The 72,089-nt window shown below is 27.5% G+C and overlaps 1 protein-coding gene across 2 annotated transcripts; it reads left to right on the plus strand.

Moving 5' to 3' along the window:
- The first annotated feature begins 14,534 nt into the window (after positions 1–14,534).
- Positions 14,535–42,691, plus strand: LOC100204808 (tetratricopeptide repeat protein 19, mitochondrial). 2 transcript variants are annotated; one of them, XM_065810742.1, is made up of 10 exons: positions 14,535–14,677; positions 14,837–15,187; positions 26,825–26,928; positions 36,747–36,875; positions 36,990–37,028; positions 38,626–38,682; positions 41,578–41,744; positions 41,828–41,963; positions 42,036–42,198; positions 42,266–42,691. In XM_065810742.1, exons 2-10 carry the CDS (start codon positions 14,947–14,949, stop codon positions 42,385–42,387), a joined length of 1,158 nt encoding a protein of 385 aa, XP_065666814.1. In that variant the 5' UTR covers positions 14,535–14,677; positions 14,837–14,946; the 3' UTR covers positions 42,388–42,691. The 2 variants fall into 2 exon arrangements, with proteins under 2 accessions (XP_065666814.1, XP_065666815.1); XM_065810743.1 differs by lacking the exons at positions 14,535–14,677; positions 14,837–15,187; positions 26,825–26,928 and adding an exon at positions 36,170–36,235.
- Positions 42,692–72,089: the final 29,398 nt, after the last annotated feature.

Raw genomic sequence — 72,089 nt, forward strand, 5'->3', positions numbered from 1 at the left:
GTATAATAGACTCTTTACATACCTCCAAAATCATAACATCCTCTACAATAACCAATACGGATTTAAAAAAGGCCACTCAACTGAACATGCTGTAATAAAATTAGTTAACGAAATTTTAAGTGGCTTCGACAAAAACAAACACACCCTTGGAGTATTTATCGACCTTTCGAAGGCTTTCGATACAGCGGACCACGAGATCCTTCTATACAAACTTTATAATTATGGTATAAAAAATAAAAATTTAAAATGGTTCAGTTGCTATCTAAAAAACCGTAAACAAGCCTTATTTTACAATAAAACATACACTCCCCTTGAAATCCTCACATGTGGTGTTCCCCAGGGGTCTATTCTAGGACCTCTGCTTTTCCTAATCTATATAAATGACATATTTTTATCTTCCAGTATATTGAACTTCATTCTTTTCGCAGATGACACTCAAGCTTTCTATACCCACTCTAACATTACTACACTTTTTAATACAGTAAATCAAGTACTTGAAGAGTTGAGCGATTGGTTTAAAGCAAACAAACTTTCTGTCAACATTGAGAAAAGTAATTATATCTTTTTCACAAAACCATACAATTCAGACAAACTACCATTAAAACTTCCAGATATTCTATTAGACAAAGTTAGACTAAATCGAGCGTTCTCAGTAAAATTTCTCGGGGTATTCTTAGATGAACATATTAGCTGGAAAGACCACATTAATATATTAAAAAACAAAATATCTAAAAACATTGGAATTATGCATAAAACCAGATATATTTTAAATAATGCATGCCTTAAAAGTTTTTTTTTTTGCATATATACATAGCTATATTAACTACTGCAATATTGCCTGGGCTAGTATCTACCAATCAAAACTAGATTTAATATATAAAAAACAGAAACAAGCATGCCGTATATTAACAAACGCAAATAGAAATGCCAATTCTAAACATTTAATGAAGGAACTGAGAGTTCTTAATATCTACGAACAAAATATCTATTGTCATATATTTTACGGTAAAATGTTGTACAAACTTATATTAATAATGACGAATATATATATAAAAAAAAAAAAAATGAATGCCTCCGCTATATGAGAAATATCCAGGTGATAGAGGGTTTTATAACTTGAATATAAGAACTAATTGGTTAGAAACGAGTCACTTAGTTTAGTTTCTCTAATGATAATAATATCAACAGTTTTATTAATAAAGGTAGTAATATCTAAAAATTTATTACGGATCAAATTTATATAAACACTAGACTGACATTTTTGGATAATTGGCCCTTAATTTATCCAAATCAGAATTTAGACTAAGATCTTCATTAATACTTGGTAGGTAAGTTTGGTGATCTAAAATCTGGGAATTTCTATCAAATAGACTTCAGATATGCAATAAAGTTCATGGCTAATCTACCAGACTCTCTCGTATTTAGGTGGAAACCACGTAGCCTCAGGTGTTCATTGGACAAATTTGAGTTATCAATAATATTATAATTACTCAGTAAATTGTTAACGTTTCTCAATAAAAAAAACAACTAAACTGTAAAAAAGTTTGACTATTCCACTTTTTAAAAATACTCTGTTTTAATATTCTAGAAAGTTCTAATAAAATTCTAAAAAGTTATTCAACAAAACATGATCCTACCATACCAACAAAATGCAAAGTTATAAAAACGTGAAACAGAATTTTAGCACAAAAATCGGTTCCGTAAAACGCGGATTTCGGATACCTAAATATTGGTATCATTTTAATTAACACCTGCATCAAAATATGAAGGCCAGTGTAACTCACAGATAACAGTATAGTTGGTAACCATCAAATTAGAGTTTGAAATAGCTTTTATCCATTTTTCACGCTCAACGTTATCACTTGGAAACCGATGCACTGATATTTTATTAACTTCACTAGATATTTTGTTTTTTTCATTTTGAAAGTTAGTGTGACAAGCATACACAAAATATTTTTTTGGCATACACAAAATATTATATTGATTTAATCTAAACTTTATAAATATATTTTTCGTTTTGAATTAAATCTGAAACTCCATGTTTAAATTATATAAGCTTATTAACATTATACTATATTCCATTATTAAAATATATTTCATAGACGACATGACATTTTATCTGGCCTGAACTTGGAGAAGTAATTATTTTTTGCCGTAAAAAAATAGGTCTCAACAAAAAAATCCGATTGCACGATGAATAGGCCTGTACTAGAGAACGTTATGGTTACAACTAATATGTTAACTGTGTGCAGTCTTTTTATTTCAACTTCTATTGAGTTTAGCGCTACGGCTTTTAATTGAGAATTCCTCGGGCAGATTACTTTAGCAATAATTTTTCTTGTAATTCTTTAAAGGAAATTACTTATTCCCCAATCGCTAATCGTTATTCTGAACGATTGTTAGAAATTTTGTTCAGAGGAAATAGTTTGCGTAACAATCATTACATACCTGAAAAGACAAACTATAAATTCTGCATATGTTAAATTTTTGTAACGAATTCAGTATATAAATTGATAAAATTTAATAATATATATCGAAAATTTAATAATATTTTATTCTTATATATTATGTTTTAGGAAAAACACTTTAAATATAGATTGGCTTTGATATTACTCTAACTATATAGTTAATATATAAATAAGTAAAAACCACAAACAAATATCATATTATTTCTCATGTCACTTTAATTACCTTTTTATCTACGATAAACCGAAAACTTATTTTAAGATTATAAATGTTAATAAAGCTTATGTTAGTTTTTATTACGTATATCAAAGCCACAATAATAAAGTATTCCTAACAACAACTAAAATAATTAAAAGAAAAACTTTACAAAACCTCGGGATAGCACCGGTAATCATAAAATCTTTCAAAAATATGCTTATACAAAAAGTTCATTAAAAAAAAAAGTTTTGAAAATGGGTAAGCAGAAGATAGTATGACTCAAAATGAGATCTATACAAAAATGCAGACCAGATATCATACTGATAGGGAGAAATGTAAGGGAGTGCTGCTAAATTGACTGATTTAGGTAGAACATGCAAGGAAATGCTGCTACATTGACTAAAGATTTGGGTTAGGGCAGGTATAAATCAGTCGATGTACCAGCACTCTCTTACATTTCAAGTATGATATCTGGTCTGCATTTTTTATATTGATTTTTAAGAGATGTTTGAAAAACTGCTAAAACAAAAAACTCATCTCATAAACACTTTTCCTTTTTACAAATCACTGAGTGTGGCATGAAGTTCATGAAAACAGAGAAGAAAGCACTCAAGCCAAGACTCCACCTCCAAAAATTTGCAAAGTTGGCCGGAAAGAACTTTTTTTTGAGGAAAATTTAATCATGGTAAGGCAACTAGCAAACGCAAAGGTCCGAGATCAAAATGAGTCAGGAGCTGTAATACTGGCTACTTTACAACAGCTACCCTATTAGGAAAGCTAATTCGAAAATTAAACAGTCCATCAGGAGCAATATCAAAAATGTTGCTTTATACACTCAGTCAGGTAATTTAGGCTAAAACAAGTTTTTTAAATCATAGTTATTGTGATGTAAAGAAACAGTTCTAAAAAACTACAAAACTTTTTTTTTTTTATCAACGTCAAGTATAGTATTAAACCAGGATTGTTAAAGGTTTTGATGTAATGATGTTTTAATAAAACAATCTCAATATTTTGTATACAAATTATTGAGACAGAGACATGCGGTTCAACAAACAAGACATACTGATTAATACTGACTAGCTTGAGTAACATTTATAATCAAGCTAATATATCAAAGCTAATTATAATCAAGCTAGCAAGGCTTAGACAATGCTATTAGTTATTAGATAGGTTCATAGGTATTTCAATATGGTTACCGTCCAGTATGTAAACTGGTTTTTAGGCAAAAGCGTTCAATAAAGCACAAAAATTATAACTTTTAAATTGACATAACTTTTTATTAACATAATTCAGAAAATTCATTAAAAAGCATTCATTAAAACATTTATTAAAAATTCATTAAAAAACTTTCAAATAACTTTTAGATTCAAACTATTTATTTCTGATCATTAATTCGGTCATTGTCAAGCCTGACGTTGTGGTGTTTAAAAATGATGCTTCCTTTGACTCCGCCAACTCTTGTCGACCGATTAATTATGCCAATTAGAAAGTAACTAAAGAAATGATCTAAGCTGAAATTTCTCGCCTAAAAACAGAAGTAGATAAACTGGAACCATTTCTTCTACAACAAGATCCTGCAGTAACAGTTCATTACAAGGAGCATCTGACAATCATTGATGGCAAGGTTCCAAGAGCTCACCAATGCACCATCTGCTCCCTCTTGTCTTCTCTGTTACGAGTGCTTTACTCAGATTCCTAAACAAGATGGGATCTTCATACCCAAAAAAGGTGATTTTTAGAGAAAATGTATTTTGAGAACGCAACGTAAAAGATGCCTTTCAAATTGAACTTGGACTTGGTTGATCAACGACGTGACGGAGGTGCCAGAAATACAACAACTGAAAATGTTGCTCAAAAAGCTTTTGAAAATTCAGGTAAAATGTTATTGTCCTTTTAGCTTAAATCCAAAACATTTCTAGTACAAGCAAGTTATAAATGCAAAAAGCAAATATTCAATTCATACATGTTGAAAATTGTCCATTTAACTACAATAAAATATATCTGCCACTAATTAGCAATTTTTAAGTTACCTTATTATCAGATGCGACTGCTCAGGTCTGTAGTGTTACAGTTCAGCTTGTCAAAAATTGCACACAATTTAGGGAGTCCTTGCTAGTGTACATGAAATCAATGCTAAAAAATTTGGCGAAGTTTGTGATGAAACAACTGCAATTTACTTTCTGTAAGATTGATGCGGTTGGCTGGTTTCACATGCCTGCATCCCTTCACAAAACGTTTAAGCATAGCAAAGACATCATCAAAAATTGTCCTCTGCTGATTGGCCTAACCAATGAAGAGGCCTCAGACTCAAACAGTAAAGTCCAAGTTGTAAATAAACTAGACCTAGTTTTAAAAAATGTTCATATACGAGTAGTTGTGGATTGATAGCCAAAATAACTAAAATTCTATATAAACTAAATTTTTATAATTAAACTAAGTTATTATAAAGATAGCTTTGTATGGATGCTGTTTTTTAAATAAGCAAGGAGTATATACTATAAAATTTTTAAAATGCCAAAAAAATGTGTGAATGTTAATAGAAACCATGTTACCCACCTTCACTATTTACTTTCGTGAAATCAAGTCTGTTCCTAAAAAAACTGTCGTCATATTGAGCAATTAAAACTTTGTTTGAAATGCGTAATGAAATTCAAAATAAACTCCACCTATTCAGTCAACAAGATAAAATAGTCAACTCGATTATCTTAAAAAACGACGGTTGAAACTGGTAATTCTTGAATCTTTGCTCTAATCTACTTGGTATCTCATCAACTAACTGCGGAAGTAGAATACTAGTAGAGCACTTGACTCACAATCAAAAGGTTCGAGATTTAAATACACTCTACGCCTCGGGAAATACCGCGATCAAACTGTTTCACCGCGCAGTGGTCTTGCCTGACAAAGTCCGTGTTTTGGAGTTTAGGGTAGAGAGAGATTTAAATAAGACAACACAAAAGCAAAAAAATAACCTTCCTCTAAAGCTGCTAAAACTTATTATAAATTTTATATACAAATTAAAAAATAGAATTCTATAAAGTTTTTAGGAATTACTGTGGAAAAACATTAATTATCGCGCCTACATGTAAAATATATACAATCAAAAATTAATGAAACCAGGGGCGGACGCAGATTTTTAATTTACCCCGTCAAAAAAAAAAGCGCCTTACGCCATGTTGTAAGTGACGCAACTACGCCCACAAAGCGAATAATAAAAAAAGGAGGGGGGGGGGGCTTGAGCAAGGCGGATTCGGACTATTTTTTTGATTCCGACGAATCATCAATTTACAGGTTTAATGATTTTTTAAGCTGGCAAGCACAAAAAAAAGAATTTGCACGACACGAATTTCATGTCACTTTGAAACAGCCCTATAAATTTACTTACGTTTTTAAACAATATGCTCAATATCTCAAAAAAAAAAACATATAAGGAGGGAGGAGGGGGGCAGGGGCAATCACTTCAATTGCCTTCACCTATGTATCTCTTTAAATCCTACCATTGGGCTGGAGGATTTAAAGGGATATTATTTCTATTGCAGTGAGAAGCTCATATCTTAGTTTTACTTAGAAACTTTTTTAATAAAAAGTATTTTTTATTAAAAGAGTATAAAGCTGTAGATTCTTTTCTACCATTTTGGTATAACATATTGCAATAATAAATATATAAACCAACAAATAATTGTTTCGCCCAATATCAGGGCTCATCAGCATGTCTAGGAACATACTTCATTCCAGACATGGACAATCAAAAAAAGAAAAATTAACAACAGAAAATTTATATATTTATATATAAATTTATATAGCAGCATAAACACTAATCATTGAAATGAAGTCGTCAATTTTTTATAGAAAATCTTTTAATAACGTTATCAATACAAGAAACAATTTCTTGATGGATATACATTAATGCAAAGTCGATCTTCTGACATTGTTGTTCTTGTATAGCTTTTTAACAGACACATAACAGAAAAACTCCTCTCACATTAAGTATCCTTAAGCTATATTAATATTATCAAATCCAGGAAATAATATTGATTTAAGAGTTAGGGATATATTGTCAGGATTAGTCCCAGAGAAACTTCCCCAATATTTTCCCCATAGAACTAGTTTCCCATTCCACGCACTGAAATCATATATAAAAAAATTATAGAACATTTTAAACTGCTGCTTCTGACACATTTGGGTTTTGGGTCTTTTAAGAAAAGAAATCATAACAAATGAAATATTTGCTTACCCTTTATATGAAGCTACAGTTTCTGTAGTATTGTGAAACAGACTCTGATGGAACATTAGAACAACTTTTTTGAATAAAACAGGTTTTTGGTTTCAAAACCAAAATGTCAGCTTTACTTGAAAGCAAACATTATGCTTCGTAGCAGCTATTTTGAAAATTTTATATATATATATATATATATATATATATATATATATATATATATATATATATATATATATATATATATATATATATATATATATATCATTTCTGATGGTAATAAATTTATTTTTAAGAGCTGTAATAAGATGCAAACCATCTAAGACATCAATAGTTTTTGATTGTAGTAACCGAGTAACAGATAAAGTAAAATCAAAGACACGTGTTGCGAAAGATAAATTGAAAAGTGCTAATAGAATTTTAAAAACCAGAAGATTTATTTTGTGTGTCTTTGTTAACAGATTTTAGGGAAAGCCATGATACATAAAGCATGGAAAATTGATGAATAATGTTCAAGAAAACTGTTTAAACCATCGATATGCTCAATCCATCTAGTTCTACAAACATCCTTTAATTTTTCTTACACGTTTGAGGTTAAAGCTCTAAAATACTAGCTTCTAAAAACTTTGTCTATTTTCTGAATAATTAATTTTGAATAATTAGAAAAAACCTCTGAGACTAATTGGATATTACATGATTCACAAACAGATAAATTCAGTTGATGGCTATGACAATATGAATACAGAGCCTTTGAATTTATAATGAGAACCTGAGCAGAAAGACCATTTATATACTCAGAGACAGAACTGACTTATCCTTATCATATCCTTAGCCCCTACTGTTTTTTATATCTAGATTCAAGTTGCTAACACAATTAACACAGATTAACTTATTGTATTAAAATATAATAAGATAATTATTTTTGAAGAAAATGTAAAGTGACTTACTTCAGAGCAAAACAATGCTTTTTATTGTTTTTTAAGTTAGACGGAATACAAACTTCTGCACATATATTTTTTTTTATTGTGCCCTCAACAAAACGGGTTAAAAGATCTTTCTTAGTAACCATTTTGTTATTGTTATTAATAAATTTATCCAATAAAGTTTCATAAAACATATTTACAAGATCATCAATTTACAAAATCCTCAAACAAGATCGTCGGTTTTTAATCTTTTTAGAACATCTTCAATTAAGTTATAGGCTATGCTTCGACATAAAATTCAAAACCTCTATATAACAATTTAAAGGAAATAGTTTGTTGATAGAAGTATATTTGCAACCAATCAAAAAACTGCCGCAAATGCTGCAAAGTATAGTTTACACTACAATTTATAAAAAAGTTTCATATAAAGATCGGCAACTAGTATTAAGTGGATGTTCGGCGTCATAGTACCAATAATTATATTTACTATTTTTACCTTGTCACTTGCAGCACTTGATAGGGTTTAAATCCGCCTCTGAATAAAACCATAGGTATTATATATCGAATTCTGCCATAAATAAGTTCACTAAGTCTAAAGCTTATATACTTCTGCTTAATTCATTGTTACATTACCAAACATTACGTAAGCGCATTGTCAACCAACAAAACCTTTTGAATTGAAAAATTCTATGTTTACAAAAACATGTTGGTAGAATTAAATACAACAAAAAACGGGGGGACCACACTAAACATTCGATGATAGATATAAAAATGATGAAGATATATGAAATAACTATTTACCACTCAATTAAACCTACTTCAAATTTATAAATTCTACGCACATTCTCTCTCTTGTCTTGCAATATTGCAGCAAAAAAAGAACTACTATTCCACAAACAATCACTCAAAGTTATTGAGATCGATACAATAAACTCGCACCAATTCAATATCTATCACAATATCGAAGAGCTTATTTATAAAACAAATATAAAATTACTTAAAAAATTATATGTATATGAATTTCAGAAAACAATTTCTCCATTCCAATAATAATAATAATAATAACAGCAAAAAAAGTAAACTTATTAACTTAAAAATAAATAAAATTAAAAATAATAAATAAGCAAACAAGGTCTAAGCAATTAAAAACTAAATCAAATGGTATTATTACTTACGGATTTTGTTATTTGTACTTTTATTGTCTCTTAAAACTCCTTTACGTAAAAAAAAATGTTAAGAAATATTGGCATTCTATCAGTAAAAGTAATAAAATTGCTGACCTCCTTTCCGTAAAAAAATAAGATAGCATACCTCTTTTCCGTAATTAGTAGGGCTAAAAGTAATTAGAAGAGCTCTTTTATTCTTCAAAAAACTTTTTGTCTTTAAAAAAACATTATTATTCAAGAGCATTTTACTCTCCCCAAACTAATTGTAGGAGGGTGGGAGGAGGCAAATCTCCAATTTTGGGAAAAAATCTCCTCCATTTCAATTTATTACTACCCCCTCCCTTAAAAAAAACAAAGATTTTTTTCCAAACATCCACCCTCTCTAGCGAAATCCCCCCCCCCTTCCCTCCACCAGAAAACAAAATTTAAAAACAATATTGTACATACAAAAATGCATCTATTTATCCATATATAACTATGTATTTCAGTAGAAAACATTTCATAGATTCTTTTTGCAAGCGCCTTCCAATAGTTTTTAACTGTCCCTCCATTATTACAAGGCATGGCAACAAGGAGTCGCTATACCGACGTTTAACGTCTTCAATCTTAACAAAGAGTTCTTTAACAAGTTTTAAAGAACTTAAAAAAATAAACATAGGAACTACTGACTTGGAGCGCCATGTTCACAGTGAGAAACATTAAAACCTAATTAAAGTGTCAGCGTCATCGAATAAGTTGACGTCTTTTTTTCAGCCTAAAAACTCAAAGGTGTTGCAGAAAGCCTCGTAGTTGCTTATAAATAATGAATGGTTAAAAAGTAACTTTTTTAAAAACTTAAATGAAAAAATCTAAAAGAAAAATTACAACTTCTAACCCCTCAATCTAATGACCCTCACCCCCAATCAACACCAATTTGAAACTCCACCCACCCCAACAATTATAACACCCCAATAGACACAACAGTAAAAAAATATAATTTTTTTACTGTTGTGTCTACTCCTCCTAACTATTTGACCCTCTTCCTTTAATTAGGTACACTGATAAGGGGTTTATAGATACTTTACCTCCGGCTTAACAATTAAATGATAACTTTGTTCTTAAGACTTTTCGTAAAAATACTGATTTGTATAGCCACGCGCAGCATTTTGGGCACCTTAAGCATCCTTTAATTTGGGAGCCCAACCCTCTCTCCCCTCCCCCTCTTAACAAAATTTCGTGTAAATAGACACTCAATACTAAAAATGGCAAAGTCACTAGTTTGTTCTTGTCCCATATTTGAGCGCAAAAAATTCTTGATGAACTTTAATACACCAAATGAAAGTTCACTTGAGGCCACTCTTGCTTGAATTAAAGTAAAAATACGCAGTAATGGCTACATTTCTGACAAGTTCCCAAAGCTTTATTTCAAAAATTTTGTTTAACAGGTCGAATGGGACAAGAGGTTTCTCTTCAAAGTTTGCAGTATGAGTTTCTTTTATACTGCAAACTTTTTTCAAGCAGTTCTTTAGTCAATTTGTTTTCAATGACTTTTAATCTCTGCTTCAGACAGTTTTTGATATTCCCACAAAAAAAAAGAAAGTAGCAAAGATTTCTTGATTGGCTGTCAAACAAGAAGCGATTCCACAAACTACAGAATCAAGAATGTCTACTTTCCTGATTCTGTTTCTGTTAATTCCGTGATATGTTTATCGCTTTTAGTTTGAAAAACTCTGGCGATTTTGTGACGCAACCATCATCTGGAATATATATAGTTATATTGTGAAATGCCGTTGTTACAATTTTAGTAAAAAAGTCATAACACTTCGTTGATTGTTAAAGACAAGCTGTCTTCCACAAGTTGGCTGCCTCTTTCGAAAAAAAACAAACTTTTTTTTGTTGTTGTTTTGATACAACAATTTATGCATTGGTCTAAACTCAATACTATCGATTCAATAGTACGTCTGTATTGCAATCAATAAGAAAAACTTTTGTCTGTACACCCGAATGTGTTTGTTTTAGACTTTAGCTTTCTTCTCAGATAAGTGGTCAATAGGAAGGATTTCACGAGTTAATACTTTGGCATCATGCATCAAAACTATATGCACTGTTGGAATTATGGGATACCGACCGTACCGATTTATTTGCATTTTAACAGTTTCATGAGCAAAATAATATACCCACTTGCATTAATCTTATGTCCACTTAAAATGATATCTAGAATAACGTATAAACGATTTGTTAAGCTCAAGTTAACAGTAATGATATTCCTTAACCCTGCTTTATAAAGCTAGGTTTGGGTATATCAAGTAGATATATCTAAAGGTATATCTATTAATAGTTCTAATTCTTCTTTGAATGATCTTTGTATTTTTTTCTTCATCAGATTGAGCTTGCTACTTTTGTCAAGGTATTTTGTAAGCTAAATGAAGTAGAGATTTGGAGAAGTATTTTGATATAAAACCATTTTTTCTGTTCTTTTTGTAAACACTTTTCTACAACTACTAAAGCATATTTATATAAGCGCAATGTCGTTTGGTCATAAAATGCTTGTAATTGAATTTCAGCTGTAGTTTCGGTTACTTGTATCGAATCTTTATCAGGGTAGCATTTTTTTTGGCTTGTTGCAACAATTACTAGTCAGGTTAGATATTTCTGTTTCTACATTGAATAAGTTTAAAATGGTTTCTGGTAAAATTGCCTTCTACAAACAGTGTAACAGCCTCTTAAGGTGTTAACATCTTTACCGTTACTTTTTTAAAAGCAGAGTAAAGTACTTTTTGGTATTTTTTTCTTCCGGTATGTGTGACAGTAATTTATTAGTTAATTTTGCAAGATCAGTATTTTCTGAAGTGCGCTGAATAACTCTGGCTGCATATCTTAACTCAATAACAGACAGACTAGGTTGTTCAGATTCTGAGTTTTTCAAAGGTTACTGTAATCACTAAGCTCTATAAATAATTTTGATGACCGTTTTGGTTTCTGTTGAAGGTTTATTGATCAATAGGTGTTAGATTCGAGCCTTTGTTAATTATTTGTGTTTATAACTTGCATTTGTCCATCTTTTTTTAAAACCGCCCTTAAAGAACTTTAATTATTTATGTAGCTTAAACTTAGTTATTCCAAAACACCACTCTGCTAAATATGGAAATAAATCCATTAAATATCAATCTATTACCTCATGGAACAAACTACCTCCTGATCTAAAATCTGTTAATTCAATCTCTGTATTCTAAATCAAGCTTTTTAATTATTTGTTAAAAATATACAATTAAATTTAAACTTTTTTAATTCTAATATTACTAATATTAGTACCAATATTTTGGCATTCTTTATTTATCTATTTATTTATTTCTTTTCATTCAACCATTTACTACTTTGTACTAAATGCTTGTTGTTGCTGTCATTATTCACTAAATTTTTGTTGCTGCTGTTATTGTCCTAATGAAATTCTCCTTTTATTATAATTGTTATTATTTTGTTACTGTTATTATCATTATTGTTATTATTATTGTTGTTATTATTATCATTATTATTATAATTAGTATTATTGTTATCAGTCATTATTACTATTTTCATCATTGACTATAAGGTTATGTTGTATATTCAGGTATTTACTTTATATTAGTACTTGTACTATTGTAAATTTCCTTGAAATGTTATAACTATTTCGAAGTATATTTGATTTGATATATTTGATTTGATTTGGTACTTTTTTGATCACCTTTTTCATAACTGTTATAAGTTGTTCTTTCAATAATAAAAACCAGTTTTTTTATCTTTGTAATCTAACATCATTTCATATAACTTTTTTCGAATGAACAACTTATTGACTTCAGACGTACCTACAAGGTAAATAATAAAACAATAATTACAAAGTCGGGTAACCGTGTCGTAAATGATCTACAAATAAAAAATATTTATAGACCTTATATTATAACCTTCTAAAGAGTTTCACGAGATTATATATATATGTATATTATATATATATATATATATATATATATATATATATATATATATATATATATATATATATATATATATATATATATATATATATATATATATATATATATATATATATATATATATATATATATATTACGTAGTACTTTATACTCTATTTTCGTTGAAAGAAAATAGTTGGGGAATAATTTTACAAAAACATCTGATTGTTAATAGCCTATAGTTATTGCTCGTAAAAAAATCTCAACTCTACATGACCGTACTTGAAAACAAAAACATTATTATCAATTTTGAGTAAAAATTAATACTCAAATAGCGTGTCATATTATGTACAATAAAATAACACGCTTTTGAAAAGGATTAAATGAAATAGAGGATGGTAAGTAGTATATTTTTGAATATAATAAAATTGTATTCAAAAATATAGTAAATACCTTCCTTAGCTATAATTAGAAGTATTGTTTTCAGCTATGAACAATTTGATAACAATAGCTGGAATAACCAGCGTCACGAATTTTCGAAATTTTTTTTTCTAACGAAAATTCAAACAACGCCGCGTTTTGAATGAAAATGTGACAACTGGAAAGAGTGAGGGTAATATTTTGTAACGTAATCTAACGAAGTAGTTATTGAGTTTAAACATAATAATGTTGAAAGAGTTACATGCTAACTTGATACTTTGACATAAGTGCGGTTTTGGTTATACAAAAACTCCACTGTGCGTTGATGAGAGCGTTGTTGAGATGTGTGCAGCTTTTGCAGTAGGTTGGAGTGAATTTTAGTTTTTTTTACAATTCGTTTAGCCTGGGTGTGCAAAAGTTGTCTATTCATTTCAGAAACACTCTGGAAAAATATCAATGCTCTAGGAAATTATCTTGAGGTTCCTCAAGACCTTAAAAATTTTAATGGGTCCCCAATATTATGTAAAAAAAAGTTTTTCAAAAGTATGTCATGTTGGGTCTCAAAAGAAGCAAAACTTTATAAAAATTTCAAAAATAACAATTATTTAAAAAAAAAATTGTTATTTTATAATTTATTGCAGAAAAAATGACCTTTTAAACTAAAAATGAAAAAAGTTTATTTTTTTTAATTATAATTTCAAAAAAATCTTAAATAATAATTTTTTTATAAAATAATTGTTATTTTTGAAATTTTTATAAAATTTTGCTTCTTTTGAGACCCAGCATGACATACTTTTGAAAAAAATTTTTTTACATAATATTAGGGACCCATTAAAATTTTTAAGGTCTTGAGGAACCTCAAGATAATTTCCTAGAGCATTGATATTTTTCCAGAGTGTTTCTGAAATGAATAGACAACTTTTGCACACCCAGGCTAAACGAATTGTAAAAAAAACTAAAATTCACTCCACCCTATTTTGCAGTGATTAAAAAGACTGAACCCAGAGCAAACTCTGACTGGGAAATAAGTATCTGCTAAATATCTAAGATAAAAGCTATTATAGAAATGCTTAAAGTAAAATTATTTATTCTAATAAATTTTTGAAATTTAATATATCCGCTTTAATGGTACGATAACATGATAAATCCTATTTAACGTATTACATTTGGACTAAGTTATTGAACTCGATCAAAGAAATACGGTATTTAGATACGGAAAATTATCTGATTTTAGACTTGTGCGCGACTCGGTCACGAACTGCGTAAACTGAGAATTGAAATCTGTAATAGTGGATAAGTAACTAAAAAATATGTTATAAAAATATTTTCTTCTGTAATTGATGATAAATAAAAATAAAATAAATGGTAATAATTACTCTTTAATTGTTATTTTTTATTTAAAATTTTTTAAATTTTCGCAAAGATTTTTCGTGAAATATGGTCTTTTGTAAAGAAAAAAAAAATAATTTTTATATATTCGTTTTAAGTTTGCATATATTTTATAACTACTCGTGCTTTATTTAGAAACATAATGAGTTTAATAATTTGTCTCAAAAACCAAAAAGAGAAGAAATCTGTTTTTATGTTACAAATACTTCAATCAAGTTAATGTCCTACTTTAAACAACACTGAGAATGTCTTTAATTTATTCAAAAAATTTTTTTAAAATAAATTCTTGCATGTATTGCTGGGTTTTCTCTCGAGTAAATAGGCAAATGAGAATGCGAATCAAAAGTTTTTCAAGTATGAACAAAAACAAAAACATGAATCCTTACTTAAATCGTATGTATTCAAGCAATGATGGTAAATCTAGTGAATCATTTCAATTTTTTGACTTGGTGAATAAAGACAGGCTTATACTTTTTGGTTTTGGAAGTGAGTTTTTCTTTTTATAACATTTTTTTTATAACAATTTTCATAAATTCTTATAGTCTACTTTGTTATGATGCACATGCACGCACACACACACATACATATACAGACACACACATACACACACAAACACACACACTTGCATTTTAATCAAAAGATTTTTCATAGTATGTCACTTTAAATTGGAATTAATGTAAGGGTTTTAATTTTTAGGTGGTATTTATAAGTTAAGTTGTCATTCTATACTTTGCACACTTTAAGTTTAAAAATGCCAACTTAAATTCATAATTTTGCAGAAAAAGAAGAAAGAACACAGAATGATGAAAAAAAGCTTTTTTTTGCCGTAGTAAATTTCATATTAGATAATACCTGTCCTAACCCAAACCCTCAGTCACTATTCTCTACGCATTTATGCGCATTCAGATAACATATGCTTACTAGTTTTGCTCATCTTATATCATTCTGCTTTTTTGGAAAAAAAAAAAGAAAAAAACAAAGAAAAATAAAAGAAAAGATTGCTGTCCTATGCTAAACCCTCAATTGATGTAGAGGCACTTCTTTGAAGCAGCAGGCTATAAGATAGTTGATGCATATACTGAAGTCCCAGGCAGAAGGCTATTTCAGTGTGACGTCACAGTGATTATCTAAACACATTTATAGTTTTATATATATATATATATGTGTGTGTGTGTGTGTGTGTGTGTGTGTGTGTGTGTGTGTGTGTGTGTGTGTGTGTGTGTGTGTGTGGGCAATTCCATTTTTGACTTATGTTACACGCTCAACAACTTTATCAAATATTTGCCTATTTAAACTGTAAAGTAAGTTTTTAACTATTTTGTGTGAAAGCTGTTAGTCTAACAAACAAAATAAGCTAAAAAGTTTTGAGTCTGGTTAGAAACGGGTGAACTTATTGCTTACATTACATCACTTATGTTACCAAGCAATTATTATCATGGATTTTTTATATCTTTGATTAAGAGTTAGACTTATGTAACAAAAGATTTGCAAAAGTATTGAAATCATTAATTAAAAATAATTAACATAAGAAATTTTAAAAAAACTGGTGGCACTCTTCCTTAGTTATTTTTTATAACATTTATGAAAGTTATCATATCAAAAACAGTTTTTCTGCAAAACCAAGAGCAACTTTAAAAAATTATTTTAGTATTACAACTTTATTAATACTTCTTTAAGTCATTTAAATAAGAACATCTTTGGTTTGTCGAAGTTTTTACTTACACTTCTTACATTTATGCATGTTACCTTATTTTCATTAGGTTGAATTTTTAAAATGATGCAAAGTATTTACATTTAAATCTTTTAAAAATTTTTGACATAAAAGCTGCTGTCACAGTTTAGGAGGGAGAGGGATTCAGGTATAAGTGATCATTTGTGGACAGGAGGGAATAGGTTAAGAATTGACAAATATAGGGTGACGTTCTTTATGGATGACCTTCCTTAATCGCACTTACAAAGATTTGTTTTACTAAAATTAAAATAAAAAAGGTTCTAACTATTAGGAGAAAGCAAATTTATCTTTTTTTATTTTTTAATGTCTAAATAAAAAAGTTTATTTAATTCTTATTTTTATTTATGTATATTTATATGTCTACCAAAATAAGAATACATGAAGAAATTTAAAAAAATAATAATATAAATAATTTTAATTAACATAAAAAAAAAGTATTTTTTTAATGTTAAGTAAAATTATTAAAATATATTATAGGAGAATTTAGACAAAAAAAGATTTTTTGTCTAAATTCTCCTAATATAAAAAGTTTCCATTAGAACCTTGTCAAATCAATGCGAATTACTTAATGACATAATTCATTTTGTTAACAAAATGCCCAAGAACTTTAGTAAATGCATGTGGTTTTAACTTACGTTACACAAATTTAAAATAAAAATGTGCTTTAACTAAGCATTGTTATTTAAAACTTTTCAACTTAATTTAAATTTACAATACAAATTTTTTTTTCTTCTATTTGGCGTAGTTAAGATGATTTACAAATTATTCCAATTCTTTTGTTTGAAATTAAGTAACTTTTAGAAAAAACAAAACTTAATCATGCTTTTGTTAACTTATGTTACGTGAAAATTGCAAAAGTTCTTTTGTTATTTTCTTGAAATATATATATTTTATAAATTATAAAATCTGACCAACAAAAATTTGAACATCTTAGCTACATTTTCACACTAAATTAATTCCGATTATGCAAATAAATTCATGGTTAAAATAACATTTTAACCATGATAATACAATGATACTTTTTTTTATCATGTGACAATGAGAAAAACCATAACTTTCAGAAGCATAAAAATGAGTTAAATAAATAATATATATATATATATATATATATATATATATATATATATATATATATATATATATATATATATATATATATATATATATATATATATATATATATATAGGATTAATTTGATATGTTCAAAATTGTTTCAGTTTTATTACTGTTAAGTTACTCTCAGGTGCTTAACACAATGTGGGTTGAGAGTAAAAGGATGGATAAGAATTGTTATCCAGATGTAATAAATGGAGGGAGATGAGAAAAGAGGGGGGGAGAAGGGAATCTAAACAAAAAGGTAAGTGGAAATTTTTTTTCCTTCTATTTGGTGTAGTTAAGGCAATTTACAAATTATTTGAATTCTTTTGTTTGAAATTAGCATGAATTTATCAGCATATCCTGTCCAAACTAGAGCTTTAGATATTATAATATTTTTCGCTTCAGGTTTTTTAATATTTAAAGAAATCTTTTCTTTGTAGTTATGATTGGTTCTGACGTAAATTAGTTATATATAGTTGTCAAAGTACAATATTTCTATCAATTTTCACAAAAATACATATAATTATGGAATGTTGCCAATAAACGATCAGAACAAATGATATTATTAAACTATGATGTTCATTTTACCTAAAAAAATGTATTTATTCAAAATCTTATTCAAATTTGGACAAGCGATTGTGATTTTAAGAAGATTTAAAAAAAAAGAAAAGAATCTTCGGTCTGGGTTTTTCACTATAAACATTCATTTTTTATGATACTTCAAAATTTATCATTTTTTCGTCTTTTCATAATTCACAGACCTGATCATTTAATGGAAATATGTCCTAGTCAACAAAACATCATACAGACGCTATAATATTTTAAAATTGTCTTAACTACACTGAGTACAAGTGAGTTTATATTTTCCAATTTAAAGACCTAAGGTGGTCTCAAAAGTTAGAAAATAATAACTGAAACTTTTTTTTTTTTAAGATTTGAGATTTTCATTGCTCATAACAAATATAAACTAATATATGGAGGGAGGGGGGTTTAGTAAGCTCAGCTTAAGTGCTTAATACAATTTGCAGCGGCAATTTAATTTGAAGAATTTTGTCATATTTTATATAGTTTTAAGATTATCTTAAGTCCATTTGCATTGTTGCTTCTCATAAACTTAAATTTTTAATTTGATATATTATGAAAAATAATAACATATTCTATACAGAAACTCAACTTCTGTGTATTAAGCATTTAAGAGTACCACTTTTTTTTTATAAGTAGAAAATTTAAGTAGTTTGACAAAAAAATATCAATCTACATGGGTATTTTTGTAATTAAACTCGCCCCAGTAAAATTGCAATAAAGGTCAAAGTTACAGGTGTTATGTAATTTTGACCTTTATTGCAATTTTAGTGGGTTTGAAGTGATTGACAATGATTGAAGTGGGTAACAAACCTGTGAGTGAAAGCTCAATCACTCACTGGTTGTTACCCACTTCAATCATAACCATTTTAAACTTTTAAGTTTATTCATTTTACAGACATCCATGTGTCAAATCAACAATCACTAAATAAAGTTTATAAAGTTCAGTTTTAACAAAAGGTTTCTGTATTTTTACCATCGCCAAAAAGATATTTCTATTGATAAAAGTAAATTTCATTCTCTGTTTAGGATAAAATTATGATGCATTGCAGACAGCACCAATAGTTATTTGTTCAATTTGAATTTTATGTGAGAAAATGACCAAAATAAAACAGCTACTGCCTATGATATGATTTACAGCTTGGTTTTTTTCTTTTGCGTCAAACCAATCTTCAATAGCTTGATAGTGGGAGTATTTAGGGAATAATTATCAATACCTATCGCTTAGGTATTGATAATTAATATATTTCTCTTTACTGTTATTGGATACATATCAGCAGCAGGAACAGTGAAATTCAACAGAAAAAACCTTCCAGAAATATGTCTTAAAACAAAATTAATTAAAAAATAATTAATTAAAATATTAATTTATCTTAATTAAAAAATAAGGAGGTTTGCTTATATAGTAAGGATCATATGTCATGCGTGGCATACTAAGGTGGTAAAAAAACAACAACATTACTATCTACTATTGCCAAATCAGATTTCACTGAACTGCATAGCAGAAGAGGTGATGTATGAACCCAAATGTTGTTGACCGTTTCAATTGAACCATGGTCTGTATAGATTTGGGTTATGCACAGCTCTATGTGTACTTGTCAGAACTTAAAACAAAGCGGATAACAAAAGTAGTCTTTACTTGGCAGGGCAATACTAAGTGGCTACTTATTTTATAAGTTTAATAGAAAATAAGCAAATGTCTAGGATAAATTTTCTGGTGGCAATCATGAAAAAAAAAAGTTTAGCAGGAGGGTATTTTCCAGTAAAAGTTATTTCAAAAAGACAAGCATCTAGAAAGACTGATGTGGCTAGAAGTACTATTGTCCTATAACCATTTCCCCAACACACTGCAGATAACAATCCTGGTAACATAGTTGCAACCTTTTAAAAATTGGTACAGAAAAAAAGTGTAGCTGGACAAAAAGCTTCTTTTTTTGTGGGAGTTATATTGCTTATTTTTGTATTTATTATTTTTATATTTTTTTGTGTTCATAATTAATTTAAAATTGTTTAAAATGTTTTAATAAATTGGTTTTAAAAATTTTTGATTAAATTTATTATTCATAGTATTTTTAACTGAACCGGAAGCAATAAAAAATGTTTTAATTAGTTGCCACTGCTGTAATATTTCATTTTATCACACTTTGCAATGATCATTGAATATAGACTGTAACAAGGTAGGCTGCTAAATGATTAGGCTGACGGCCTAAATTTAGTTTTTAAGTTAGTTCAGTTAAAAGGATCTCAAAGTGCTGAGACAAGTTGTGTTCATATTAAAGAAAATGATAGAAAAAAATGATTGGGCTGAATTTTTTTGAGTAAAGCAAAATAATAAATGTATACCAAGAAAAACTAACTTTGTTGTTTTACTCGAAGCTTGCCATCTCTATGTTAGCCAGTTGCTTTAACTTTTTAAAACACATGCCACAATCTGCAGACTTCATAATTTATTCAAGCACGTTTAATTCCAACAAGTTTTAGTCAATGACCTTATTGAAGAATTTCAATAAGAAATCTTAAAATTCTTTTTTTTTTTCAAATAGTAGAATTTTTTTTTCATTATAGATTACTAAAGAATTTGTTTAGTTATATTATTATTATGGAAAAAAAATTTTTTTCATCATAAATTTCTATAGAATTTCTTTAGTTATTTTATAAATTTCGCGAAGTTTGCATTAAAAATATAAATAAAATAACTAATACTTATTGTTATTAAATGATTTTTATTATCCTTATTAAGATTCTGTTGAAAAAATTATTTATGTTATTTAACTTTATAAAAGATTATTAACAGGATTTATTTGCTAAACTTATAAATTAGGAAATATTAGATATAATATGTTTTTTAACGCATTGCAACACATTGGCAATTTTAATCGCCATTTGTCTTGAATTATTGCCATAAAACATTATTGCTTTAATTAATAAAAAAATGTCTGTAAATTTGTTAAGTGTAAATTCTATAAATATTTCCTAATTAAAAATTAAAGAATTTGGCAACTATCTTTAATAAATAATGTTGTTTACCAAAATTATCAATTAAAATTTTAAGTATTTGTAAAATGTCATTTCCATAGGAGAACAAAATCATCATAGCAATAAATGGTTTAAATAAACTAGAAAAAAGTTCACATTGTTATCATAAAAATATCAATTTTATTTAGTTCTTGCGCTCTATAAAAAAATATTCTTTTGTTTAGCTTCCTATAAAATTTAAATGAATGTCATACGATTAATGATAAATGCTTATTTTATTAGGTTGCTGCAAAAATAATCTCGTTTTTCAACCGTTAACTTTGAACAAACATAACTCAGCATAGAATAAACTTTATTAATCGAAATAAGAACCATTACAATCAACACATTTTTGCCAACGAGAAACAAGTTTATTTATGCCGGTAGCGTAAAATTCCGAAGTCCTGGAAGCGATGAAGTCATCAAAGGTCGTTTTGACATCGTCTCGGCTTTTGAAGCATTTCTCGTGGAGGAAGTTGTCGAGATGCTTGAAAAAGTGGTAGTCGGTGGGCGAGAGGTCCGGTGAGTATGGTGGATGAGGCAGAGTTTCATAGCCCAATGCGTTCAACTTCTGCAGGGTCGGTTGTGCGACGTGCGGCCGGGCGTTGTCGTGGAGGAGAATTGGTCCCTTCATATTGACCAATCTCGGGCACATACATCGGAGCTTTTGATGCATTTCGTCGATTTGCTGGCAGTACTTCTCTGCCATAATCGTCTCGCCAGGATTCAGGAAGCTGTGATGGATGAGACCGGCTGCAGACCACCAAACAGTCACCATAACCTTCTTTTGGTGGAGATTCGGCTTCGGGAAGTGCTGTGGGGCCTCATCGCGGTCCAACCACTGCGCGGAACGTTGTCGGTTGTCGTAGAGGATCCATTTCTCATCACACGTCATGATCCGGTCGAGAAACGGATCGTTTTTGTTGCGCAGAAGAAGAGCAGACAATACCTCAAAACGACGATTTTTTTGATTTTCGTTCAGTTCGTGCGGCACCCATTTGCTAAGCTTTTTTGACTTTCCTATTTGCTTCAAGTGGCGATCAACTGTTGAGTTATGAACGTTGAGTTCTTCCGCAACCTCTCGTATGGTTTTGCGCGGGTCGGCTTCGATTAAGGCTCTTAATTGATCGTCATCAATCTCAGACGGGCGTCCGCGACCCTCTTCATCTTCAAAACTCTCCTCACCGCTGCGGAATTTTTTGAACCACCACTGTGCCATACGTTTGTTAGTGGTTTCTGGGCCAAATGCAGTGTTGATATCGCGAGCTGTCTTGGCAGCTTTTCAGCCCATCTTGAATTGGAACAGAAAAATTGTGCGAATTTGTCTCTTCTCCATGATAAATTTGATGTCCTGTAAAAAAATGACTAAATTATTATAAAACAAAACCAATACGATAACTAGATCAAGAGAAAAACGCGCTTTTAAATAACATATAGCATGACATCTGCCAATAATAAATTTATTCAAAAATTCATCCAAAAATATCAAATATGAAAAACGAGATTATTTTTGCAGCAACCTAATAAAATACAAATAAAACAAAAACAAATAATATTGGTTTGAAAAAAAAAATCCTACAATGTCATCATATACTAAAACTCTTTGGAATTAAATACGCTTAAATAAATTATAAAATCTGCAGATTGCAGTGTATATAGACTTAAAGCAACTGGCTAACATGGAGACAGCAAGCATTGAGCAAAAAAACAAAGTTAGTTTTTTTTGGTATACATTTGTTACTTTGTTTTATCCAAAAAATTTCAGCCAAAGCATTTTTTTTTAGCATTCTTTTTAATATAAACACAACTTATCTCCGCACTTTAAAAAAACCTTTCTAGACAAAATTATGGACAACTCCTTTTTACTGTTAAGGAGTTATCCATAAATTACATCACACAATTTTGACCCTCCCCTCCCCCCCCCCCTCCTTCCTCCTTTCCTTATAACAAATTGTTGTTTTACTCCCCCCCCCCCCCTTCCCTCAAAAAAAAAAAATTACACAACAAATTTGTAGTTAACTCCCGCCTCCCTCTCTAATTTTTTTTGTGGTTTTAAATATGATAATATTTTTAATTTCCTTAGTTGCTTTTAGTTATCTACATTTTAACTCATAAATTTTAATTAATATTATTTAATATTATTCTTTTGTACGTGCGTACAAATAAAAAGCCCACAAAAAAATTTATTTGTATGGAAAAAATGTTTAAATATTAGTTTTTTTACTTGATCAACATATTGGCTTAGAGTCGTGGGTGATCGTAATTGCATATTTTGAGGCCTGGCCAATAAGGGTGAGGATTTAATTACCTTAGCAGAAAGAAATTTTGGTTGTTGATGTTTTAATTTTTATTTTTATTTTTTACATTTTCACATACTTCCAACAAGGCTGCAAGGAACCACTATAAGGGTTGGAAGTTACTGGAAGAGATGAAGTTTGAAGAGCAAGATAACAATTGACAGACGACTTAAAAGATTGCAAATTATATGAATCAGGAAAGCAAGATGAAGGAAGCGAATTCCAAAGAGCTGATGCTTGAGGAAAAAAGCTAGATGAATAAGAGTTTTTAGAGTACTTAGGAACAGTCACAAAAAGGATGAGACTTTATTGAATGACATGTAACACAAGAATAAATTTTAGTAGATGGCACAAGAGATGCTAGTTCTTTAGAGCAGTGCCCAATATAGTATTTGTAGAAAAGAGAAAGAGAAACAACGTTATGACGATGTGATAATGGTTAGAGGTTGGCTGCAAGAGCAGGTCCAACTATGTTTACATGCGTTTTTGCACCTGGTCTAAAAAAGAAAAGGCATCTTTAGATGATCGATCCCAGATATAGCAACAGTATTCTATACAAGGACAGATTTGAGATTTATAGAGATAAAGAATAGAATCTGGAGTAAGTGTCGAGCTGGATAAAGTGATGCAAACCTTTTAACAATAGTTTCTAGCAATAGTAAAAGATGTCTGTTTTCTGGAGAATTGTTTTGCTGATAGATATGGAATTAACAGTTTTGATTGGAAATTGCAGCAGCAAAATGTGAGGAAAACCATGGAGAAGAGTGAGGCTTGATCTGGAATCATCAAGAGGGAATAATAGATTCCATGTCAGCCTGAATCCACAAAGTTATGTAAGAAGCACATTTGTCAGCAGGAAGACAAAAGATTTCTATCCAAGGGCCATCACAAAGAAAAACCATGGAAAGAGTCCCAGTCAGCTTTAAGTTAGTTGCAAGAGGTGTGATGATAGAGGGATTCTGATGACGAAGAAGAATGAGATAATAGTTTTAGAGAGATCAAACGGTGATTGCGCGGCCGTGGCGCAGTGGTTAGAGCGCTTGCTTTATAAGCAGAAAATCCAGGTTCAAAACGAGCTCTGGACATATTTTTGCGTCAAGGTAAGGAAGGAGGCGTGAACTTCCTAATTAAATACACTTCTGTTTTGCTCTGTGACAAGACCGTTAGGACTTCTTGGGGCACCTAAAAAATAAAATTTCAAAAGAAAAAAAATCAGAAGCACCTAAAGGTGAATGTGGAGAAACTGAGCACTGACTAGGATCAGAAACAAGACATAGGTCAAGAAGAGAACGTAAATGATTCGGTTTGTCTGGAAAGCAATTTGGGAAAAGTTGACTATTTGAGTTAAAGATTGAGAAAGGCAAAAGTTGAGGGCCTTAACGCCTACAGAATCACTGACACTAGAGCCAAGCCATTCAGTGCAATGAACATTAAAGTCACCAACAACAATGATATTGGCTGATGGATAAAGACAGGGCTTAGCCAATTTGATCAGAAATAACATCGAAAAGAGTGCAGTCTTAAGATGAAGGAATGCGATAAAGAACAAAGAGAAAGGCGATAGAGTGAAGTGGTGCTAAACGAAAGCACATAAAAAAATAGTCTGTGGATTCAAACCTAGTTTCCTGAATATGGGTGAATTCTTATTTTAATGTAAATGCCCAGGCCAAGTATTTGACTATTGGAGTCTTTATAAATTAAAGGAAGATAACTATCAACGCTAAGATCACAAGATGAGACAGCTGAACTTAAATTAGTCTCACAAAGAGCAAGTTGTTCTGGTGAACTTTGCAAGAGATAAGACTCAACAGTAGAAAAGGTACTTCAAAAGCCACCAATATTAGTGAATGATACAGTCTTTCACAGGAAGACGTGCATTCGCATGTCTTTTTATGACCACACAAGAAGTAATTTTTTCTGACGATTTGACCACGGCTTTTGACATATTTTCAAAATTTAAAAATGCGCAACTTACTTTAACTTATTTAAAAAAAAACTTTAAAAAGGAAAAAAAATCTTAGTGAAAGAGAAAATAAAAAAATAATTAAGTAAAGCAAAAACACACGATATATATATATATATATTTTTTTTTTTTTTTTTTTTTTTTTTGTTATTCACCTCCTCAAGGCCATGAAGGCCACTACAGATGAGGAGGCTACTCAATAGTGGTTATAACCCTCTCTCAACTCTATAACTCCGAAACACGAACCTCAACGAACAAGGCCCCTGCGCGGAGAAATAAGTTGAGCGCGGTACTACCAGGGACGTTGTGGGGATTGAACTCGGAACCTCTCGCTTCTGAAGCGAGCGCTTTACCACTACACCACTACCGCATATATATATATATATATATATATATATATATATATATATATATATATATATATATATGCTTAGTCTATTATATATGAATTTAAAAACCATTACATTCTTTGTTTTAACATTTATTCTTTGATTTTTGTTTTTTTAATGTTTCAAAAGATAAACATTTATTGTAAAAAATACATAATTAGTTAAGTAAAAAAAAGACAACAGTTTGTTAATACTTATTATATAAATTCATTAGAAGTGTTTTGTTACTTTGTTATAAAGCATTTTGATAATATGAAAGCATTTAAGATCAAACTTATTTAATTGTAACAGCTTTCTAAAACATTTGTCTTTTTTTTTCAACGAAAATTTATTTATCTTTTCAAATGTATTAACTTTAATTATTTTTATATTAAAATTCGTTAAAGAGACTTTCGTTGTCGTAGAATGTCATCGTTTATAAAAACAAAACAATTTTTTAATAACATTTTTTATAAAAAATGCACACTTAAACAATATATATATTATATATTAAAAAAATATATACAACTGTCAATTAAACTTTAAAAAAAAAAAATTATCAGAAATTATCAAAATACTTTATTTAAAAGCATTTCGCTAATATAAAAACGTTCGTTAAAAGTTTTGATGTAGCTTATTTTGTTTTAGGTATAATTCAGAATATTTTTTATTCAGCGCATTTTTACAAAGTTTTTGATATTTTTTAAAAAAAATGTTACATCAAAAAACTGAATACTACATCACCCCTCCCCCCCTCTCCCCTGTAAAAAATCAGAAATTAACTAACACGCTCCCCCCTCTCCTTTCCTACTGCGTAATGTAATTTGTGGATGACCCCTAAAAGTTTTTGTTATATCTTGTACAAAAAAATGACAGTTCATGCCATTAGACTATAATTTAACTTTTATAAAAAAGTTTCAAAAGCTTTTTATACTTACAGTCTTTTCTCTATTATTTATTGACTTTTTTGAACTTCCATATAAAAACTAATAAAACTACATTTATGCATGATATTATTAAAACATTTTTGTTTAGATTTTTTTATAATCAGATTTTTGTTTTTATAGTACTTGTTGCTGGAAGTTTAATAGGTTACGAGAGGAATATAAATAAACGCAATAAGCACAAGGATTTAAAAAAGAAATTGCATTTATCAGTTCTAAATGCTCAGGTTTATTTAATATTATTTATCAGTTCTAAATGCTCAGGTTTATTTAATATTATTTTTATATTATTATTCTATGATTATTTATTTTACTATAATGAAATTATAGTAAAATAAATTTATTTATTTATTTATTTTATATTTATTTTAAGATAAGGCAAAAAAAAAAACAAAAAAATTTTTTATATAAATATTTTTTTTAATAACTTTTTTTAATTTTTATTAAAAATAAAGAATCAAATTATTTGTAGGTATTTTACAAAATAAAATGAGCAAAAGAATATCTATTCATAGGATTTAGTTAAAACAGTTTTAAATTGATTAATGGTCATTCATAAAATATGTATGCAGTGAGGGGAGGTCTGCAAGTATCTTATGTATATGAAAGGATTACTTTTAATAAAAAAGTTTACTCTCCATCCTTTCTTGTTTCCTCTAAGTAAAATAAATACTAGTAAAATAGAGTGTTTAGGTTTACTTTAGCAATGATATAAAAATTATTTTGGCTTTATGTCTTATAATAAACTACACTTTGATTTTATATTTTTTTAAATATCTAAATAAAAAGGGTAAATTTTCATTTAGATAGAAATATTATTAATCAAAAATAAAAATTAATGATTAATAAATTATGATTAAAAAAATTTTGATTAAAAAGATGCTTCTCTTTCAAAAATGAATTTCACTAATATTAAATTACAAAAAAATATTTTTATCTTAAGTAAAATAATAGTCTAAAAGTCAATCGTCAAAATCAACAAAAAATGTAAATAAATGTTTAAAATGTTTTTGATAATAAAAATAGTTAAAAATATTAAATTTTTTACAGACAAAACAAGAAAGTTAAATATACTTGATTAGTTTAGCTTTAAATAAGTTGAGATTTTTAACTTCCACTGTTTCAATTGGTAATTTGTTCCAGAATTTGACTGTGGGCTTTGTAAAAAAACCCTCACGATTTTGATTTAAATATTTCTTATTGGTGAATAAATGTTTGTTACCTCGAATGTTTGAAGACAGACCTGAAAAATTTAAAGAGTACGAATGTTGAGGGAGAATTCTCCAAGTTATTTTCTCTATATCATAATACCATTGTACATTTGTATTTGATCTCCTTGCATTCTTCGTTGTTTTAAAGATGTCAATTTCATTTTTTCTATTTTTTCATTGTATGATGACGTAGCTCAGGTACAGATTTCATTACTTGTTTTTGAGTTTTTCTGATATGTTTATATTTTTTTCAGGATAAGGACTCCCTACCTGTATTGCAAATTTTAAATGCAGCCGTAAATAACTACAATACAACAATTTTATTAATTCACTATCTTTATACTTAAATGGTTTGCATATTTTACCAAATTTATAGTTTGCAATAGATGATGCAATTTTGATTTGTGGTTCCCATTTTAAGTCATTTGAAATTAATACGCCTAGATCCTTTTCCAATTTAGTTGTAATTAATTCTTGCTTTATGTTATGAAGTGATGAAATTTTTAGTCATGAAATATTTATAATATTCATTTTTGTTACCAATATGCATGATTTTACATTTTTTAAAATTGAATTGCATTTTCCAGTTTATAACCCATTTTTCTAACATAGCAATGTTATTTTGTAAAGCATGTGCATCCGTTTGATTATTAACTTCAGCTATTACTTTACAATCATCTGCATACAACAATAGTTGGTTTGTAAGTTGACATGGAAGATCATTGATGTTTATTAAAAATAAAATTGGACCAAGCACAAAACCTTGTGGTACACCACTTACTATGTCCACCCATGATAATACACTTTCTCCAAGTACAACTCTTTGCTTCCTATCAGTTAAAAAAGAAATTATCCACATCAATGAGAATTAGAATCTTCAGTTGATGTTAAATAATTTTTAATTTTTCGTTTTCTATTGATTATGCAGCAGTTCTTGGTCTGATTTTGCTTTTTTAGCTATTTATTTTTCGTACTCTATTGTAGCTTTTTAAACTTTTATATACTCTTTTTGCATTACTATATTGGGATTTTTTTAAACTATCTGTCCATAAAGAGAATCTATTGATAGGCCAGAGTTATTTTATTATTTTATATTTATTATATTTTAATCCTATAATATTTTAATATCGAATTTAATACTGCTGCTGTCGTTACTCATTTGTGCTTGCACAGAGCTCATAGCAGCCATTACACGCGAGTTAATGGCCAGAAAGAGTCACTGCACTTTTTGTATAAAAAAATGTGAACGAGTGTGTATGCAAATGTCTAACTTATGTAAACTTCAAATTATGTAATGTTAAAACATATATTAAGTTTTACAGTTTTTACTTTTACTTTATAAAGGTATATATAAAAAAAGGCAACATCTCCTTAATTTGATATAAAGCATTTATTTGCCATTTTATTAAATCTTTTGTTTATTAAACAGAGTTAAAATATTCATCAAACAATGCGCCTTTTGCTTCCCCATTTTATTTATTTTTTAAATCTTTTTGAATTTTTTAAAATACAAAATAAACATTTTTGAAGCTATTTTTCCTTTTATAAAGTTTTACTTTTATTTAAAAAATTTTAAATAAAAGTATTTAAATAAAATTACTATTTAAATAAAAGTATGACACTTTTAAATAAAAGTATGGTATAGGGATATTTATCCTTAGTAAGTTATTCCATCTTTTGTTTATTAAATAGTGTTATAAATTGGCAGATTAGTGTGCCATAATGGCCAAAATGGTTATCTTGCTGCGTTTCTGTAAAAAGCCTAAAATTTCAATAAATATCAAAACAGCGGAATAAATTTTTTGTGCATGTCACAATAGAGGTACTAGAGTTATTAATGTGGTGAGGTAATTAGTTAAGTCTGTGTGTTTAACACATTAACATTCGTACTCTTTCTTATAGGAAAAAAAGATTTTACATGCTAACTTTTATTTTCTTCAAAATTATCAGGGAAAAGATCCTAATAAGATTATCAGGGAAAAGATCCTAATAAAATTATCGGGGAAAAAATCCTAATAAGCTGTGGGTGGTCTGGAAAAAAATTTTATAAAAACGTAATAGAAACTTAATAATGAAAAAAATTGCATTTTATTTTTTACAATAAGAAGTTATAAAGTATTGAACATTAATCATTAAGGGGACATCCATATATTACGTACACAAAAATCTCCAGATTTGGACCCCCTCTCCCCATGTTGCATCTCATACATTTTTATACTCCCCTCATGCGTACATATGCTTGGTGGTCTTACCTCCCTTCCTCCCACCACCCCAACACCTGCGTGAGCAGGGTTCACCTTTTATTAATGTGAACTGCCACCTCAATTTTTTGCTTTTGCGTAGATACATTTGTTGGACCCTCCTGCCGCCCTACACTCATACACAAAATACACACTCGTACGCAAATTACTCAACTTGGGACACCCCTCCCCCTCAGTGCCTATGTAGTATATGGATCGCCCCTAACTCAAAAAAAATTTGTAAAAAGTAAAAATCTGTTAAATCTTTGTTTTGCTCAAAAAATTAAAATGTTTAGATTTTCATTTTTAAGCAAAAAGTAAAAATTTATCTTTTTTTACAAGTAACCCTGCACTATTTGTATATTGATAAAGTTAAGCCTAAGTGTTCAGATTAGTAAAAGAGCATTAATTGAATTAACTACACTACCCATTTTATTTAATGTTAAAGTATTTGATCTAGTAACTTCACTATTTTAAGTTGTAAATTTTGTTAGTTTTAAAAAAAATATGTATTCAAATAATTTTTAAATAGTTATATGGAACTTTGAATTGCATGATAAGAAAATTGAATTAAAGTTGTTATTCACATTTTTTGCCATCTGAGATTATATGTTTACTATTTGAAATGATATTTTGTTCAATGTAATACGGTATAACAACGGTAACCATGGCTGTAGAAACCATCTGTGTTAAATGCATGTGCGTGCAAGGAAATAAATCTCCTGTATTAGAACTTAATTTTATCAAGTCACAAAATTTGTACATTATCAGTCTTGTATTTTACACATACCATATTGGTGGGGTTGACATCAAAGAATCAACAAAAATAAAGACAGTCAAAGAAAAAGAAAAGCAGAGTATTGTCACAGATTAGAGAAAAGAAATTTTAAATTGAAGAAAAGATCCATCAAAAGATTCTGGATGATTGTAATTGCTTAGCAATTTTACTAAGTAATTGTAGAAAATGTTTGTTAATGAAGTAATTTAAGTGAATGTATACTTGACTCTTATTTAGAAAATGAAATTTGATGTCATAATTTTTTATTAAAACATCATTTTATCAACATTTTTTTGTTGGTTGAAACTTAAGATATTATATTCACTTTCTAGGTTGAAACATAAGGTATTGTATTCACTTTCTAGGTTGAAACATAAGATATTGTATTCACTTTCTAGGATAAAAAGCACTTAGAACCAAATTTTTCCAAAGAGTCAGAACCTTTTGAAAATATTGTCAAAGTTTATAATAGAATGGACATAACAAATATTGCAATTGTCAGAATAAGTCTGGTTTATCACTGGTTTAAAAGAAATTGTGAAAACAGCAGCATTTATTGATGCTAGACTTATAACAAGGAATAATGCATAGTTTGTTATAAATTACAAAAAAAAAAAGAGGGCACAAGAGAAGTTAGGAGTGGAATTAGGTAGTACATTTGATAAAGATTTTGAAAATAGGGTTCTTTCATTATTATTATTAAACAATACAAAAATTTGTAACAATTCAATGATAGTTCTCTTATCATATCAAATCCTTATAGTATATAAAGATATAAAGATAGTTCTCTTATCATATATATCAAAGCTTTTTTTAATTTAACTTATAATATTTAAGAGACACCTTTATATCAATTAGAATTCTCAGGAGATATTGTAATACCATAGTAAAAAGATTAGCTTGGTATGGAATTCACAAACATGATGTATAAAGTAAAGAAAAAAGAGTTTGAGTTGTGGAAAATATTCTTAAGTTCTCTGAAAATGAATTTGAACTAATGTTGATGATTATAACCATAGACACCAAAGAACACCTGATATTAATCAGTTAAGAGGTGTGTGTAGATGGTTACAGAAGCTGCATTATCATTTTGTTACATATCATAAATTGTTGAGCGTGTCAGTATCCTAGTAGTGATTTGGTTTAGAAAAAATATGCAAAATCTATAATTTGATAATTCTTCTTCAGTATTTGAAACAGGGCAGTTTTTACTGTTAGGCAGCCACCAAAGTGGTTTAGTGGCTGTCTAACAATAAAACATTTTCATTTAGGGGCAGCAAAACAGAATTTCATATACCTTCAAGATTTATCTTCAAGGTTTTAAGAAAGAAAGAAGTTTTAGTAGCATCTAAACAAGAGTTCTATAAAATGCATAAATAAAAGCCATAAAATGAAGCAAACACAACTCAGAATATTTAAAATGATTGCCTTCACACTAAAACTTGCCATTGCAAAAGGCATGTTTAAAGTAAAGCAACTTTTATCAACAACAATAAAAACCTTAATGGTATGCAACAGGAACCACCCACTAATGCTTATTTACTGTTATTTATTATTACTTACTATTTATATTTTGTATTTTTTTATTTGTAGTTCATAATATTTTGTATATTCTTTTTAGTTATTTATAAGAAATGTTTACTAGAAATAATATTTACACCCAGAAAGTAGATTTGTGTTTAAGAAAGCCCACCGAAACTAGCTTAAAAACCAGGTTTTTATTTCTCATTGCTTTAAAAATTTGATATGCATCACTTTGGTCAACACTTAAAAAATCTTAAATAATATTGAAGATCTTATTAGGCATTATTCAGGGGCATTTTTAAGAATAAAATGAGGGATAGAATCCTTAAAAGTAAACTTTAGGTAAACTTTTAGGGTTTTATTTAATAAGTTTACCACTGTTTAGATTTCATCACTGATGAAATATGCTAACATCTGTTTATTAGGCTCTCTGAAAAATTATGAGTGTTTGCGAATTATGAATTGCAGCGCTGAGGTTGAAGTTTCCCTTACCCTTGCCCAGTGGACCCAGAAGGTTTTGGTAGTACAGTTGTAACTTATGTTTAAGAAATCCCAGGAAAGCCATTGAGGATTCATTAGAAAAATATTTTTTTAGTTATAACCGTATGCGAGCTTTTAAAATTTCATTAATTTTGTGGACTAGGATCAAGTTCCCATATTTTAGCATTTTATATAAAATTTTTACTTTTATATAAAATGCTAAAATATGGCAACTTGACTTTAAAAAAAATTTAAGGCAGTTTGAAGTTTCAGTGTTGATGTAGCATTTATATAGAAAGACATTTATAAAAAACTATAAAAATATATCAAGATTTCATAGCAAGATAAAATTTAATTGAAATAACAATTCATTATATAACATTTGATTCAATCAAAAGAAGTTTCAAAGGAGGAAAAATAAGATTTGAAAACTAAATGGAAATGGCTATCCTTTTTTTATAATTCCTCAAGAGGAGTTTCATACGAGAAAGAGAAAAAAAAGGTTTGAAAACCAATGGAGACTACTAGGCAAAATCAAAGTCTAATAATTGTATCAAGCAAAAATTATTTTATAATTTTTGCTTGATACAATTAGAAAAATTAAAAATTAGATTAATAATATATATTTAATATATTATTAATCTAATTTTTTTAATATATTAATATACTTTTTATCAGTTTTCAATTGTTCCTAACTTTCTAGCTTTTTTTTTAATATATTAATATACTTTTTATCAGTTTTCAATTGTTCCTAACTTTCTAGCTTTTTTTTTAATATATTAATATACTTTTTATCAGTTTTCAATTGTTCCTAACTTTCTAGCTTTTTTTTTAATATATTAATATACTTTTTATCAGTTTTCAATTGTTCCTAACTTTCTAGCTTTGTGTAAATAACTAATTTGTTTATAAAAACTATTTACTAATTATTATTACTATTATAGTTACACTTATTATAATTATTATTATTATTGCTATCATTATTAATATTATTATTATTATTATTATTATTATTATTATTATTATTATTATTATTATTATTATTGATGTTGTTGTTTATTGATGCATTTTGTAAAAGTTAAAAAAGTTAAGTTTATAAAAATATATTTCAATAAACTGTGCGCTCTCTCACAACAGTTTAAAAAAAAAAAAATTTCAATAATGTGTACGCTCTCGCCACAGAGTTTACGCACTTATATTGGGTTTTCCAAACCATCATTAGACTCCGGTGGTTATAAAAAAACGCTGTAGCATGTTTTTGTTCACGTAACCTAAAGCGTTTCAGTTTATGACGCAACTGGAGACTTGTGACTAAAAACAAAAATTGTAAAGCGTACCGTTTTGATGACGTCAAATTGTTTGTCCGAATATCAATCCACAACCATTTGCGTCTTTAAGAATTCTATTGTTTCTGTGCAGTATTTGTCCAAATATAACTCACACAATGCCTAATTATGCTATTGAAGATAAAAGATTTGTACAACATAAATTTACGCTATTAAGTGAAGGATATCGCTTTTCTACTTTATTTAAAGCACGCATCAAAGTATATGCTTTCATCTTCAATCAGCAAATCAAATTTCAAAAAAATTAAAATACAAATCTTGTTACTAAGTTATAACAGAATATGTCTTGGCAGAACAGGAATATTTAGACAATTATTTATTTTCAATGTGTCAAAAAAATAGTCTTTTATATAAAAAATAATAACCCTCTCGACATATTCGTTAAAGAGTTTTATTTAGCCACTCTTTTAAACACAATTTTGAAAAGCATTGTTCGCTTATTAATTCAACTTAGTAGTCATGATAATCGTAGAAAAATTGTAAAGTGTTGAGGTATGGGTGGTGCATTATTTTTTTTATGTTATGTTACTATAAAAAAAATAGCTTTTAAAATACATGAAATCAGTAATTTTTTTTTAATTTTTATTTTATGATATATTTTATGATATTTTTATTTAAATATATATTTTGTAATATCAATTTATATTTTTAATTCAAAAAACCGAAATGTTTTTTATATTTTGTTATATTAATTTTAAGAACCCGTTTTAGAAGAGAATTTTTTTACATTAAGTATAAATAACAATATGCTCTTCTTTCTTTAATCATATTTATATTGTCATCCAAAAAGGGAAACCCCAAATTCCGTTATTATTTTAAAAGATTTTTGTATTGACGTCAAATATTAGGGCATTTCCCTTTCTGTGCGTGATTTTTTATTTTTTATTATATACATACTATTATAAGCAATTATAAGAAAAATATTTGTATCATATTTTTTACCTGAATGTTTAAATATGTATATTTTTATCTATTTTTTGTTTGTCTGTTGCAGTAGTTTGAAAAATAAACAATAATTTTTAAACGCTATGCTCTAGAAATCTAAATATCTAGAAATATTTGATGAGTGCTATTTCTCATTGAAAGTATATTAAATTTGAGTTGCAGAAATAAATTTCACTTGAAATACTCACAAGCAATATATTTTCATAAAAATAACTACATGAAATTGAACCTCCGTGCGTGACAACCGTTCGTGACCATACGTGACCATTTAAACTATTGCTGTGACTTTATGATACATAATGCAATCCTGTTACTTTCTGGAAATCTTTACTAATATCTAAAAATTATTTTAAAATAGTATATGCTGAAACTTATATTTTCCGAGTAATTAAAGTTAATTTTATCTAGTAACTAAAAATTGCGTTTTTATGTTCCGTGCGTGATTCTACTTCAAACTTAATTTATACTTTAATAACATTACAAATGTATACATTTCTTTGTTTACAAAATATTTATATAGATTAGAAATAAATGAGAGTAAATTAGAGATTTAATGTTTTATTTTTATGAAAGTAATAGATAAAACATATTTCAGTCCTTATTTTCAAAAACTTAAAAGAACCGGAACTTACCTAAAAACGATGTTTTTTGTTAATATCTTGATAAATAATTTTTTTCGCTTAATTGTAAACTTATTTTCTAAGGTTTATTTAAAATATGAACACAACTTGTTTTCTAAGGTTTATTTGAAATATGAATGTTTTAAATACTTGCTTTGCGCACTAGAAGATCTTTTTAAGAATCATTAATTTAGCAGAGTGGCGAAAGACCCCGTAAAGAGTGTGATTGATTCACACCATGGTATAATTGTAGTTATGCTGACTGTCAGCATAACTGCAGTTATCTTAATAAATACCTTTATCTCCTTAAAACAATTGTAACATAAGTTTGTAGATAATACTAGATAAACAAAAATGATTATGCCCAGCGATTTCTGTAATAGTTGTAAGGTAATAGTTGTAACATTTTTATAATTGTGGCTATGTGTTCTTTGTTAAATATAGCAATAATTGTGGCTATGTGTTCTTTGTTAAATATAGCAATATTTGTGGCTATTTGTTCTTTGTTAAATATAGCAATAGAAAATATAGATAAAGAGAGTGTTCACTTGTTTAACAAATTTATATTAGTGGAAAATTAGAATAGGGTTATCAAGGTAAATTTTTGTAATGCAGTTAAAGTGTAATTCATGTTTTGTTTCTAAAAAATGTACTATAAATATTTTTCCATTAAAAATGTTATACTATAAGTTAAAGTACTCTATAAAAAATTCCGAGAATTGTAGTAATATATTGGAGATAATAGTTAATTTGTATAAATTTTTTGGAGATAATAGTTAAATTAATAAAATAATTATTTTATTCATTTTTTAAAAGTTTAAACTCTATAAATTTTTGAGTAAATAGATATTAATTGGTTGATGTATTCCGTTTTTATAATTTGTTAAGCATTTGTTTGTAGAATGCAGTTAAAGAAGGTAACTACGAAGCTGCAGTTGCTCATTACAGAGAATCTCGTAGTATTGTTAACGATGTTGCCATGAGCAGCACAGAAGTGCAAAAAAAAGTTTTGCTAAACATTGTTGAACAGGTTATAACTTTTTTTTATCCATCAATAAGTAAATTCAATATATATTTATATATTATAAAAATTTTAACTGTGCCAAAATGTTTCAATAATCTCATTATAGTACTTTCTTTTTAGTTAGGTCACTTAGCTTATGCTTTAAATAATTGGTCAGAGGTATGGAAATTTAAAATTGAAAGTTAATTTATCAACTCAATGTTTTTTTTTTGTTTTTTTAGTATTATATCTTGTTTTAATTTAATATTTACTCACTGTTTTCAATGTTTCACTTTTTTTCACATGTTACTATTCAAGGTCATTTTTACTTAATATTAAAAGTCTACAAAGGTTGGTTAACATTTAATGTTTTTGTGAGAAACTTATGCTTTGAAATAGTCAATCCTTATTAAGTGGAGTATAATATGTTCCATAATATTTTTCAGTATAATATTTTAATAAAGGTGAAAAAAATTTAATTATGTTTTTAAAATCAAAAACAAATTATTTTGTGTAAAAAAATTTCATCTTTTATAATCACATTAAAGATTTAATAGTTTTTAATGTAATGTTGTAATACGGTCGTGGTGTAGTGGTAGAGCACTCGCTTTGTGTAAGCGAAGGTTTCTAGCTCGCTTTGGTGAGGTGAATACAGTAAAATAATAATAACAATAATGATTTATGACTAAATTTTATATGCAGTTTTTCAGATTTTTTTAATAAGTAGTTTTTCTAGTTAAAATAAGTATTGATAACTTTCATTATCAAGATTATGTGAATGCGTATTTCAAATGGTCTATCTAAGAAAACATTTAAAAGGTCGAAATCAAAGCAATTGTTTGAAAGTACATCAGAAAAGTTTTAAAATACAGCGAATTAAGCAAATTCTTCCAAGTAATAAGTTTCTATATAATATTTTTTTTAATTTTTCTAACAAAGCATAATTTAAATTCCTTACTTCATTACTTTAGTAAAAAGTATTTTACTGTTGATATCTTTTTTTTTTTTATGCATGTAAGAGACAATAGATCATTCGAAATATATATTGTAATTATATAAATATAAGGGAAACATTAAAGAGGCGGATTCCAATGATAAATAAAGTTTTAAACAAAATAAAAATTTTGTTTTTATGTTTTTGTTTCGATAATTACACAAAACATTTCGGTTTCGATTAATCTTTAAGTAACCGACAAAATTAGCAATTTATTTTTCTTGATTTTTTTTTTGTTTTTTTTTTGTTGATAATTTAGATAAGTTTTTACTTCATATCTATTCAACGGCATTAAATCATAAAATACGGATAATTCAGTGACCACTGCATTAATCAGAGATTTTATGCGAGTAAAAATAAAGGAGATAATATGTCAATATAACCATAAAAATGTTTTGACGGCTTAATAGTTAAACTGATTTATTGTAAAAATCGAAAGAATCAAGTTTACTGTCAAACTTTATTGTCAATCTAAATCGAGCTGTTATAATAAATTTCGATTTACGTTTTGAATCTTTTAAATTAAATTTCATTTTCAATTTTAAATTAAAAAAAAAAATTAATTTTTTATACCGTTTTATTCTCGTGGTTTAAGGTAAATTGTGGGTGTGTTTTATTAAATCCTGATTATTTAGTGACGTAATGTCGGCATTATATTCTGATTAGGTGGACTTTTGTATATGAGGTTTATGGTCATATTGGTGAAATTATATATTCGATTTTGTCATTTTGATTTTTTAAATGATTTATGGAGGTTTACCTTTTGCACATTTTGCGTTTTAGGCTGAAATGTTTCTCAAAGAAACAGAGAAGATTATGCTAGATATTGGAGTCGAAAAAGTTGGTTTTTTAATTTTTATTTTATTTTCTTTAAATGTGTTTCGAGTCTCAATTTATTATTTTAATTGTCTTAATTAAATTTCATAAGTATAATTAAATATTTTGATATATAAGGTACAAACAGTGAACGTTTTAGGCCGTAATTTTAATTAGTATGTAGTTTTTATATTTTCAATCGTAGTTTGAGTTGAAATTCGCATATTTTACTTGCCCTAAAATATTAATACTTATCAAAATTAAAATACAAATAAAATTAGAAGGTTATTCAAATATAACGCTTTGACTTCTCGCTCCACCGTTCTGCACACTGTTTTTAATAATTCAAGCTAGATTACGTAATAACTTATACGTCTAATTATGCAAACAATTTTAAAAATTGGTGAATGTTATTTTATTGCTGTAGAAAAAGTATTAAAAACTGCGTTCAAAATTTTAATTTCATTTACTTTTTTTTTTAAAGGATGTTTATTTGCGACATTTTCGTAACTTTTTTATAGTTTAAGAAGTTACGAAAATCGTACGCAAATAGTTTTTTTTCTTATTCTCAAACTTTGCAAGTCAAGGTTGCGCTTGAGCAAAAAAATATACGCAAAAGCAAAAACTTACGCAAATATTTTATAATCATTTGTAATATAGTAGTATTACTATTTCTTTTTTGTTTATATACGTATGTTATTATATATATATATATATATATATATATATATATATATATATATATATATATATATATATATATATATATATATATATATATATATATATATATATATATATATATCTGTGTGTGTGAAAAACCGGGGCTAGTTGGCAGCAGGGTTAAATTGACGAAATGTGTATATCTTCAGAGCTCTTCATCAAAATGCTCCAGAATTACACGGAACATTTCTAATTGACCATTTCATCTTTCACTATAGCATTGTAAGGGTTTGCGCTTAAGAGATATTGGCATTTAGGTGTTTTTTTAAACAAAAACGTAACTTTTAGAACATCGCTCCCATTTTACTTTACGAAGAAAGTAATAGATCGTATGAAAAAAATATTCCAAAGATTCCTGTTACAATTAATTTATTATTTCATTCAGTTTATTTTTCAATAGTTGCCGTTTTTCAGGATCTACAGGCTGTTTTTGAAAAAAAGACTTCTGGGGTAAGTCGGCAAAATTTTCATGGAGCAAGTTAGCTCAGTATTTATTATTAAAAAAAAAAAAAATCATAAAATTAATTTTTTTTAATTTGAGAAAATTTATTAAAAAATATATATATATATATACACACATGCATATATATGTATATATGTGTACATATATATATATATATATATATATATATATATATATATATATATATATATATATATATATATATATATATATATATATATATATATATATATAGGGTTAGGACAATTGTAATTGTAAAAATTAAGTACAATTACACATTACAATACAATAATATTGTATTGTAATATTACAGAAACAATAAAAAAATTTTATTTTGGTATTGTATTGCTGTGATGAAAAACAATTACAATAAGTATTGTATTGTTTTTTCCTAACAATACAATAAAATTCGAAAACTGTTGTATTGTATTGTTTTAATGAAATAAAATTACAATAACTATTGTATTGTTTTGATGAAAACAATCACAATTACTATTGTAGTGAGTTACTTTACATTTAAGTAGAAAAGCTGGCGTATTTTAACGTATTTATATTCATCTCTGACAAACTTACTATTATTTTTGCTATTTTTTATTTACGGATTTGCAATATATTGCAAATTTTATTTTTTACATATTTAGATTTCGCATCACCTATCTTGTTATGTATTTCTAAGCTCTAAATGGCCGCAAAATATTGCCTGTCTGATGATAGCCTTACTATTATGTAAAATAACATTCATATATTTAATTCTGCCCTTTTATTTTTTCCTCTTGATTTTAATGCTGCAAAGGAACTTAAAATATATATGAAAATTAACTTTAGTAATACAAACAGTTAAACATAATAATTCTTCTCAAATAAAAATGTTAATGTCTTTTATTACAATAACAATAAATTGTTATTGTATTACAAAGACGAATTACAATAAATATTTATTGTATTGTAGTGGGTCATTACAATACGTTTTTTTTTTTCAGATATTGTTATTGTTTTATAAAGATGAATTGCCATACAATATTTATTGTTATTGTATTACAGAATTACAATAGTTGTAAATCACAAGTAATGTTATTGTTTCTAAATTAAGTTAATACAATAACAATAACTATTGTTACTGTTATTGTTTTCATTATAATTACAATAGTCCTAACCCTATATATATATATATATATATATATATATATATATATATATATATATATATATATATATATATATATATATATATATATATATATATATATATATACATATATATATATGTATATATATATATAATTAACATATTAATATTTGTTTAATATATACATAATAATATACTATACGTCTGTACGTTAAATAATTTTATTTAAATAATATAATCATAACGTATGTCAATAATGAACAAAGCAATACGAAATGAATCACTATAATATAAGCGCCATTTTATTATATAAATGATATGTAAGTTACGCCAAATGTAAGTCAATACAGACGTAAATGGCAGACGTAACTTTTCTTGCTTAAAGTTTGCTGAGCTTTTTTTTTAAATGTTGTGAATAGATTTTCAGAATTTTTGCATAATTAAAAGCTTACGTTAAAACGTAAGTTTTGTGCGCAGAGAGTTGCCCGAGGTTTGTGAATAGGACTTTGCAGATCTTTGAACTTACGGAAAAATTTGGTTAGAAAATATTTTATGTTTGAGTTTCTTAAAATAAAATATTTTTAATTAAAAACATTAAATTTTCTAGAATAGCGATGCCTACATAGAAGTTATGCTTCGTCTTGCCAAGATTGATGTAATAAATAATAGAGGCAAAGAAGCTATGGATCGATTTAAGTTTTGTATCGAGAATCTTGAAAGAAAAATATCTGTTCAAGATGTTTATTCCGAGCCAGATAGTCCAGCATACGAAAGGTATATCGAGTAAATTATTTGAGTAGAATATTTATTTTGAAAGAAACTAGCGTCTATTTTGATTTTAATATTTGCATAAATAGGATAACTTTATATGGGATGGTCTTGACTGAATACGGTACATACGCCAAAGGGGCTGGTCTACTTGATGAATCTGAACGTGCTTTTTCAAAAGCACTTAATATCTGTAGAAATGTTCTTGGACCTACTCATGAACAGGTAAATTTTAAATAAAGTATGCTAACAAATAGGAAGTTGGCAATAATACTAAACTTGTGATCTATTAAACAGACATCCGTTTTGGCAAATGACTTAGCTACAGTGTACGATGAAAAAGGTCGTTACAACAAAGCTATTCGGTTAGCTGAGAAAGCTATTCGTATTGCAACTGAAACTGCACCTGAAAATCTTGCAACATACAAGTATAATTTAGGTCACATTCTTATGCATCAAGGTAAGCTTAAATATTAGAGTTAATTTTAAAATTTGAATTTGTAATTGTAAATTCAAGTATTTTTCAGGTGACCTTGTTAGAGCTCGAAATGCTTTAAGAGAATCTTTAAAGCTTGCTGAAGAACATCAAGACGATGAAACTCAAAAACTCGCGGAATCTAGTATTATGAAACTGGATATTAGCCAATAATAATGTTGTATCGATAAGAAGTCCAACCGAGTTAATTGTCAACTTTAACATGATAATAAATTGTAATATGATATATTTGAGGCTATTCAAAGATATTTAAATAGTCAAATGAGGTCAAGGATATAAGTCACGGAAGGTGAGCTAAGCAGATGTTATCTCTTCTCGTTGCATAATTTGTCGATTTTTCTCCAAATGTTCAATCGTTCGTTTCGCTTTAATTTATGTGTAAATATATAAAAAAGCAAATTTATCTTAATGTACAAAAGTATTGATTTATTATTACGCGAAGTTTAAGCTCAAAATAGACAGAGACCTTTTTCTTTGTGGTTATTATTTTTATTAATATTATTTATTAAATCTATGAAGATTTTTCTTGATTTATTGACGTTATGTTATATTAGTAATTAAAATAAAAAATTGATAAAACGATAGATATTTCGGGAACCAATTAAAAATAAAACAATTAATATAATTTTTAACTTTATTTAATAAGTTATAAGAGCGTAAGTAATTTATTTGGTAATATTTTGCTATGATTCGCAAAATGGAGCGTTCGTTGTTTTTCGATAGCAATTTTGTGAAAATGCTTCCTAATCTCTGTTAGATATTCTAATAGGTTTTCATCTTAATCTCTGTTAGATATTCTAATAGGTTTCCAAATCTTAATCTCTGTTAGATATTCTAATAGGTTTCCAAATCTTAATCTTAATCTCTGTTAGATATTCTAATAGGTTTCCAATTCTTAATATTCATAATCAATAATAAAGTGTCTTTGCGCATAGATTCTTTATATAGAAAACTTTAAACTAAGTTAACAAGCTAAAAAATACTCGAAAATGAGAGTTATACTATAAAATCTTTTGTAACTGTTATTTAACGAAGTTAATGATTGTTTAACATCAAGCTAAACTTCAGATTATTAAAAATATAAACTTTGGGACTGATTACATGGGTAAAATTCAGCCCCTTATCTGTGCTGAAATTTTATTCGTCTGACAGTTGAAATCCTTGCACGATGAAGTTTTTATATGATGTTTGGACATAGTTTGCCTCCGGTTAAAATATCCTTATCCATTATATGAAATTGCAACTTTGTTTTTTAGAATTGTGAATATTGGAAGAAAATACTTGATCAATCGAAAACATCTTATTCAAAAAAAAGTACACACAACCACAAAAAATAAATCTCTTTATTTAATAATTTACTTTATTTAATTATAAACACTACACAGTAAAAAAAATATCCGTTATATTTTTAAAAAACGCTAGATTTCGTGTTTTATAATAGGAAATTACCTTTAGGTTCAAAGTACAATTCGTATGAAAAAACATAGCGGCAAATACGTTTTTTTCATAAGAATTGAACATAACGGGTAATTACCGTTATGTTCCGCATTCAATTCGTATGAAAAAAAAACAACGATATTTGGTTTTTTTTCATACGAATTATAATTGGATATAACGGTAACATTGAATATAACGGTAATTACCTGTTACAAAACACGAAATCTGGCGTTACGTTTGAAAACCTGATATAACTAGTAACTACCCGTTATGTTCACTAACTTTAACAACTTTTTAAAAAAAATTAAACGTATATATATATATGATAAAATTATTCTTTAAAATTCTATTTGTTTAAAGACAACAAACAAAAAAGGAATATTAAAATATTCAAAAAAAGTTTAATGTGTTCTATTTGAAAAACTCTACCCAAAGATTCTGATATCACGTTATATATCACGAATACGTTTGTTGTTTCCTTGTTATTTATTTGTAATGTTGGTTAATTTATAATTGGAGTTGATTATATTTTGATTATTTTAAGTCACCACATATATGTAGACCTGAATATTGATTTTTTTTTTAACTTATAGGAGTAATTGACTGAGTCTACAACTTGCTTGTAGACTCAGTCAATTTTTATTAATTTCCCTCACTATAACCTTTTACTCTATTAGTAAACAACCAGGGCCCCGGCTAAAAATGAGACTTTTTGCAAATCCGGGCCCAGCAAAATTGTAAGATTTAGCAGGGGTTGATAGCCGGGGCTAGAAATATATTTATAATCCTTTATATATTATAATATATAAAGAATTATAAATTTTTTTATAATTCTTTACATATAAAATAATTTAAAAATATCTATACTTACATTTACAATTTATTAAATTCTAGCATATATTTATGCCAGTATTATCTATCAACACAAAACATAGTAACAATAGCGCATAGCATAAGATATTTGTAAGCATACATTACTATGTGTCTCCAGAATAATTAAAAAAAAAAGATTATAAAAAGGACAGAAAATACAACTTCATAACACCACAACTTAATAAGATATTTTATTAACTAAAATACTTAAACTAAAAAGATTTTATTTGTTACAATAATTGAACAATCAAGGGACAACTATAGCTATTAATTTGAACAATTACATTATAAAATAGCAGGCAACTCGTAAGATATTTCTTATAAATGGTCATTATCAATTGTGGTATTAAGAAATACGTAAGAGCTCAGTAATCACATAAGTTTTATTAATTCTCCCATTCATCTAAGAGAGAGAGATAGAGAGAGAGGGAGAGAAAGAAAGTGTTTTCAAAGCAGAATGTTAAAAAAAGTAAAAAAACACGCAATAGATAATAGTAACTGGTTTTTTTATGTTAACAGTAAACAATATTATTTTTGCCTTGATTAAATGATAAATTCCCAGCATTTCTTAATTAAGTTCCGGCTTCTCTCTAACTGTTGACAATGATTAATAGAGTAAACTTAATATCATATTAAATTTACAAAATTAAAACCATGTTTCAACAGTAAGCAAACTAATAAGGTGATGACAAAGGCAACTAAAAAAAGAGAAGAACATAATTATGTTTGAAATTATAAAAAAATTTAAAATCATTAACGTTATTAATTGTTTGTTTATAAATTGTTGTTATAAACAATTATTAATCTAAATATTACTATAAATATATATACTATAAATCACTCAATATATTACTATAAATATATAAATAATATTACTATAAATAGAAAAATTCAAACTTTGCTTTGTTCTCAAGTGTCTAAAGAAAAATCGAATAAACAGACATTAACACTGCTCAACACTGAATTCTTGCAAGAAAGTTATCTGCTCGCTGAGTACCATTTCTTCCATTTCAACAACGATTAATTCTATCCTACCTTGATCTTTCTTTTTTATTTGACAACAACTATTTTTAAGTCATCTATTACCATTTACACTAACAACTTCGAGCCTAATATTACCCATCTCAATTTCACTATTATTATTAAACGTATTACCAATAATATTACTATTGTTACAACTGAATAATAAATAAACATAAAAGAATCATAGTAATTTCGATTTTTTCTAATGAAGACTATATTTCAACTCATAATTTATTGTAAAACTGAGATACACGATTTCTAACCAATGTTGCATGTTCAGGATTGTGCACCAATTATGCCAACTCTTGGAAAAAAAAAGTCAATAAACTGTAGGATCTATATTAGCTGACATTCTCAATAAAACTTCTAATTGACCTTTTGGGTAAATAACTTCCCTGGAAGCAGGTGCAGCACCATCTCCAACGAGTACAACAGCAACTTCACTAACTAACTTGCAAATGAAACATTAAATTATGTGAGCAAAGTTGATTGCAATGTTATTGCTTTCTAAAATTTACTGCTGCAAGTGGGTCAGATATATACAGTTGATAATGTTGGGGGAATATCTTGATCTAGCCTAAGATTACCTACACAATGAAAAACTTGACCACATATTTTAAAACATTTTGGTCAATGATTCATAGGTTAAACCACATTATCAGTAAATAAAGCAAAATAAAGACAGGGATATTAAAGGAGTATGTCCAACTTACATGAAATTTTGGCCCTTTTTTTTTTGTTTGTTTAAAAATCATAATTAAGCTTAAGGATGTTAGAAAACTATTTTTTACAACGTGAAAATAATTTTGAGCCCCCTTCCCCCTCTTCGCCCCTCCCCCAATTTTTTTTTTTTTTCCTCCTTTAAAACTTATAATTACACTCAAGGATATTAGAAAAGTACTTTTTATAACTTAAAAATAGATTTTAACCCACCCTCCCCCCTCAAAAAAAATAAAAAATTTAAGGCAATTTTTTATTTACAAAAAAATTGAAAAAAAGACTTTTAACTTTTCAATACGCACTTGTGGCTAATAGAATCGATATGGTATGGTTAAATTCCACATTTTAAAACGATATAAAAGGAATTAGAACAACAGTTAACTACCCCGCAACTATTTTAATTGAGCTTAAATAATAAAGTTTAAAACACTAATGGTTTTTTTATTTCATTTTTATATTTCCTTAATAAAAAGTTTTGCAATTTTTATTTTTTATTTCATGTGAATTAAATCCTTTAAAGATTTTTATTATAACTACTGAAAATTAAAAAAATTATATAATAATATTACAAAATGGTATTAAATAATCTTAGAAATAGATATTGTTGTGTTTGTAAAAAGAGAGGTGAAAGTATTGGCTCAAAAAAAGTTTTTGAAATTAAAAATGAAAATATGATAGATAAAGTTGTATATCATTTTAAACTTGATCGAATAAATCTTATACATGATCAGATAATGTGTTACAAGCACTTAAAATCTTTGAACAAAGCCGGGTTTTTTCTTGAAAAAATATAAATGTCATTTCTAACAATACACTTGTTGAAGATAATTCTAATGATGAGTCAAATCCTAATATTGTTCTTGAAAACTATGATCATTTCGATTCTAGGAGTACTGATAAGGGTTCTGAAGAGTTCGAGAATGTCGATGACAACGATGACAATGATTATTGCAATAAATCTATTGAAAAGAAAAAGATCAATATAGAAATCGATAGAATTTCAAATTCACATGGTTACTGTTTTATTTGTAAATCTGAATCTGGTTCGACTCCATTTAGTAAAATATCAAATGAAGGGATAATTGATGTTTTTATTAAAACAAATATATTTATACCTATTGATAGTAGGTGTTGTAAGTTTCATTTGACAGACAGTAAGTGGCTTAAAGATGAATATTTAAATAATATTTCATCTTTCAAAAACTCCGTAAACTTAAATAAAACAATGATACAAGATTTATTTAAAAGTTTTCGGTCTAGAGATTCAAAAACTGCATCTATATTTGCAAAATTTAGCGAAATAAATAACGTAACAACTGAGTTTTGTTTCCAAAATACCGGTTTTACCAAAGATGAATTTTTTTATTTGGTAAGTGAATTAAAAACAATTAAAAACTCTTTCAAACGTTCGAAAGAGCAAGCTCTTGTCGTTTATCTCTTTTGGTTAAAGACTGGTCTTGATCAAAATTCAATTGCGTGTTATTTTGGTTTGTCGTGTCGGTCAAAGGTTCAAAAGTATTGCCATCAGATAAGAACCTCACTTAGTGCTGATTTTGTTGAAAAGAATTTAGGAGCAAAATCACGATCACGAAAAGATTGGCTCTTAAATAACACAGACATGATCAAAGATTTGTTTGACTTAAAAGAAGAACAGCTAGCAATTATAGCCGATGGTACTTATCTATTCTGTGAAAAAAGTTCTAATAATACTTTACAACGAAAACTGTACAGTGGGCAAAAAAAAAGAGATTTAGTTAAGCCTTTTGTAGTATGCACTGCAAATGGTTTTATTATTGATGTTTATGGACCTTTTGCTGCAACTATGAATGACGCAACTATATTAAGTAATATTTTAAAAACCAAAAACGATATAAGAGAACTAGTTGAGCCCAATGATTTATTCATTTTAGATAGAGGTTTTAGAGATATCGTTGATGAATTGAAAACTACATATAAAGTGTTTACGAAGATGCCAACTTGTTCTAAAAGTCAGTTAACTAGTTTACAAGCGAACCATACTAGGTTTGTTACAAAATGCAGATGGGTTATCGAGGCTGTTAATGGTACATTTAAACAATCTTTTAAATCTTTGGAAAAAACAAGGAATACAATGCTTCCTCATATAATGACTGATGTTAGAATAGCTGCCTCTTTGATTAACTGTTTTCATGTAAAATTTATATTCCGATAAAAAAGACGGTAAAGATATTGCAATTCTAATGAAAATTAAAATTAATTTCAAAAATGATTTGGAATCATATATTTTGAACACAAAAAATAAAAGTAAAAAGCATTTTGAACCAATCGACGCGTTAGATTTAAACGATTTCCCAAAGTTTTCTATAGATGATATGCGAAAATACATCACATTTGGTAGCTATCAAATAAAGCAAAGTTACAGTTATCTAGCAGAACATTTAAATAAAAATGGAAAATATATTATTTTGATTGATAAAAATATTCAACAAATTCAAAATTATAAATTGATTTCCGCTGAAATTCAGTCAAGACATTCAAACGCGACTAAGTATAGGTTATATATTATAATACTTGCCAAATATCGATAGTCCAGAATCAGTATTGTCTTGGGCATGCGGGTGTTTTTCTGGTTTAAGAACTTGTGGTTGTTGTAGTCACATTGCTAGCATTATACTTTATTTGTGTTGTGGAAAGTATTTAGAAAAACTTCCTAATCCAGGCTCAAGGCTTATGTTTTTTTTACAAAGTGAAAATGAATCAGAATGCGAATCTGAAAAAGAAACATTAGAGATAAATGAAACTATGAAACGAGATATATCAACGAGTTTAATACAATCGAAAGCTAAATCTAACGTAGAATTGAATATAATTGATTCTGAATTAAGTATTTCACTATTGAATAAGAAATCTGCAAAAATAATTAATGAAACAAACTTTAGATCTTTTTCAAAGCATTTACCAAAATGGGGCGGCTGTATTTTGTTAAATAAAGATGATTTTAAAATGGATACAGATTATTTTTTGCTGTGTCAATTATACCGAAGTATTATCATTCAGAACACTTGCACAATTGATTATTTTTTGTTGGCTATTTGGTGCTCATCTTTATTGTCACAAAATATCATAAGTGTATTAGAAGAGAATAAAAAAGATATCAAAATATATAATCACATACTCGATATACTTTCTCTCATTGAAACTTGTGAATGGGATAGAGTAAAAACTATATGGATTCTTCTTGTTATGAGACTAAAACCAAATGATTCTTTAACTTTCAGTACTCTTGATACAGAATGCAATGCGTTTATTCGTTTTTTAATACATTTTCAGACAATTCAGTTTAATTGTTCAACCTGTAACAAAACGATTTGTCCAAACATTAATGAGTTTATCTTAAATAAAAACGCAGAGAAAGTAACATATTTAAATATCAAGTTGAATGAATTGTGTAAAATCTGCTCAAATGATTCTACTGCAAAGTTTTTATTTCACCCATTTTGTTTATTTGTAGAGGTGTTCCAAGAAGATGAAGATGAACTAAATATAAATGATATCCCATTATCATTTATAATTGATAAACGTTGTTTCAATTTTATATGTTGCACAATATTTAATAATGAAACAAGCCACTATAGATCAATATTTTTATTAAATAGTGAATTTTATTTGGTAGATGATTTAAGCAATTCTATCATCAAAAAACTACCAAAAATGTATAATATAAAAACTATTTTTTATTATTTGGCTTAAATATATAAAATTACAATAATTTTTCTTGTTTTTTGATTTTTTTTTTTTTTAATTTTTGGCTAAAAAAATATTTTTACCAGATACCAGATTTACCAGAAAACTATGACGCCAAGCTGATCGGGTTTAGATTTTTTGGCTGGTAATCCGTAAGACACTAACAATACGTTGATGTAAAAATCTAAACACGATCGGCTTGGCGTGATTATGGGCCGAAAGGCATAAAAGTAGTACAGACTCCTTTCTATTTATTTAAAAAAATTGATACGGGAATTATGATATAGCTTCCTGTAAATCTTTCAGAAATAGTGAAAATGAAAGCAAAACTACCTTTCTATTATCTCAGCATAAAAAATGTGTTTCATCAAGAAATTTTATAGCATAGCAATGCTAACAGATCTGGCTCATTTCTCTTAAATAATTATAATCTAGAATAGTATCACTTCTTGCTATACAATATATTCTGATTGTCTAGCAGCATTTCGTACATTTTGAGAATGATTATTCTTTTCTAAGCTATCTCTTTCATTTATGTGATCATTACTTTAAACTCGTCGAACCATGATGTTTTAATTTATGAATAAATTAATTTCTTCTTACCAAGCAGCATTTCTTATATTTTGATGACAATTAATATCAGCTTGCCTAGTTCTAATCATTTCACTAAATTATCAATTATTTTTAAATTGATAGTACTTCTTCTAATAACTTATTTAAGCCTAATATCGACCATCCAAAAAAAAAAGAGAAAAGAAATTAAATAAAAATATCAAAATATTATTAGTCTAAAGTGGTAAACATATCTACAAAGCTGTAAGCATATCTACAAAAAGATAAATAATAATTTTCAAGTAAAAATCAACAAAAACCTGCAATCCTAATAACAAAGATATTATTTGGTAATGAAACAAAAACAATCAATCAATAAATCAATCAATCAATAATTTATTTCTGAAATAAGATTTTACATTCAAGGATGTTTACAAATAGTAAATTTACTAATGTAAAGTAAACACCTGCTAATGTTAATAATATCTAATTCAAATAAATATAATGCTAATTTTCATAATATATAATAAAAATAATAAACTTTATAACATAAAAATAACGGTGTTAATAATAACTTTAAAACATAAAAATAACGGTGTTAATAATAACTTTAAAACATAAAAATAACGGTGTTAATAATACTACTAATAATAATAACAATAATAACAATAATAATAATAATAATAATAGCTATAATAACAATATTAATATTAGTAGCAATAGTTAAAAGTAGTTAATAATAGTAATGTAAATATTTATAAAATAACAATAAGCAATATTAATGACAACAAAATATATAATAGAAATAAAAAAACAAAAAAAAACAATACTAAAGACAACAAAAATTGGTATTAGAAATTATAAACATTAACTGTATTTTTTTAATAAAAAGTAGAAAAATCTAGTTTTAAAGGTTGAGAATGAATTGAGAGCTTTTAGTTCATAAGGAAAGTTGTTCCAAGTTTTAATGCTTTGATATTTTATAGATTTATGCCCGTATTTATGAGAGCAGTGTTTAGAGACAGACAGGTTTAAATTACTATTGGAACGAAGGTGATAACGAGTGTTGGCACTTTTGGAAAAGAAATCGATTAAAGTTAAAGGTAGGTTATTGTGTTGGTGGTTCCAGACAAATTGGCAGTTTGAAAATTGAATATAGTCACATAGTTTGAATACTTTAAAAGTTAGATAGAGCACATTAGAATTAAATTTAATATTCTGAAAATAAATATTTTTTAAAGCCTTGTTTTGGAGGTGGGATAAACTGATAAGAGCTTGTTGATGGGACTGCCCCCATACTTGGCATGCATATATATGATGTGAGCCAAAAATAGCATGGTATATGTTCAAAATTGTTTCAAGATTAACATAATGGCGAACTTTGGCCAACATACCATTAGATCTACTTAGTTTCATTGCTAAGTCTTCAATGTGGGATAAAAAGGAAAGATTTGAATCAATTTTTATACCAAGATATTTAATTGAGTTAACAGGTTCAATTTTTTTGCCACTTAATCTAAAGTTCATATGTTTATAGATTTTTGTTTCATTTGATTTAAAGATAATAAGTTCAGTTTTATTAGAGTTAAGAAAAAGTTTGTTGGAGCGAAGCCACTGAATTAGATTGGCAAGATCATGGTTAATATGTTTGTTTATTTTTTTTAAGGATTTAATAACTAGCATTAGGTTAGTGTCATCAGCAAAGTGGTAAACAGTAACAAACTTAATGGACGTATGAAGATCGTTAATATAAAGAAGGAAAAGCAGTGGTCCCAATACTGAACCCTGTGGAACACCATTAGAACATTTTACAAGGGTAGATTTTGAGTCATTAATAGAAACAAATTGTGTTCTATTGTTTAAGTATGAAGTAAACCATTTAAGGGGTATTTAAACGCTTTCTGTAAATCGACAAATACACCATAGAAAAATATTTATCATCGATTGCTTTTCTAATCAGTTCAGTCATTTCAATGAGAGCATGAGTTGTGGAGTGATTGGCAAGAAATTCATTCTGATGGGTGTAAAAAAATTATAATTTTTCAAGAAAAGCGTAGAGCCTAATATGCATTGTCTTCTCAAATAGTTTACCTATATTAAAAAGCAAGGAGATGGTTTGATAATTTGTGAAATCTAGTAAAGAGCCTTTTTTAAAGATTGGAATAACTTTGGCAACTTTAAAAATATCTGGGAAAATACCACTTTTAAATGAGTTATTTATAACAGTACAGAGAGGCTTTGAAATGTGTGGGACTAGTTTAAGAAGGAATGTTGGTACGCTATTAGGACCAAAACATTTTTCAGTTTTTAGCGTGTTTGTAATGAGACCAGATATTTCATTTTCAGTTACAGGATTAATAAAAAAAGATTTAGCATTTGGAATGTTAAGAAGGTCACTAAATACGCGTTTTGGGGTATGGCTTTGCTAAGTAGTTTGCTATGTATAGTGCTAAAAAAATTGTTAAATATATTAGATACGGCAGTGTGATCAGTGATAAGATTTTCGTTCAATTTAAGTTTAAAAGATGTATTCTAGAATTTAAGTTTAAAAGATGTATTGTGTAGAAGGTCTAATATTAATGATTTCTTTTATTCCCTTCCAGGTGTTTTTAACACTATTCATATTATTATTAAAATACGTAATAAAGTATGTTTTTATGCTAAATTTTAATAAATTGGAAATTTTGTTTCTATAAAATTTAAATTTTGTAAATAATTCATTTTTCTTATAAATATTCTTTGATTTTATAAACTTTTTATAAAGTTTGTTTTTAACTGAGATAGATTTAAGTATTCCATACGTTATCCAAGGTTTTGATTTTAATTTAATTTGTTGTTCGGTCAGTATTTTGTACGGAGCATGTCGGTCTAAGATTTCATCAAATGTTTTTAAAATAAAAATCATAGACTTATTAGCATCATCATCTTTTTTAATGGAGAGTTCCCAGTTGATATTTCTTCAATAAATAAATTTTTATTAAATTTTTTGAAGCATCGTCTGTAAGTTTTTACTTTTTTGGGGTGTTTGGGTATGCCAGGAATGCAAATAAATTGTGCCATGTGGTCTGAAATTGAAATCGTAAGGTTACTTGAGTATTGATCAGTTGAATGAATATGTTATCAATCAGCGTTTTAGATGTAGCCGTTATGCGTGATGGTAAAATTATAGAAGGGCTTAGTGAGTAAGAAGTTTAAGAATCAAGATATGTAGAAACAGGGTTAGATTCATTGTGACTTAATAGATCCTTATCAAAATCACCCATTAGAAAGATCTTTTTTTTTTCGTTACTTAACATTTCAAGTAGAGGAGTTAAGTAGGAAAAAGTAAACTCATGTTGATTCATTGAGGGATGACGATAAATGCAGCCAATTATTATGTTTGATTCACAAGGTTTTTCGATTTCAACAAAAATAGACTCTAAATATTTAGATGAGTAAATCATAAGATCATTGCGAACTACGTAGTTTAAATTCGAGCGTAAGTATAAAAGTGCTCCTCCTTTTTTAGCCTCAGTAGGACAATGTTCAATATTAAACCCGTTTATGTATATATCAGTTATATTTGTATCGTTTATATATAAATTAGATTCTGTAATACCTATTGCTAAGGGAAAATTATTAAGAGAGCTGATAAGACTACAGAGTTCGTCAATGTGGAATGGTAAAGAAGAGGTGTTAAAATGAAAATATAGTTCTGAATTGGGAAGCATAGTTTTATTGAGATCAATAACGTCATAGTATTTGCAATTAACAGAACTGGGAAATTTATTTAGATCTTTAAAGATCTTTTTATGATTACTTGGAGTCTCAAAAGAGTTTAAAGAACAAGTAGGTATATTCTTGCATAATAATGTTGACTTAAGCTCCAAGTTGGAAATCGAGCTGAACGCCATTCTCTTAGATAAACAACTATGACAATAAAAATCTGACGAGTCATTTGAAAGAAGATTATAAGAGTACGCATATGGGTACACTTTACATGGACCCATGAGTTACACAGATCACATTGGATGGCTCTTTGATTATCAGTTATATTTTTATGACAAGTGTTGCAGAGAGATTTAAATGCCATAATCTTTAGAAAAAGTATTTTTATGTACATGCAGTATTAACTAATTAAAGTGACTAAAGTGTAAAATAGAGATTTAAAAAATAAATGCAAAGTAAAAGACTAAATTTAATAAATTAAAACTTGGGTAACCGTTAGCGTGAGTAGTCGAAAATAATTTTAAAAACAATATAAAAAAATAAGAACAATATTGAAAAAAAGGATTCACGAACTAATGTTAAAAGTAACTATGACAACAATAAATATCGAATATAAAAAACTAATAATACTATAATAATATCTTTACTATGTTAATAATATAAATTAATAATAATATAACTACTGTTAACTGTTACTAATAATAATATTATCAACAAAAATACTAGAAAAATAACAAATAAAAGTAAGTCAATAATAAATAAGTTTATAAAAATATAGTATTAAAAATAAATGTAATATATTAAATAACTAGGTATCAAACGAGGACTAATAATAAATACAACTAACTATGAATAAACAAAATAATGTGAAAAAACAAATATTAATATAATGACTGAAAAATAATAACTAATGAATTATAATCATGATTACAAGTTATATCGTAAAGAAAAAATAAAATTATTTAAAACAAAAAATAAAGAAATAATAAAAAATCTTCAAACTCTACTTTTTCTTCTTTCTTTTTTAATTGATTATTAAATTCTTCTTTTCTTTTTCTTCTTTTTATTTGTTTACTTTACTTTTCGTTCTTTTGTTTACCTTTTTTTTTCCTTCTTCTTTTTTTTTTTTCTTATTTAAGTTTATAAAGGGTTTTTTTTTTTTTTTTCGAAGTTCTTTTTTATTTTTATATATATATATATTTTTTTTTCCTTTTTGAATGCTTTTTGGTGTGTGTTTGCTTCAAGTTAATTTATATGATCGTTGATAAGTTATTTGTGTTTATAAAATAAATAATTAATATTTTTATATATAGTTTATTTTTTTTTCAATATTCTTTATATTTATCTTTAATTTTCTCTTTTGCCGTTTTAAAAACGCACCCGCCATTTGCGAAGACCTTGCAAGGAAACACAATGTTGAATTATACTTAGTTTCTTATCTAATAACAATTTTATTTAACTATTTAAAAGATAAAAAACAAAAACAAAAAATCAAAATGCCTAATGTTAAGCAATGTATTTAAAAAAAAAATCAAATGCAATTACTTTAGAATATATATGATATATAAACCTCAAGAATTTAACTCATTAGCTTAACCGCAGAGGAATATAAATATACTGAAATATAAGCAAATTTATGTAAATACATTTACATGTCCACAAATAACAGTCTTAATTTATTTAAAGAAAAGGAAACAGGCTATAAAATTAGAAAAATACGAATAACCAACAACAAACAAACATTTATTTAAATTGTAAAATTAAACAATGAACAACATCAATTCCACTTGAAACTAAAAATTTATCAGCTCTAATCGGCTTGTAGACCTTGCTTGAAAGACTGTAAGCTTCATTAAAGATACAGTTAACCATTTATTCCGTAACGTTCGAACATTAAATGCGCAAATCGCAACAAAATCGTTTTGTTAAAATATGACTTGAATTAGATGCATAGATCATCCAAGTCTTATTTAGTAATTAAAAAAGTAAAAAAAAGTATTAGTAAATAAATTATTAATAACAATTTAATTTTTATTTGTTTTCTCAAACAAATGATAAATTTATTAATGTTTTTCTAGTTCTGCTTAGTTTTATTTTTCTTGGCTTCCTAGTTCAACTAAATCGTAAGCTTCATTAAAGATACAGATTACAGTTAAGTTTAATTCGCAACGTTCGAACAATATGTGCACAAATCACAACAAAATATGACTTAAATTATGTTAAAATATGACTTGAATTATGTACATAGATCATCCAAGTCTTATTTTAAAATTGCGGAAAATTGTTTAGGTAAAATATCCGAAATATATTTTCCCTTTTCTTTCTCTTAATTTTACTTTTAACTGAGTAGTTTTTAATTTTTTTTAAACTGTTCTTTATTTTTCTAAGAGTGATGAGTGAAGCTTAAAAAAAAATATTCACAAAAATTATACCTTAACTTGTATGTTAATATAACTTATTAATATATAACTTGTCAACTTGAATGAAAAGAAATTCTTTTATTCAAGATATTAAGATATTTGTAGGATCACATTACAGTAAATATTAACAGACATGTTTTCTATATACAAATAACTATAAAAGGCCAGAAAACAGACATTAAATATATAAAAGTAAGGGATTGTCCATAAATTATGCAAAGCAAAATATATTTAAAAATTAGAAGTAGGAGATATTAGGCTCTTTTTTTTTAAATTTAAGTTTATGCCAAAAATTAGATAATGTTTTTAATAAAAAAAATTTTGTTCTAATTGTCAGGTTGGTATTTTTTAATTTAATTAATGTTATATTTTTGATCTAATTTAAAGTGCTCATAATATCAAGTGGTGTGGGTAATATGAGCACTTTTGCTACTTTTTTAAAACCTCTGTGTTTTTAATAAAAAATTTCGGGTGTCCAAATATCTAAGTGAATCATGAATAGAGATCCCTAAAAATTGATTATTCGCAAAAATTTTGGATCCAGCATAATTATATATGAAAATATTCCGATTTCCAATTAAGATACTCATATTACCCTAATCTACCCTACACTTACTGTAGGAGAGCAAAAATTATTTACAAAAAAAAAAAATTATATATGTATATATATATATATATATATATATATATATATATATATATATATATAAAATATATATATATATATATATATATATATATATATATATATATATATATATATATATATATATATATATATATATATATATATATATATATATATATACACATACACACACACATACACACACACACTGTACACAAAAAAAAAAAAAAAAATTTATATACAAAAAAAAAATATATACATATATACACACAAAAACTTTCATGTCTACAAATAACATTTTTTTAAATTGTAGACATGAAAGTTTTTAATTATCCCGCCGGACCTTCGACCCCTGTATGAGGGGTATTAGCCACCTCATCTAAATGATGGGTGGTCAGACCCCCCATACTGAATCCATCTCTGAAATGACCGATGGGTCAAAGATCCAGGCTTCTTTTGCCAAAAGACTTTTTAATCTTCATACGTAAGTTCTAAAAATAAAAATAAAAATTGATATAGTTTTTTAACTGAATTTTAAAATTTTAATTTTAACTGATGGAGCAAAATTATAATTAAAAAAATGTATTACTTATAATCAAGCAAATATTATAGCAATTGAGAACTTATAATTACCGTTTGGTGTTTTAAAACACCAAACGGTAATTATAAGTTTTTTTATATATATTTTAATATATAATTATATATTTTTTTTTATATAAAACTTTATATAAAAAAACAAACAAAACATAGACATAAATATTCTTCTTGCTTGCTAAAAGATAAATAAAAACACGTACAAAAGACATTTTAAATAAAATTTTACCTTTGACAACTCATCTAGATGAAAAAAATATATGAACATTTGAATTTTTTTAAATAAGTACATGTATATAAGTACATAACATAAGTACATTTACATGAGAAAAATTTAAAAAAATAGTAAAAAAAAATAGTTGTAAAGACTTTATTAAAATATTAATAGTTTAAACTAAATTACAAACTAAATTAAGAGCAGTTTGCCTAACTTACCAACTCGCCTTTGAAGGAGAACTAAAAAAAATAATAATAAAAATTAAAAAAGAAAGTTAACCAACAATTAAAGATTCTAAATATCAATAGGCTAATTTTCAATATAACAGTCTAGTCTAATCATTTTTAATTTTTTTTAAAAAAAAAGTGAAAAAGAAAATCTAGATAATAAAATCAAACTTACTTATTACTTCATTGCTATCTAAAAAAATTAAGACGCTATTATAATGTTTTAAAAGTGTTTTACTCAAGTGAAAAACTACCAAAAGAAAATTATTCAGTTACCAGATAATGATGTCGATGAAGCTAAATGAAAATGATATTTATTGCTTGTTTTTTTATTCAATAAAAAACAGAAAAGTAACAAACCCCAAAATGACAAAAATTATTAAAGTACTTTATATAAAAATAGAACAAACGTAGTGATAGTGGATTTAATCCAAAAATAGAAAAAACCTCAAGAAAAAAGCTTACTGCTTTTAAATCTACAAAAATTTCCAAACTACATTTTTCTATCTACATTAATCTATAATAAAATATGAATTACTGAGTAATCATTACTTAAAGTTGATCCAGAAGCAACTAAAATAAATTATCAAATAAAAAGCTTATTTATATAATCCTGACGATAATGTTGAAATAAACAATATTTATTGCTTAAAAATTTAAGTAACAAATGTAATTCAAGTATCAAAATAAATGTACTAAGTAACCGGACTCCACTGATACACTCAAGGTTGGTATACTAAAATACTTTTTTGTGAGCACTGGTAAGTGTGGATACTTTGCATGATGATTTCGCTAAAACAATAAACAATCCAGTTCTTCATCTGTCGTAGATGTATGAGAGACAAATTGCTCTACTTCTGAATCAATTTCATTTTTTTTTTCTGCAGAAGTATCACTTTTCTTTATATCTTGACGTAGTTGTTGCTTAACACTAGGACATTAATTTGAATCTTTATCATGATATAACTAAAAACAGATAAAAAAATTTATTAAAAAAATCAATAATAAACAAATGATACTTGATGAACTCAAGGAGTTAATAAAATATTTCAAAATGTCTAACAATTATGAATAACTACTCCGTGTTCCACAATAAAAAAATACAAAAAAACTAATAGTTTTTATAAAATTTATAAAATATAAAATTTATTTGTTTCAGTAATTTTTTTCAAAACAAAAATTTCTTTTATTGATGTTATCAGTTGTATAGACATAGAATACCTTGAATTAAATCTAATTGGGTCACTTTTATGTTTAAAGCATTCTCAAACAAACTTTTATTTATGTTTAAACATTCTTCAACAAGACAGCATATTTTTGCAGAAGTTGATAACTTAAGTCTTTGGTCAATTTTTTTGGAGCAATATTCCTATAAGTTTTTTAATTTCATTCAAATCACAAGAATTAATTGAAAGAAGCTTTAATATTTTGTGTTTAACTAATGGCAAAATAGAAAGTGAATTTCCAGCACTGACTACATGAGTTAATGATTCAAACGGTTTTAAAAATTTAACCAATTCTGAAATCAAGGCTTATTCATCATTATTTAAACATAGGTCTTGTCTACCACATTTCTTTAGTAAAATTTCTACAGGATCTAATAACTGGTTAATTGATTCTTTCATAAAAAAAGCATTTGATGTTTTAGACTTCTATGCTGTCTTTTTTTGAAATTATCATCAAATTTTTCTTTACAACTTGTAAATTTAGATGCCTGCATCCTGCATTGCTTGTAATACAAGCAATGCAGGATGCAGACATCTAAATTGTTTGCTTCAATCATGCTAAATTGTTTGCTTCATCATAAATTTGAATGGAAAATTGCTGCTCTTAATCATCAATGTCTTTCACTTCAGCAAGAATTCGAAGATTACTGTATAATTTTGTGCCTGCTTTACAATGTGATTCCTCTAAAAGTTAAGTTGACTTAAAGTTCAGGCAGGTTACAAATCGTCTGCTTTTTTTAACAAACATTATGTTTAAGTACAATTGTTTATGCCATCACATACCAATATTAAATGCAAGATATGAGCCAGACATTGTTGTGGATCCTTTAAGCTTAAAAGTTTTTTTTTTTTTGAAACATCTTCGCTTCCAACAAGGCTGCAAGCAGCCACTAATTAAAGTTGGAAGTTACTGAAAGAGAAAAGAGGAAGATTGTAGAGCAAGATAACGATTAACGGATGACTTAAAAGATTGCAAATTATATGATCAGGAAAGCAAGATGAAGGAAGCGAATTCCAAAGAGCTGATGTTCGCGGAAAAAAACTAGACAAATAAGCGTTTTTTGAGCACTTAGGAACAGTCACAGAAAAAGGATGACACTTAATTGAAAGACGAGTAACACGAGAATGAATTATTGTAAATGGCACAAGAGATGCTAGCTCTTTAGAGCAGTGCCCATTATAGTATTTGTAGAAAAGAGAAAGAGAAGCAACATTACGACGATGTGATAATGGTTGAAGGTTGGCTGCAAGAGCAGGTCCAACTATGTTTACAATGCGTTTTTGCACCTTGTCTAAAAAAGAAAGGGCATCATTAGAAGATCCGCCCCAGATATGGCAACAGTATTCCATACAAGGCCGGATTTGAGATTTATAGAGATAGAGAATAGAATCCAGAGTAAGAAAGTGGCGAGCTCGAGAAAGAGATGCAACCTTAGCAGATGCTAATTTTGCAACCGATCTGATATATGGTTTCCAAGAAAGATTGGAAGTAAGAGTTAATCCTAGAAGATAAAGAATAGGTGACTCATCGAGTACATCACCGTTCATAAATATAGGAAGATCTAAATTATTGCAATAACGATTGGCTGAAAAAAATTGAGTTTTATCTGTAATAAGTTTGTTGTAAATAACTTTAGCAAATTTACCTTTTGCTCTTAATTCCTTTGCTTCTTTAAACAACTTTTTCCTAATTTCCGTTGTCCTTTCGCTAAAATCTTCATTAACATATAGTTTTTCATTCCAAAGTTTTAGTTTGATAAATTTTTCAAAAACTGCGTTTCTTTCTTTGTAATTAAGAAACTTGACTATTATTGTTCTGTTTTTTTTAACTCCTTTTTCATTTCTTCCTATTCGATGCGCCCTTTCAATTTCTAAATCATTAGTAAAACCAAACTTAGATTTTAAAACTTCTTGAATTTTTCTCTCGCTGTCTTCCCATGATTCGTTCTCGCTTTCTTCGACTCCATTAAACCTAAGATTGTTCCTACGACTTCGATCTTCAAGTTCGGCAAGCTTGTCTTTCACATCATTGTTTTTGTCATTAAACTTTATGTTATCTGTTAGTTCAACATTTGGAATTGCGTTTTTTTTCAGTTCTTTCAATTCAGCTAGAGTAGTTTGAGTTTTTTATTTTACATTTTATTTTACATTTTTTATTTTACAGTTTTTTATTTTACATTTGAGTTTAGATTTATTTGTACTACCCCAAACAATATTGCCATACGAATAATAACTATGTATGAATGCAAAATATAGCTGGGTTAGGGTAGATTTGTCTAAGATTTGACGGGTTTTATATAAAATACCAATATTTCTTGAGATTTTGTTGCTAATATATTTAATATGATCTCTCCAGGATAAGTTTTCATCTATTAAGACTCCAAGTAATTTATTTGTGAAAGAGCGCACAATTTCCATGTTATTTATATATAGCATTGGTAAGGATTTAGGAATATATTGAAACTTTCGTTTAGAATGGAATAAGGAAAACTTAGTTTTAGTGTTTAAAGATAGGCTGTTCGCGTTAAGCCAGATTGATATTTGTTCTAGTTCTTTGTTTGCAACTTGAAATAGAGAAATAATGTTGTTGTGAGAATGAAATAAAGTGGTGTCATCTGCAAACATGATGGGTAGACATAGTATTTGATGCTTTATATAGATCGTTGACGTATATTAGAAATAGTAGAGGACCTAAGATGGAGCCCTGTGGAACCTCACATAATATTTTAAGTTTGTTTGTATGAAAACCGTCATTTAGAGGTATAAACTGTTTTCTATCAGTTAAGTAACTGGTAAACCATTTATGGTATGTATGGCATATTCCATAATATTTTATTTTATCTAGTAAAGTTTGATGGTTGACGGTATCGAATGCTTTTGACAAATCTAGAAATATACCTAAAGTGAAATTGTTATGACAAGATGCTCCACTGATAACTTCAACTTGTTGCTCTCACGTTTGGGGCAAGTGTTGCAAAAATTTTGGGGCTTTTTTTGAGCGATAAAAAAATTTATAAAAAACGCAGTATTTATAATATGAAAGAAGTGGCGGACGTTGACATAATTATATAAAGGAGGGAGTGCTTGTTATTGTTTCATCTCAGAGAATTTAAATAGCAAATCGAAAAGCTACTCACACAAAAAAAGAGCTCCAAATAACTTGTTGCTTTTAAGTTATACAAGAGGACTTTAGGTTATTAAACTCTTCTCTTCTTTTCCTACCAAGAATAATGACTTTGAAATTGGCTGCGGCTGAACATATTGTTCGAATGGCTTTGACTTTTAATCTTATACAAAGCAAAAAATCCCGCTTTTTTAAAAATATTTGTATGTCATATTGATAAATATTTAAACTAACATGACGGGCAACATAAAGATAAAACATAACGCCTTTCTTAGGCAAAAGAAAATATAATCAACTCTGGGAAATATAACGCTAAAATATTCTTCACAAAATAACGGTAAACGTAACGCTAAATTTTTCACTAACCGATACGTAAGCGTTATGTTAGCGTTATATCTTTTACTATGTATGGGAAGTTGGGGTACAGTGGATCGAGGGGCACAGTGAATAAGAGGCATTTTCTCAAAGATTAGAATTTTGTTCATGTTGATAATGTAATCATTTTATGTGCTCATATATCAGCAATCTTTATTCATAGTTGTTATCACATAATTTTTAACTACCGGTTTTTGGTAATTTTTATTTTTAGCTAACTAAAGTAAATTTTCTTACCTTCCTAATGTTTGTTATAGAGATCATGGTTAAAGTAATTTTAAAAATTGAAGTTTTTCATTCGGATTATTGATATTTTTCATTCGGATTATTGATATTTTTCATTCGGATTATTGATTCGGATTATTGATATTTTGGCTTTCTTTTAGTAGCTTAGCTTTTCTTATAACAACACTTGTGTCGCAAGAAATTAGACTTAAATGTTATTGATTTGACTAAATATTATTAATTTGCAGCTGTGTCCGTTGATTCACTGTGCCTCAGTACTGGGGCACAATGAATAACGTAAAACAACTCACTTTAAATCGTTATGTAAGCCGTTAAATAATAAGTATATGGGTTTTAGTAAATTATTATCATAAAGGACATAAATCTCAATCCTTTCGCCTTGAAAAAGATAAAATACATATTTTAACTTTTGCTCAATTTAAAAAATATAAAAATCCGATCCACTGTGCCCCAACTTCCCCTTTATTCTATATGTATATTCGTCAGATCGAAAGGTAGTCAGCAGCTTAGTGGATTTGAAAAAAATATGGTACCTACACATTGGATGTAAGTATTATCTTGAAGCGTTTGCAAGATAGTGAAAACATTAAAACAGAAGTCGCCAAGCAGTACTTTTACATTTGTGTCGTGTTATTGTCGAGGTAAAAAGAGACTCAAAGAGAAAAGAAAAATTACTTTTAATCTTTAAAAAAGTTCTTTTGAGATGTTCGGCTTGTATTGTCTGTAAGTGAAACTAAATGTTTATTCTAGTCCTCTTAAAACCATTAAAACCAAACAAAAAACCAAACAAAAAACCAATCAAAAAAACCTAACAAAAAACCTAACAAAAAACCTAACAAAAAACCTAACAAAAAACCTAACAAAAAACCTAACAAAAAACCAAACAAAAAACCAAACAAAAAACCTAACAAAAAACCAAACAAAAAATTTAACAAAAAACCTAACAAAAAATCTAACAAAAAACCTAACAAAAAACCTAACAAAAAACCTAACAAAAAAACAAACAAAAAACCAAACAAAAAACCAAACAAAAAACCAAACAAAAAACCAAACAAAAAACCAAACAAAAAACCAAACAAAAAACCAAACAAGTGTTTGTTATGAAATAATATTATATTTTTTTAGCAATAATAAATTTATGTGAAACTAGACTGTTGTTTTTATTTAATTTTAAAACAAAACAATAGGTTTTGCTTTTACAGAAAACGTATTCAAAGTTAGTGGGGTAGCTTTGAATGACTGATTAAATATATATTATACAAAATTCTTTGATTTAAATAAATGTTTTGAATTTGAGTTATGTAAGGGCCATCCTTAACCCCTATATTCATTTTTTTAAATTTCAAATATTGTCAATAGTGAAGGAAGAGCAAGCAAAAACGTTCAAAGTAACCCGGCAGGTTTACGATATTTTTACAGGTACTCTAAAACCCAAAGGTTTACGGTACCGTAAACCCAAAGGTTTACGGTACTCTTTTAAATAAAATCAGCATCAAAAGCGTTTTATTACTCTTACACCAAATAGAATTTGTCTCTCTTTTAAATAAAATCAACATAAGCAACAAATCTTCTTACTACTATTAGTAAATATTACTTCTTTTGACATAAAAATCAAGAAGTAAAAAAATGCATACAGTGAGTCAAAGATGTAACAAAGTTGTATTTTGATTAGATATTTTAAAAAATTAAATTCTATTACTCTTTTAAATAAAATTAACAAACTATTGCAATATTTTTATTTATAAGGTTGCAGCAAACTTATATAGTTAGGTAAAGATGAGTTAAATTTGTATAAAAAAAATTAAACGGTTCATGAAAATGTGTTTAATAAATCTGCTCCTCCGAAAAAATACCTTACGTAAATCAGGATACAATTCGAAACTCACCTAACTACCGCAAATAAACAAAAATCAATTATAAAATTATATGGTACAACTTCCGTTTAGCAAAAATGTTGAAACTAAAACTTGAAATCGGTTCTTAGCTTTAATTTACTTACACTTACACAAAAATTAAATATTGCAATGCCGTGCGGGTTGTTTTTTAATATTATCTAATATTCTAGATTCTATATTATTTGCTGATGATACAAATTTATTTTATTCTCATAGTGATATAACAACATTAGTTAAAACGGTCAACATTGAACTTCTAAAACTAATTTAATGGTTAAATATGAATTTTCAATAAATTTATCTGAGACTAAGTATACTAATTTTCATCGCCTCTGAAAAAAAGATAAAATCCCTCTTGCACTTCCAAAACATAAGTTTTGGAACTTGATTGAGAAGAGATCGGAGAATACATCGTAAAAAGAGAATGTCTAATGAAATTTCTAGGTGTATTTCTAGATGTAAATAAATTGGAAAAACCACATAAACATGATTAAAATGAAGTTTCTAATATTTTGGATTATTCTATAAAGCAAAACCATACTTAAATCAATAATCATGTTTGAAATATATATATTACTCATTTATTCATTCCTATCTTTATTATGCAAAGATTGCTTGGTGCAGCACCAATAAAACAAAAACAAAAAAGCTATTTAGCAAACAAAAATATGCAATTAGATTATTAGCAAATGCACACCGTCTCTCACATTCAAGACCATAGTTTAACAATCTAGAAATATTAAATTTTTACCAAACAAATATATATAAGCTTCTAATTTTTATGTATAAAACTAATAATAGTACAATACCAAATATCTTCAAACCATTATTTAATAAAATTCAATACAAATACGTGACTAAATATTCAAGTAACTCAACTGTTGTTCAACCCAAAACTATATATGAGTCCACCAAGTTCTCAATAACTATTAGAGGACCTAATGTATGGAATAAGATAATTAGTAATGATATTAAAACACTTACAACTTTTGAACAGTTTAAACAAAAACTAAAACTGTTACTTTTAAATAATGAATATATTATATTTGAAAATTATCTACTAATGCATACTTTATTTGTCTGGAAAGGTCTGAAGTCTTTAATTATATACATTAGAGTCAATTATATTATAAAAAAGTAATTATAAAGATTTACAGCATTTATAGATTTTAATAATGATAATTTGAATTAATTATTTTTCTAAAATGAGAGAGAGGGAAAAAAGAAGTAATCTTCTTTGAATTTGAATTTTTATTATTTTTGATATTAATTTTTTTTAATTTCTTTTTGTTGAATAAATATTTTTGATTATGAACGTTTGTAAACAGAATCGATTGCGGTTAAAAAGGGATTTCTTACTAAAGTTGTATACACTTCAAACTTTAATTATTTGTGGATAATGCTAAACTATCTCTAAAAAAAATTATGTCAAAACAATATTTTAGGTATGGTTGGTTTTACCAAAGCTATCATTTAAATAATTTTAGGAGGAGAAAAGATCTGGAACTAAAGGAAAACTTTTTTTTTTTCTGGGAAAGTTTAATCTGTGCTTACATTATGGTCTATATTTTAAAGTTGTAAATGTTTTAGTCATTACCTTTAATTTTTTTTGAAAATATAGTAGTGTGTGAATCATTTAAAAATAAAATTTTAACTGGGTTACTTTTTTTTTGTTATAATTTAATGCTTTTAAAAATTGATAAGCTTTCTTTTTATTTGAAGGTTTAAAAATACTGATATAAATAATATTTACGCAATAACACTGCCATTTATTTTCTGAAAACCCTTTTGCAAATCATAAAATTATTTTAAGTATTTGCAATTTTTCTCTTCTTAAGCAGAGCTTTTTGTTGATATTTTTTTACAGTTGAGTGGTTTTTTATGAAGTGCTCATCCATTATGCTTTTGAGTTTACGTGTTCTTTTTACGTGCCAGTAGGTACTCTTCATGCTGTTGAACTCAGCATGAATACTCTCTGCACTCTGTTCTCCATAAGTACCAAGTCTTACTCCCATTTCATAATGAAAGATGATGCATGATATTCAAGCATATGAAGCTTAGGTGTAATTGAATCATTTGGCCAATTATAACGGTATTTCATAAAATCTTCAATATGATTTAGTTTAGCTTTAACATTTTGTTAACATGGTTACCAACAAAAATTTTCCCATGGTATGCTTGTCTTTGCACTCCTAACAAATTAAGTACCTCGTCGAGTTTATTTACTAGTGGACCAAATGACATCTTTACATGGTCAGTTTCTTTCATAATTTTTAATTCTGAGATCTATGAATATAAATATGGCGATTAATTCTCATATAAATACAAAATACCAAAACATAAAATATTAGAAATAACATATCTATTAGGATCCGAACAAAATGTATTATTTATGATTTATCTTTTAGTGAACAATAAAATTTAAAATGCTTACCTATACTTTTTTTTTTCTCTTCAAAGTGAATTATGCGTCAAATACTAACTTTATATATTCTTCATTTTCAGGGTTAGATAATATGTGAGTTTCAAGTGCTTCTGTTATGATACGTGTTTTATCTTCAAGATCCTGAGTACTTATCTGAAGTTGCTTTATTTGACATTGCTTCTTGATATATTCGTTAAACTCTTTACAGTCAAGTGTTTGGTTGTTTACTGTCAAATGTTTGCAATATTTTTTGTTTAATAATATGAAGTGAAGCAGCATCAATATCCAAAGTGATAACACTTGTTGAATTTAATGCAAATATATCTGATAGACTTATTTGTAATGATGATGTTGACAAGGTTGAAGAAATTGGTATTGGATATTGATAAATATTTTGATGGTTTATGCGTTCTGACAGTTGTGTAGAAGGCCTCCTAGGCAAAGACTTAAGGGGTAAACAAATTCTATCTGTTGACCAGTCTCGCACCCTTTCTTCATCTGTTAGGCTGGTGCAGATGTATTCGCTCTCCTTCATCTTAAGACTGTACTCTTTCTGAAAGTTTTTCTGATCAAATTGACCAAACTCTCTCTCTTTATCCATCAGCCAATATTGTTGTTGTTGGTGACTTTAATCACATCACAATGAATGGCTTGACTCTTGTGTGAATGACTCTGCAGGCGTTAAAACCCACAACTTTTGTCTTTCTCAACCCCTAACTCAAATAGTCAACTTTCCAACTCGTTTTCCAGACAACCGGAATCATTCATCTTCTTTCCTCGACTTATGTCTTGTTTTTGATCCTAGTCATTGCTCAGTTTCTCCACATTAACCCTTAGGTACTTCTGATCACGGTTTGATCTCTTTAAAACTAATATCTCATTCTTCTTCATCATCTGAATCCCCCTATTATTGTACCTCTTCCAACTACCTTAATGCTAACTAGGACTCTTTCCGTGAATTTCTCCGTGATGGCTCACGGGTAGAAATCTTTCGTCTTCCTGATAACAAATGTGCTTCTTACATAACTTCTTGGATTCAGACTGTCATGGAATCTTTTATTCCCTCTCGACAACTCCAAGTCGAGCCTCATTCTTCTCCATGGTTTTCCTAACATTTTGCTGCTGCAATTTTCAATTGAAACGTTACTTCCATATCTATCAGCAAAATAATTCTCCAGAAAACAGACGCCTGTTTATTACAGCTAGAGATTATTGTAAAAAGGTTTTGTCTAACGCCAAAGCCCGCTATTCTCAGGTCACGAAATCTCGTATTTCATCACAAAAATTAAGCTCTCGTGACTTCTGGAGGATCTTTAACAGTATCAATAATAAGGAAAAAACTATTATTCCACATCTCTTATATGGTTCAAACTTTGTCACCTCACCAAAAGACAAAGCTGAACTGTTTACAAAAAAATTTTCATCAATATTGTTTCTTGATTCCACTAGTTGCGTTCTACCTGATATAACCATCAAACAGGTTGATCCACTGCTTGACATTTGTATCATTCCAGCTTTTGTATCTGAAGCGATTTCCTACTTAGAATCTTCTACAGCTTGTGGTCCGGACAACATACCTGTTATAGTCTTGCAGAAGTGTTCTCCAGAGCTGTCGCCTATACTTTCAAAACCATTTAACAAGTGGTTATCAGAATCTTGTTTTCCAGCCTACTGGTAAGCGGCATCTGTTATCTCTATTTTCAAAAATTTTGGAAAGCGATCTGATTCGTCTAACCAACGTTCCATTAGTCTTCTTCCTATCATAAGCAATGTTTTTGAATCTTTAATTAACAAACACTTAATCTCTCATCTTGAATCTAATAACTTTGCTGATTTGCCAACAGTAATAACCAATAGGTTTTATCGTGCATTAGATAAAGGTTGAGAGGTTAAGGCCATTGCTCTTGACATTTCTAAAGCTTTTGGTAAAGTTTGGCATGCTGGTCTTCTCCATAAGCTTTCTCTTTATGGTGTATCTGGTAACATTTTTAAGACGTTTGAATCCTTCCTTTCAAATCATAGTATAAAAGTTGTCCTCAGTGGACAACACTCTTCTTCATATCCTGTAACTTCAGGAGTTCCTTAATATTCAACCCTTGGCCCTATATTCTTTTTAATTTACACTAACGATATTTTAGATATTCTCACAACTAAGGTGGCATTGTTCGCTGATGATAATACTATTTATTTTTGTCATGTTAAGAAGCCAACACTCTCTGATTGCTTGGAGAGGGCATTTAAAATTGAAAAGGATCTCATTTCTTCTACAGCATGGAGTTCACAAAAACTGGTGAACTTTAATTCAGATAAAACCTAATTTTTTTCAGCCAGTCGTTATCGCAATAATTTAGATCTTCCTTTATTTATGAATGGTGATGTATTCGATGGGTCATCTTCATCTTCTAGGATTAACTCTTCCCTTCATCTTCTAGGATTAAATCTTACTTCCGATTTTTCTTGGAAACCGTATACCAAACTCATTGCAAAATTGTAAACATAGTTTGACCTGCTCTTGCAGCCAACCTCTCTCATGTTACTCGTCATTCAATGAAGTCTCATCCTTTTTCTGTGAATGTTCCTCTTATTCGTCAACTAATTAAAGCGTTATTAATTTTTTTGCGTTGTTAAAATATTGTCATCAAGTATGAATATATCTAGCGCGAAATTTTTATGCCAAAATAATAAAATTTAATTTTTCATAAAGAAAAATATATTAGATAGAAATCCGTTTCATTTTTGTTTGAAAAACAATGCATCGAAACATTTAGTTTTAACTTTGTTTAAAGATATTATTTTTGAGTAACATGATTTATTGATTGATTATTATATATTGGCGCCCTTATTTATCAAAATTTCCTTATATTATAGATGAAGGACCTTTTTTTTTTTCAGGTACCTTCTTTTCATTTGGCGCACCTTGGATATCTGCCGCCCAGGACAATCTTTCCCTTTCGCCCCCCCCCTCCTCTCGGCGGCACTGGTTTTTGTAATTTAATTAAAAAAAAATTTGTAATTTTATTGTTTAAAGGTTTGAGTTGATAAAATAGAAAAAATAACGAATTTGGGTGCCCAAATATCTAATTGGATCATGATTAGTGATCCCTAAAAATTGTTTACTAGCAAAAAGTTTGGATCCAGCTTTATAATTTTTGAAAATACTCCAATTTTCGCTTAAGGTACTCATAATACCCTAACCTACCCTATATACATACATACACACACATATATATATATATATATACATATATATATATATATATATATATATATATATATATATATATATATATATATATATATATATATATATATATATATATATATATATATATACATATACATATATATATATATATATATATATATATATATATATATACATATACATACATATATATATATATATATATATATATATATATATATATATATATAATATATGTATATATATATATATATATATATACATATATATATATATATATATATATATATATATATATATATATATATATATATATATATATATATATATATATATATATATATATATACATATACATATATATATATATATATATATATATATATATTACAATCTCTCTAATTCGATAACCTCTATAATTCGACTACAAGTACAGTCTCCGCGAAATGCGCTTAAGAAACTTTTTTGTTTAACTTTCTTCATTTCGAATCTCTATAATTCGAAAACCTCTACAATTCGAATGGATTTTTCAGACCTGTCAGTAAGATTCTCTCTGTAAATGGAACTTTTATAAATTTTTGTCGTATAAAAAGCTCGTTAAGCATCGAACTCTTTTTTCAAATTTCGAATGTTTTGATTTTTTGTTAAACAATTAGCGTAAATTATTTCCTTCTGTTTAAAAAAAATCATGGCATCAAAAAGACTGCTTAAAGAATACAATTTAAAGCTGAAATACGAAGCTCTACTGGAATTGGAGAAAGGAAAAACAAATAAAGAGGTTTCGAAAATCTTTGATATTGCACCAAACACTCTTTTAGCCTGGAAAAAGAATAAAGATAAAATCTTTGACGCTTTTCGTCAACGAAATTTGGCTAAACGGGTGAAAGTTGATACGTATTATCAAGTCAACAGAGCTGTACTTAAATGGTTCAATCGAATGAGAGCTGATAAGGTTCCAATCAGTGGTTTGCTGGTAAAAGATAAAGCTTTATATTTTGCGAAAGAGTTAAGCTTCGAAAATTTTCAAACTTCGGATGGATGGCTAGACAAATTTAAGAAAAAGTAAATTAATTTCTTATTTTATTCTCTCCAATTTTTATAATTAATGACTTTACAGTATATGATTATTCTAGAACTTTTTCTCTAACTGCTTTAAAAAATTAAAGTAAATATTTTCCAGAATTAGACACTCTGGAAACTTGCAAAGACCTCGAAGCTAAATTCAAACCTGCGTATC

The sequence above is a fragment of the Hydra vulgaris genome, chromosome 11, assembly GCF_038396675.1.
Source record: "Hydra vulgaris chromosome 11, alternate assembly HydraT2T_AEP".
NCBI lineage: Eukaryota > Metazoa > Cnidaria > Hydrozoa > Anthoathecata > Hydridae > Hydra > Hydra vulgaris.

Coding starts and splice junctions, on each gene's coding strand:
- LOC100204808 (XM_065810742.1), top strand. CDS start 14,947: ATGTCTTTAATTTATTCAAAAAATTTTTTTAAAATAAATTCTTGCATG. Junction 38,683..41,577: donor TAGATATTGGAGTCGAAAAA/GTTGGTTTTTTA, acceptor TAAATTTTCTAG/AATAGCGATGCCTACATAGA. Junction 41,745..41,827: donor GATAGTCCAGCATACGAAAG/GTATATCGAGTA, acceptor TTGCATAAATAG/GATAACTTTATATGGGATGG.